At 37.4% G+C, this 72,089-nt stretch overlaps 4 protein-coding genes across 4 annotated transcripts; 1 reads left to right on the top strand and 3 right to left on the bottom strand.

Moving 5' to 3' along the window:
* Positions 1 to 2,841: 2,841 nt before the first annotated feature.
* LOC146734346 (uncharacterized) lies at positions 2,842 to 9,196 on the bottom strand. Its single transcript, XM_085508592.1, has 2 exons — positions 8,983 to 9,196; positions 2,842 to 6,914 (listed from the first exon to the last, which is right to left on the bottom strand). The coding sequence occupies exons 1-2, from the start codon at positions 9,194 to 9,196 to the stop codon at positions 2,842 to 2,844; spliced, it is 4,287 nt and encodes a 1,428-aa protein (XP_085364718.1).
* Positions 9,197 to 38,170: 28,974 nt separating this feature from the next.
* On the bottom strand, positions 38,171 to 40,270 carry LOC146734345 (uncharacterized). The gene has a single exon (XM_085508591.1). It carries the CDS (start codon positions 40,268 to 40,270, stop codon positions 38,171 to 38,173), a length of 2,100 nt encoding a protein of 699 aa, XP_085364717.1.
* Positions 40,271 to 40,963: 693 nt separating this feature from the next.
* On the bottom strand, positions 40,964 to 41,869 carry LOC146734344 (uncharacterized). Its single transcript, XM_085508590.1, has one exon. The coding sequence runs from the start codon at positions 41,867 to 41,869 to the stop codon at positions 40,964 to 40,966; it is 906 nt and encodes a 301-aa protein (XP_085364716.1).
* A 10,637-nt stretch (positions 41,870 to 52,506) lies between these two features.
* On the top strand, positions 52,507 to 71,667 carry LOC100367174 (nose resistant to fluoxetine protein 6-like). The gene is made up of 11 exons (XM_085508589.1): positions 52,507 to 52,561; positions 55,383 to 55,543; positions 56,816 to 56,885; positions 56,993 to 57,083; positions 57,758 to 57,873; positions 60,842 to 61,009; positions 62,349 to 62,442; positions 64,917 to 65,187; positions 68,339 to 68,525; positions 70,052 to 70,194; positions 71,551 to 71,667. Exons 1-11 carry the CDS (start codon positions 52,507 to 52,509, stop codon positions 71,665 to 71,667), a joined length of 1,473 nt encoding a protein of 490 aa, XP_085364715.1.
* The last annotated feature ends 422 nt before the right edge of the window (positions 71,668 to 72,089 follow it).

Here is a 72,089-nt window from a genome sequence, read left to right as displayed (position 1 = left end):
TGGTAATATCAGTACATATTAATTACCTAATTTGCATAATTAATTAATTTTCAGCATTTGATATAAGTAGTGAGCATTACATTTCAATGAAACTTGGTACTTACATACTCAAGGACTATGCAGAGATTGATTGTTTCTGATAAATATTTGTGCATATTAATCACCTAATTTGCATAATGATTAGTTAATTTTCGGTTTTTCCACTGATATCTCAAGTACTAATCATCACATTTCAATGAAACTTGGTACATAGATGTCATATGACACTGCACAGACCTGATAGTTTTTATGGTAATATCAGTACATTTTAATTACCTAATTTGCATAATTAATTAATTTTCAGCATTTGATATAAGTACTAATCATCACATTTCAATGAAACTTGGTACATAGATGTCATATGACACTGTACAGACCTGATAGTTTTTATGGTAATATCGGTACATATTAATTACCTAATTTGCATAATTAATTAATTTTCAGCATTTGATATAAGTAGTGAGCATTACATTTAAATGAAACTTGGTACTTACATACCCAAGGACTATGCAGAGATTGTTTCCGATAAATATTTGTGCATATTAATCACCTAATTTGCATGATTAGTTAATTTTCAGCTTTTCCACGGGTATCTCAAGTACTAATCATCGCATTTCAATGAAACTTGGTACATAGATCCTTTAGGACTATGCAGAGACCTGATTAGTTTTAGGGCAAATAATTGTGCATATTAATTAACTAATTTGCATAATTAATTTTCAGCTGATATCTCAGGTACTAAACATCACATATCAATGAATGTACATGGATGCTGTAGGACAATAGACAGACCTGGATAATTGTGGGTTAAAATCTGTACATATTACCTAATTTGCATAATTAACCAATTTTAAGCTTTCACACTCTTATCTAAAGTACTAATTATTCCATTTCAATGAAACTTAGTACAAAGATGCTCTAGGACAATGTACAAACCTAATTAGTTTGGGGTAAAAATCTGTTCATATTAATTCCCTAATAAGCATAATAATTCATAATTTTTTGGTTCTAATCACATTTCAATTAAACTTGGAAACATAGATTTTCTGTTACATTGCGCAGACCTCATTAGTTTTACACTCAAATCTGTTCATATTAATTTTCTGATTTGCATAATTAGTTTTCAGCTAAGTAATTTCGAATTATATTTAATGTGTCTCCAATACTCTCAGCACATGGGAGTTCTTTCTAAGCTTTCTTTGATTTAAAGTGTACTGTGTTTTTTTCCAACTTTCACAACTCCACTAGAGTTACAGGAATATCCTGCTTAGTACCATAAATCTAATGAAGAGCTACTTAAAACATTGATAATATAATAAGCATTCCTTTGCCCACTGTTTTATGGTTCTTATCTGTCATCACCAGTCACTTCTATCAAGATTCTAATCAGGATAACTGTTACGTCCCCGGGACAAGGTCTGGTTGTCAAATAGAACCAAGCCCCCGAAACTAACGTATGGTACGAGCCCCCACTTCCGGTAATGGAAGAATGACACAATAAAATGCTACAAAATTAGATTTATTGTACTAGTCCAATCAGTAGTGACAGTAATAACAGCGAGCATAGACCAGGGTTGATAAATATTAACATTACAAATAATACCTAGTAGTTTAATATGACAGGTGGACGTTTTCATTAATAATCACTACAAAAATATTCAACTATGAACATGTCTCTAAATCAGTGCCAGTTCGTTGGGTTAACAATTCGGCGAGAGTCTGCGGTCTTGACGAGGTGTATTGTACTCGCAGTTCGACGAGAAACGACGTTTTCATTAGCAAATAATAAGTATCTTCCGAATTCTTGAATTCACTCGTCAGCCAGTCATAAGACTCAACAAAGAAGAGCACAACCACGTTATCTCAACAGCAAAACAGATCCGGCGTACAGCAAGGGCTGTAACCACGTGCGAGGACTCCTTTCATAACACTGCAGCTCGTCTCGTGCTCTGCAACTCCTTTCATGCTCTGCAATTCTCTGTTTTATGTAGTCAAATCGGACCCCTCAGGTCGATCATGGTTCAGACCCTTGCACGACGTATCTACTCCCTAGCTTGGAAGTAATTTATATGTCATACGTAACGCAGTTCCCAACTCTTAACTTAGCAGCTATTCAAAACCTGCACAATATATATGCTCAACCAAATTACAATATATTTTAACTTAAATATTTCTATACTCAATCGGTAAAACACAAAAATTGCAAATCACCACGCCCTCATCTAGCGAGCATTCAACCTTTTGTCCACAAGCCATATTAATTTAATACAAACACTATGAAATCAATCTCTACAAGTCTCATAAAATTACAGGTACGTAACACCTCCTTCCTACAGAAGAAAATTTGGAATACAAATTTTCTTTTACAATAGTTAGTACACAAAAGACTTGTACAATCTATATCAATTAATTTTTTTTAAATATATATACAATTTTTATTTTATACTATTTTTCTTTCTTTATTTATTTATTTATTTATTTATTATTTACAAAGCTCTAGACAACGCATCGGCACATACATTGTCTTTGCCACGGATGTGTCTTACATCAAGATCATATTCTTGTAGCTGTAAACTCCAATTAAGTAATCTTCTATTTTTATTTTTCATTCTATTTAGAAAGACTAAAGGATTATGGTCGGTGAAAACTATTACAGGTTTCACAGAGGCAGAGATATAAACATCAAAGTGTTGTACAGCCATAACCAATGCTAACGTCTCTTTCTCCGCATTAGAATAATTTCGTTGATGTTTATTGAATTTCTTAGAAAAGTATCCTATTGGACGTTGGATACCCTCGTCGTCATTTTGAAACAGCACCTACGTCACTGGCGTTGGTCGACAAACTGAATGGTCTTCCAAAGTCGGGAGCCATTAGCACTGGTTCGCTACACAACAGAGATTTCACTTTCTCAAAAGATCGCTGACATGCATCGGACCATATATATTTCATGTCTTTCTTAAGTAAATCAATAAGTGGAGCTGCAACATGTGAAAAATTCTTACAAAACTTTCTATAAAAGCCTGCCATTCCTAAGAATCGTCTTAGACTCCGTTTATTTCCGGGAATGGGGTATTCAACACTACTATGCACTTTTGCAACAACAGGCTTAACCTGGCCCTGACCTACAACATGACCAAGATAGGTCACAGTGGCCTGCCCAAACTCACTTTTTGACAAATTAATAGTTAAGTTAGCGTTCTGAAGCTGGTCAAACATTTTAGTAAGACTCTCCAAGTGTGCCGGCCACAAGTCATTAAATACTACAATATCATCAATATACGTGTCCACATTTTCCAAATCCCTCAAACAAATGTCCATCATTCTTTGGAACGTGGCCGCACTATTCTTCATACCATATGGCAAGACTCTATACTGGTACAAATTATCAGGAGTTACAAATGCAGAGATCTGTTTTGCTCTGTCAGTTAAAGGGACACCCCAATAACCCTTCAACAGATCACATTTTGTAATATATCTGGCATTACCAATCCTGTCAATGCAGTCATCCACTCTGGGTATGGGATACGAATCAGTTTTGGTAAGATAGTTCACCTTTCGAAAATCTGTACAAAACCTCGTTGAGCCATCGGGTTTTGGAACTAACACACAAGGAGAGGACCAACAGCTATCGCTTGGCTCAATGATGTTGTTCTCAAGCATATATTTAATTTCTTTACGAATGATTTCTAATTTCATGAGATTGGCGTGATATGGGTGCTGTTTGACAGGAGAGGCATTTCCCACATCAACATCATGAATAATTACATGGGTTTTACTAGGAACATCTGAAAATAGGCATTTGTATTGCGTGATTAATTTAGTAATATCATTTCTTTGTTCAAAAGGCAAGTGACTAATTTTCATCTCAAAATTCATTAAAATCTCTGAATTATTTAATTTAATCCCTAATTTATCAACTAACGTTTTACACTCAATTTCTACATCCTCAGTTTCACCAACAATCTCACACTCTACTGCCATACATTCTTTAACCTTATCTCTATTATAATAACGCTTCAACATATTAATGTGACATACTTGGGTTGATTTTCTCCGATCAGGAGTTTGTACTACATAATCGACATCATTTACCTTTTTAAGAACTATATATGGACCATGATACCTAGCCCTCAAAGTACTACCCATAACTGGTAATAATACCAACACTTGATCACCAGGATTAAATGAACGCTCTATTGCCTTCCTATCATACAATAATTTCATTTTGCCTTGAGCAGATTTCAGATTTTTACGAGCCACATCACACGCCTCACTCAATCTCTTTCTAAACTTAGCCACATAATCAAGCACATTCATCTGTCTAGACCCCTCTTCTAACCACTTTTCTTTTAACAACTTCAACGGACCCCTAACCACATGACCAAAGACCAATTCAAATGGACTGAATCCTAACGACTCCTGAACCGAGTCTCTAACTGCAAATAATAACAAATTTACACCTTCATCCCAATCTCTTTCATTCTCCAGACAATACACTCTCATCATACTCTTCAGAGTTGCATGAAACCTCTCTAACACCCCTTGGGACTCGGGATGATAAGCACTAGATATAATCTGCTGAGCCCCTAACTCGTTCACCACCTGCTGGAACAATCCCGATGTAATATTTGAACCTTGGTCCGACTGAATTTCTTTGGGCAAACCCACGAAAGTGAAGAAATTAATAAGAGCTTTAGCCACACTTGAGGCAGTTATATTACGCAGTGGGATAGCCTCCGGGAATCGCGTTGCTGTACACATAACTGTCAACAGATTCTTATTTCCCCTCTTTGTTTTTGGTAGAAGACCCACACAATCAACTATGACTTTACTAAATGCCTCACCAATAGCAGGTATAGGTTTTAATGGAGCTACAGGAACTTTCTGATTAGGTTTACCTACCATCTGACAATCATGACAATTTCTACAGAACTCTGAGACACTACGCTTAATACCTGACCAATAGAAGTGTTTCATAATCTTGTTTAAGGTTTTTGTAACACCTAAATGTCCACCCATAGGAATCTCATGAGCTATCTTCAATATTTTAGATTTATACGCCTTCGGCACCACAATTTGATATATTACTGACCATTCCTCGGAAGATGGCACTACTGGCGACCGCCACTTCCTCATAAGAACACCATTTTGTTCAAAATATCCAGTAGGGACACTGTCAACTTCACTTTTGGGAAGCACCAATTCAAATAGAGTTAAAGTGTCTAGGTCATTCCTTTGTTCTCTGATCAATTTTGACCTAGAAAGAGGTACATCTGGCTTATTCCCTTCAACTTTATTAGTGCTATCCTTACCTATACGTTCACTATCATCCAAACACTCCTCGTCTGAGGCATTACTTAACACTTTGCCAAGAAACGTCTCAGACAAGTCACAGGATTTGTCCGCTAACTTATCTTTATTAACACTTCCTTGTACAGCAGTTTTCTGGGACATATCCTTAGTGACTGCACAAGCAGGAAAAATACAAGGAATACATTCGGCAACTGTTTCAGTACTCACCACAGAAACTGGCTGATGTACAACCCTAGGATCAGCTATCACTTTTGGCCCAGCTAAATCATTTCCCAACAAAAAGGATACACCAGGTAACACAGGTAACACAGGCCTCACTCCAACAATAACAGGTCCTGATACTAACTCTGAGGAAAGATTAATTTTATGCAGTGGTACATTAATAAAGCCTCCTTCCACACCCTTCACAATTACATACTCCCCGGTGAAGGAATCAACATTACAAGGTAACATTTTCTCCAATAGCAAAGACTGGGTGGCCCCCGTGTCTCGCAATATCTTAACAGGAGAAGGGTTAGTAGTATCGTTAACCGCACTAACCAATCCCTCAGATACAAACGGTTTAAAATCATTTCTAATATTACCCAAATCCGACTTTCTCTGAAAAGAACAGGATCGAAAAGACACATCACTCATCGGTTCACTAACAGTACATGCATTCTGCGAAATTCCTTGCTCTCGCTCTTTCTTCCATCTCAACGCATAACAATTTGATATCACATGCCCAGGCTTCTTACAATAATTACAATTTTGTACTCTATATAGTCCACTGCGGGTCGTTACCCCTGGCTGATTAACAAATTTTGACTGACCCCCTAACTTACTCCTTTGTTCACCTTCTACCTTCAATGCAACACTTTTACTATCATCCACACTGCAACTTTGCACATTCTGTACTGGCTTACGAGAAGGAACATAATTCTGACTTCTGCAAAAAATTGGCTTATGGGTTAGAGCATAGTCATCAGCCGTCACAGCAGCTCGCTGCAGTGTCTGAACATCTTGCTCATCCAAATAAGTTCGAACCTCAGCCCGCATACAATTTTTAAACTCTTCCAACAACATAACCTGTCTCAATTTTTCAAAATTACCTTCAACTTTCTTAGAACGACACCACCTATCAAAACACATTTCTTTCTCGTGTGCAAACTCAACAAATGTTTGCCCGTCAAATTTGCGATAGTTTCGAAACTTTTGGCGATAAGCTTCTGGAACCAGTTCGTAAGCTTTTAATATAGCAGTTTTTGAGACCTCATAATTCGAATATTTGCTTACAGATAATGATGCATAAGCTTCTTGAGCTTTACCTTTCACTACAGTTTGTAATAACTTAGACCACTTATCTACCGGCCCTTTTAAATTGGTTGCCACCTTCTCAAAATGCTGGAAATATTTGTCAATTTCCTTTTCATTAAAAGGAGGAACCAATTTTACAACTCTACTAATATCAAATACATTTGAATTTTCTTGTTCTTTTTGTCTGTCTAACTCCTTCTCTCTCAACCTTATCTCAGCCAATTCTTTCTCACTCTGAGCCTTTAACTGTGCTAATGCTAAGTCTTTTTTAGTCCCCGTTCGGACGCAGTCCGAAAACGGGGACTTATGTTTTGCCCTGTGTGCGTCCGTGCATCCGTGCGTCCGTGCGTCCGTGCGTCCGTGCGTCCGTGATCACCTGTATCTCGAACATGCATGGACCGATTAAGTTCAAACTTCACTCATACATCACACATTATATGGGACATATGCACATGCATTTTTTTCATGATCCGATTAACGATAGCCGAATAGCGGCCATTTTAAGGCCGAAAATGCATCAAAATCGCACATTTTCACCATTCCGGACCCGGATCTCAGTTATGCATGGACGGATTTTGTTCAAATTTGGTGCATACATTAAACATAATAGGACCTTGATGCACGTCATTTTTTTTTTGGATCGGGTTCGAAATGGCCGACTGGCGGCCATTTTGTTTTAAAGAATTCAGTTCTGGATCCGTATCTGAGACATGCTTGGATTGATCGAGTTCAAACTTCACACACACAAGGTACATCATGTCACAAATATGTATGTGCATTTTTTTCATGATCTCATTAACGATAGCCAAATGGCGGCCACTTTAAGGCCGAAAATGCATTGAAATCGCACATTTTCACCATTCCGGACCCGGATCTCAGTTATGCATGGACGGATTTCATTCAAATTTGGTACATACATTAAACATAATAGGACCTTGATGCACGTCATTTTTTTTTTCGGATCAAGTTCGAAATAGCCGACTGGCGGCCATTTTGTTTTAAAGAATTCAGTTCAGGATCCGTATCTGAGACATGTCTGGATTGATCAAGTTCAAACTTCACACACATAAGGTACATCATGTCACAAATATGTATGTGCATTTGTTTCATGATCTCATTAACGATAGCCAAATGGGGGCCGCTTTAAGGCCGAAAATGCATTGAAATCGCACATTTTCACCATTCCGGACCCGTATCTCAGTTATGCATGGATGGATTTTGTTCAAATTTGGTACATACATTAAACATAATAGGACCTTGATGCACGTCATTTTTTTTTTCGGATCAAGTTCGAAATAGCCGACTGGCGGCCATTTTGTTTTAAAGAATTCAGTTCAGGATCCGTATCTGAGACATGTCTGGATTGATCAAGTTCAAACTTCACACACACAAGGTACATCATGTCACAAATATGTATGTGCATTTGTTTCATGATCTCATTAACGATAGCCAAATGGGGGCCGCTTTAAGGCCGAAAATGCATTGAAATCGCACATTTTCACCATTCCGGACCCAGATCTCAGTTATGCATGGACGGATTTCATTCAAATTTGGTACATACATTAAACATAATAGGATCTTGATGCACGTCATTTTTTTTTTCGGATCAAGTTCGAAATAGCCGACTGGCGGCCATTTTGTTTTAAAGAATTCAGTTCTGGATCCGTATCCGAGACATGTCTGGATTGATCAAGTTCAAACTTCACACACATAAGGTACATCATGTCACAAATATGTATGTGCATTTGTTTCATGATCTCATTAACGATAGCCAAATGGGGGCCGCTTTAAGGCCGAAAATGCATTGAAATCGCACATTTTCACCATTCCGGACCCGTATCTCAGTTATGCATGGATGGATTTTGTTCAAATTTGGTACATACATTAAACATAATAGGACCTTGATGCACGTCTTTTTTTTCGGATCAAGTTCGAAATGGCCGACTGGCGGCCATTTTGTTAAAGAATTCAGTTCTGGATCCGTATCCAAGACATGTCTGGATTGATCAAGTTCAAACTTCACACACACATGGTACATCATGTCACAAATAGATATGTGCATTTGTTTCATGATCTGCTTAACAATAGCGGAATGATGGCCGAGAATGCATCAAAATCACGTATTTTCACAATTCCAGAACCGGATCTCAGTCATGCATGGATGGATTTTGTTCAGATTTAGCACAATGTGTTGTACATATGCAGGTGCATTTCGGTCATGATCTGCTTTAAATGTATATGTCACTCAAATATGAACGGAACGGGGACGTGTCATTGACAATGACTTGTTCATATTTAATTCCATCTCAAAACGTTTCAGGTCTATATTACCAAAAATATCTAAAGCAGGATACGATTCCAAAGCTGTCTCAGGCAATTTATCATCGTCAACTAATTGCTCAACAATTACTCTCTTTATCTGAATTTTACGCATAGACATTTTAGCCTCTACTTCCAATTCTTCAGCAATTGTTAATAATTCCACTTTCTTACACTCTTCTAACATTTCAATGGAGGGTTTCTCAATAAAGGCTTTTACATCCATGGTGTTAACTCACTGTCATTCACTGTCTTATGTGGTTTAACAATATAATTTGGATATACAACTTTATGCAAATTAATCGCGGTTTAGTTCGGTTTCTGTTCGCTCCCGGACGAGCCCCAAATTGTTACGTCCCCGGGACAAGGTCTGGTTGTCAAATAGAACCAAGCCCCCGAAACTAACGTATGGTACGAGCCCCCACTTCCGGTAATGGAAGAATGACACAATAAAATGCTACAAAATTAGATTTATTGTACTAGTCCAATCAGTAGTGACAGTAATAACAGCGAGCATAGACCAGGGTTGATAAATATTAACATTACAAATAATACCTAGTAGTTTAATATGACAGGTGGACGCTTTCATTAATAATCACTACAAAAATATTCAACTATGAGCATGTCTCTAAATCAGTGCCAGTTCGTTGGGTTAACAATTCGGCGAGAGTCTGCGGTCTTGACGAGGTGTATTGTACTCACAGTTCGACGAGAAACGACGTTTTCATTAGCAAATAATAAGTATCTTCCGAATTCTTGAATTCACTCGTCAGCCAGTCATAAGACTCAACAAAGAAGAGCACAACCACGTTATCTCAACAGCAAAACAGATCCGGCGTACAGCAAGGGCAGCAACCACGTGCGAGGACTCCTTTCATAACACTGCAGCTCGTCTCGTGCTCTGCAACTCCTTTCAAGCTCTGCAATTCTCTGTTTTACGTAGTCAAATCGGACCCCTCAGGTCGATCATGGTTCAGACCCTTGCACGACGTATCTACTCCCTAGCTTGGAAGTAATTTATATGTCATACGTAACGCAGTTCCCAACTCTTAACTTAGCAGCTATTCAAAACCTGCACAATATATATGCTCAACCAAATTACAATATATTTTAACTTAAATATTTCTATACTCAATCGGTAAAACACAAAAATTGCAAATCACCACGCCCTCATCTAGCGAGCATTCAACCTTTTGTCCACAAGCCATATTAATTTAATACAAACACTATGAAATCAATCTCTACAAGTCTCATAAAATTACAGGTACGTAACAATAACAAAGGGTGAGGTCCCACTAATTTAAAAGAACCTGGTGAGGCTGAAAAAAATCCACTTCTCTGTGAATCCCAACTACATTTTCAATCAGGTCAATACAAATAAAAGTACACTGCCATAAAACACAGAGAAATTTAAAAATCTACCTCATTAGGGCAAATGAGTTGTGAAAATATTTTTCTAGACCTGTTGACTTTCATTTTGTGCTGCGCTGTGCCTTCTGGCTAGAAATTAAATTATAAATAAAATAAACAAAAGATAACTGATTATACATCTGGCACTGAATACAATAACAAACTGGTTACTCTAAAAAACTGTACACTGCATTGCACTTGATCGGTTTTCTTATTAAGAGATAAATCAAAGATCATTTCACCCTTTTTTTTGTGGTATATGTGGTACACTGCAATTCAGTTAATTATATGTGAATTCTGAACAGTTGGTATCGCACAAATGATGTATTTGCAGCATCCTCGCATGGCAGAATGAAATGTTTGAGGGAACTCAGAAAATGTCAATTACCTCAAAATATACTTGTGTGTGCAAATTTTTTTGTTTGTACTTTGATTTTTGTCTGTTGTTAAACAAACACATTATCTATAGCAGTTCAATTATGGTATGATCAGTACCAGGTGTTTTTAAAATAAAAGCCCAACTAAATTGTAAAAAAAAAGTTTAATCAGAAAAACTCTGTGAGAATTTTTATGAATTATAAATTCCTGAAAATGGAATTTTATTCCACAAGCTCACTGCCATATTACAATGACATCTTCAGTACAATATAGTTTAATACAATTTCAAAACACTTATCTTTTACCTAATGTTCTTCTAATGGAGATAGTGCAGTCTTATAATAAACATGATGACAGTGGCGAGTTTTGTAATAATGCATGTATTTTTTTTTCTTTCAAACGTAGGTTTTTTTCACTCAATGTATAATGGAGGAACATATTCCTGTGGCAGAGCAAGTTAAGTAATGTTTTATAAAATAATTTTTACAGTTATCAGTGTTCTTATTGGTAATATTTTTCATGTTAATTCGATATCAATCATGGATTTCATGACTTGTTGCTATTTGGTACTTGAAATTTTGGTCAAGTTCTACTATTGCCCTTAGTGATAAGTAGTAGAACAAACATTACACTCCTGTCAGTTACATTCACATGTGGAAGTCATTGGATGTGGATATGATCACATGTAGACTATCACATTTCACTGTGAAGTAGATAGTGGATGACTTGAGAAACAACATTACAGATCATGTCACTTGTCTGTAAGTGTTGAAACTTGGTGGGTTCTTAGAAAGAATATTATTTATTGTTCTTCAAATATTTTAGTATAAGGTAGTAATCAGATCAGAGTGTCATTTTTATTTTGTTTTATGTGTTATATTTCAAAAACCTTTTATTGACTATTGTGAAATTTTATCTGACTCTATTTGCTCTATAACAAACACATCTAAACCAGCATTGCATTTACTGCAGGGATTTTTTTAAACAAGGGAACAGGGTGCAGTGCCATGGCAATGTGCCCCCTTACCCAGATCCTCTGGCAACCATAAAATTCTGATTGACCAGGGATCACATGTGGCCACAGTCTTCAACTTTGACCTGTCTGATTTTGGCCCCAAGGAAGCCATAGAATGCTCCATTTTAAATTAGAATTATCAAAAACTACACACCCTGGTAGGGAGAACCCTATCTCTCCCACTTGGTGGCGCCGCTGAATTGCAGTGCTCCCTCTTTCAGTTTTTTTCTAGAAAAAAAAACTGTATTGTATACTGTATGGTTATTTTTATTTACCATACGATCACTTCATTCATGCATTTCTATTTTAGTAAATTGGTGAACTTCGTTTTGACAATAAGCTGTTATCACCATAAAAAGTGTCAAATTCTCATTCAATGCTCTGGATGAGCCAGAGATGCTTTATTTACAGACGTGGATGTGGTGGACTGTCACTAGTTATGATATCCCTGTTCATGTCTGCCACCCAGGAAAAACCAGAGGTAAAAACCCTCTGGAAACCTGTGTCCGAATGCAATGCAGTACATAGTAGAGGGAAAGTGTTGGACTACATAAAGGTGAAACTAAGTGAACTTTTAAATATTTGAGGTAACTGAACTTGAACGTCTGTGAGTTGCTGACTAGACTGACTACCACTATTCCCTATCTGAGAAAGAATATGTCTTCACTATACTCTCATTCCATTACACTTCATTTATTCAATAATGATAAATGAGCCAGAGATGCGACAGACAGCTTTAGAATCCACTAAAGAAAGGAGGGAGTCAAACTATCTGATTACAGACTAAGGTTTTGGGATACAAGCAGTTTAGATTCCAGTGAATGTCCTTTGCAGTTTAGAATTTCCATCTATCATGATGTTTAAAACATATTTCATTGATGTTGACATTAGCAGCAGATGTTGCTCCCATGCACTGTAATGAGTGAAACTCTATCAGGGACAATCTCTTTCAATCTAGCGACAAGAGTTTCCAGTGCTCTGGTATAACTTGAAGGTTTGTTTTGAAATGCACTTTACAGAGTCCAAGCAAATACTCGAAAGGTCTATCTCAAAACGAGGCATCTACACTTTGTATCAGATAGCTCTGTCATCTGTACATTGTATGTAGATAGCAGCATCCAAATACTCAAAAAAGTCTATTTCAATACAAGGCATCTACACTTTGTATCAGATAGCTCTGTCATCTGTACATTGTATGTAGATGGCAGCATCCAAATACTCAAAAAGTCTATTTCAATACAAGGCATCTACACTTTGTATCAGATAGCTCTGTCATCTGTACATTGTATGTAGATATCAGCATCCAAATACTCAAAACGTCTATTTCAAAATAAGACATCTACACTTTGTATCAGATAGCTATGTCATATGTACATTGTATGTAGATAGCAGCATCCAAATACTCAAAAAGTCTATTTCAATACAAGGCATCTACACTTTGTATCAGATAGCTCTGTCATCTGTACATTGTATGTAGACAGCAGCATCCAAATACTAAAAAAGTCTATTTCAATACAAGGCATCTACACTTTGTGTCAGATAGCTCTGTCATCTGTACATTGTATGTAGATAGCAGCATCCAAATACTCAAAAAGTCTATTTCAAAATAAGGCATCTACACTTTGTATCAGATAGCTCTGTCATCTGTACATTGTATGTAGATAGCAGCATCCAAATACTCAAAAAGTCTATTTCAAAATAAGGCATCTACACTTTGTATCAGATAGCTCTGTCATCTGTACATTGTATGTAGATAGCAGCATCCAAATACTCAAAAAGTCTATTTCAAAATAAGGCCTCTACACTTTGTATCAGATAGCTCTGTCATCTGTACATTGTATGTAGATAGCAGCATCCAAGTACTCAAAAAAGTCTATTTCAATACAAGGCATCTACACTTTGTATCAGATAGCTCTGTCATCTGTACATTGTATGTAGATAGCAGCATCCAAATACTCAAAAAGTCTATTTCAAAATAAGGTATCTACACTTTGTATCAGATAGCTCTGTCATCTGTACATTGTATGTAGATGGCAGCATCCAAATACTCAAAAAGTCTATTTCAAAATAAGGCATCTACACTTTGTATCAGATAGCTATGTCATCTGTACATTGTATGTAGATAGCAGCATCCAAATACTCAAAAAGTCTATTTCAAAATAAGGTATCTACACTTAGTATCAGATAGCTATGTCATCTGTACATTGTATGTAGATAGCAGCATCCAAATACTCAAAAAGTCTATTTCAAAATAAGGCATCTACACTTTGTATCAGATAGCTCTGTCATCTGTACATTGTATGTGGATAGCAGCACAAAATACTCAAAAAGTCTATTTCAATACAAGGCATCTAAACTTTGTATCCGATCATCTGTACATTGTATGTAGATAGCAGCATCCAAATACTCAAAAAGTCTATTTCAAAATAAGGCATCTACACTTTGTATCAGATAGCTCTGTCATCTGTACATTGTATGTGGATAGCAGCACCAAATACTCAAAAAGTCTATTTCAATACAAGGCATCTAAACTTTGTATCCGATCATCTGTACATTGTATGTAGATAGCAGCATCCAAATACTCAAAAAGTCTATTTCAAAATAAGGTATCTACACTTTGTATCAGATAGCTATGTCATCTGTACATTGTATGTAGATAGCAGCATCCAAATACTTAAAAAGTCTATTTCAAAATAAGGCATCTACACTTCGTATCAGATAGCTCTGTCATCTGTACATTGTATGTGGATAGCAGCACCAAATACTCAAAAAGTCTATTTCAATACAAGGCATCTAAACTTTGTATCAGATCATCTGTACATTGTATGTAGATAGCAGCATCCAAATACTCAAAAAGTCTATTTCAAAATAAGACATCTACACTTTGTATCAGATAGCTCTGTCATCTGTACATTGTATGTAGATAGCAGCACCAAATACTCAAAAAGTCTTTTTCAATACAAGGCATCTACACTTTGTATCAGATAGCTCTGTCATCTGTACATTGTATGTAGATAGCAGCACCAAATACTCAAAAAGTCTATTTCAAAATAAGGCATCTACACTTTGTATCAGATAGCTATGTCATCTGTACATTGTATGTAGATAGCAGCATCCAAATACTCAAAAAGTCTATTTCAATACAAGGCATCTACACTTTGTATCAGATAGCTCTGTCATCTGTACATTGTATATAATAATAATAATAATAATAATAATAATAATAATAATACACTTTATTATACCGTAATAAATAATAACAGTTCATCTTAAGTTGAGGTAATAAAATATAGAAAAGTATATATTTGTTGTATGCGGGAATTACCCTAAATACTAAAAAGTATGTCTCTACACTTAGTGGCTGATAACTGTGTCACTTTTACACTGTATATTGATAGCTATCATTACTTAGGGACAACATCAAAAGTTCAATGTAGGATAAACATTTAATTCCTTTAGTTTTTTCCCAAACCCCCCTACCCCCATTGAAACTTAATTAATATATATTGACCATGGCGTCAGTCTACATTCACCATTAAATACAAATTGATAATCGGACAGTAGTATGGCATAGCAGTTGGGTGTCGGGTGGGTGTAAAAGGACTTTACACTCGGACCAAACCATTTTCTCGTCTTGGATGTTTTTTTTTCATTTTCTGTTTTTTTGTCCATGATTGGATAGAAAAAAACGAACTACAAGTACTCCAAGATTTTTTTGACTTCATTAAAAAATAAAATTGTTTTTGTAGGATGGAAACTTTTTGAGGTCAAACCCCACCCCCAAACTAAAGCAAATAAGTTTGTTATCCGACATCGATCTTTTGACGTCGGCCCTTAAAGTTTCACGGTTAGTTTTACCTTTATTTTATTGAAATGAAATGACCCTTGGAACGTGCAAGTTAAAATGTGTTGCACTTATAATGTACTATTTATTCTTATGTTAGATCTGTCTCATTATTTCTGTAGATAACTCAACACTGGTCTATGTGAGAAATGTTCCATCTGGTTTTTCACAAGAAGATCTTCGTGAATTACTTGAATGTAAGATTCAGTTAGTTTGATTTCTTTATGACTTAGAGAACATAAATCCTTGTAATTAATCAGTTTTTCACAAAGATTTTAAAACTCAAGCAATAATATTTGGCGCAACATTTAAAAAAGTAAGATTGAATTTAATTGTCCTAATTGTATTATTTTGTTTACTTTAACAGTTACTTTGAATGGTGGAAGTAGTAATGATGTTTGTTCAGTTATTCATTGTGTCTCTCAACCAGAAATTAATAATGAAGTGAGTGTTCCTAATTGTTTTGAAAATAGTTTTATTAGCTCTGAAATTTGGAAGATAATTTTTAGCTTTCCTGCCATCAAGATGACAGTGTGCTGTCAGATTTATTGTACAGTTTGGGTTTTTCAGTTATTAATTATTAACACTGTGCTAATTTTGCCCTATATAGGATCATATGGTTTTGTATTGTTCTGATTCTAGTTGTGCTAGAAGGCTATTGACAAAGGTAAGAAATTTGTCTGGCACCAGGAGAAACAAACAAAAAAATTAAGTACTCGTTTGATGATCAGATACAAGATGTCAATCATTTTCATGTTAAAAAATCATCATAATCAAGCATCATCTTCTGGATCCATACTTCTGACATGTTTATGTTCCAACTATATAACTATAAACAAAACTATATATCTTAAATTTGATAACTAATGGGAACTGTGCCATGCATGGCTTGTTAGTCCCCGTTCGGACGCAGCCCGAAAGCTGGGACTTATGTTTTGACCTCTGTGTGTCAGTGTGTGCGTCCGAGCCTGTATCTTAGACATGCCTGGACCAATCACAATCAAACTTCACACATACATCATACATGATATTATACATATGCACATCAATTTGTTTCACGATCTGATTCAAGATGGCCGAATGGCAGCCATTGTTGTGCTAATAAGTCATCAAAATCAAGCATTTCTCGGCTGTTTACAGATGAATTTTGTTCAAACTTGGTATATACATTGGACATTATAGGAGCTTGATGCACATCATTTTGTTTTTCAGATAAAATTCAAAATAGTCGACTGGCGGCCATTTTGTTTTAATGAATGTGGTTCTAGTGTCATATCTCTGACTTGCTTTGACTGATTATGTTCAAATTTAACTAGGAATAATTAGAAATTTCATATAGTGACGTCATACTCAACTTACTAAAATCTAATGGATGTACTCAATCAGGTAGCTGTCCAGCCTAAGTTCAGAGGGGTGTAATAGTTGTATATTTTACAACGTTCAGTCTAACCTTACCTTAACAAAACCAAAAACCAGTTTAGAGTATTTGATATGTTCAATTGACAGAGTACCCAAAACATACCCACGATGTCGGTGATATGTCAGAATTACAGGTCAACATTGACCATCAAGAAAATCCTAAATTAGCAAATGTGGGCACATTGTGTTTGCACAATGTTCTATAACAATAACTGTTACAATAACCTGTTCTAGCTCTATTTCATACTCTGTCAGACTTGCCTTCATCTAAAGGTGCTGGACCCAGCACGTGATCGATTTTATTGGTACCTGGGGTGCTAAATTTCTGAACCAATTAAGGCCTGATGTACTGGTTGGGAACATGAATTCTTGGTTAATGTTCACATCAAATGATACATTACCTAACAATACATATTTACTTGTTTACTTTATAGATGATCCTGATGAGTTTATGTCTTTGAAGAATTTGGTAGCTAGAATGGTTGCAGACAACAAAATTGCAAAAAGTACATCAGTACACAATTTCACCCCATTGTCTGATTTTGGAAAAGCTAACATTGTCCATGCTATCTGGCCTGTACCAAATTCTGGTTATACAGGAAAACATCTACTGAAAATATGGCAAATTGTTATTCAAAGTTCTTTTCATATGCATGATAGAACAAAGCGTAGACAACCACTGATGTTGATGGGTTTTTCAACTGATTCTGCTGCTTTCTCTTTATCAGCCAGTTGTGCTCTCATGACACCTACTCAATATCACGTGGATTCTGGTGTTCACTTCCTTGCTCTTGGTGTGCCACAAGAGAAGTTTGCAGCACCTTACATCTGTGAGCTTCCAGTGATTGCTTATATTGATTGGGACCATGCAGAAAGAACTTTTTTGCGGTGTATGCTGTATGAGAGCTTGGAACTGACTTGGTGCCAGTCAGGTGATAGCGAGGTATTTGCCAACAAGTTGCATTAGCAAGAACTAAAAACGGTATGTAAAGACAAGAAAATTGAAATGGAGATTAGAGACACTGATCTGTTACTTGTGAATATTTTGGACCAAAACCCAGATGCATCACATCGTGTCTTTACGCATTCAATCGCAGAACTGTTGGGTAGATATGTACCAGGATCAGAGGGCTCCCAGCTGTATATAAAGGCAGTAACATATTTGACAGAACCCTTCCGAAACATAAATTTTGGGTCACCTATTGCAGTTCAAAAATCCTTGTCAACAGGTATTACAATTCTACGTCTGTGGAGAAGCTACCTCGTCAGCACAAAGAAGACCTTGAATGCTCGGAAAGGGGCCAGAGAAAATTCACACCAGCGTGGACATTTCATTACACGCGCAGCATATACTGATGCTGAATTACTTTATTCGTCTGGAACCCTGCACATGCTAGCAATGTACATACATTTTAGGGCCTCAATGGTGTTTAGCTCATAAGTCTGGTACCTCATCTACTGAGCGCATTATTTCTCAGCTACAAGGTAAAACTAACCAAATTCAGTCACTAAATTCGCAGCCAACATTCAAAAATATGTTGTCAGCTATATCTCGTGTCCAATTCAATGAAGGTGCTGAAGGACGTCTAGCTATGTATAACATGAAAATACCATCCACATCTCACAGGAAGCAAAAGTTATACAATTTTCAGAGACACACTTCAGACTTGAATTGCAAGTATCCATCAACATACTCAGAGTTCAGGAAGCAACAGCAGCAAAGTCATTTTGAAGGTGTGGAAGCAGCAAAGCAGTTGATAATGAGCCACCTCCCTGTAGAGTTTAAAGAAACTCTTCATGAACATGGTCTTTGGAATGGAACTGGAAGTTCAAGTTTTCCTGATGGTATGGTGATAGTTGATTATGTACCAGTGTCCATGGACAGCTGACATTGTTTCTCTGACATCTTTATGTTATCTAGTAACATATGCTTAAAGGATAATGATCTGGAATTTCTGGATGAAACTGCAGATTTGCTGGATGAAACCATATGCGTAAATGCTGATGAAGAATTAGACAATGAAGAGTCTGCTGACATAGAGAATTCTAGTATGATAGACGACGAATTGCCAACTACCTGTGAAAGTGCTACTGATCTGGTTGGACATAGGAATAGAAAACTATATATAACAAGAAATGTACAAGGAAAATTGGAAGAAATACATATAGAAAGAGCTCTTAAATTAATACTGTCAAGAGAGTATGTGTCTAGAGAGAGAAGCAAGCGACATTGGGCTTCCAAATATATACCTGGTTTTGAACCACTTAACCCACATCATGACGTGAAACTGTTTAGTGATGCACTTATTACCATAGAAGCAAGAAAAATGGTCATAAGGATTCTGTCTCTCAAAGAAAATGGTAAAGAAGTGAAAAGAACATCGTCAGTCGATAGCAATATCTCATTTAGAGGTAGACTGTATACATCAGATGATGGCAAATGTTTTAACATTTTTGAACCAATCAAGGTAACTAAATGGTTAAATAGGAGGAATTTTGTAAGGCAAGTTACTCTGGTGAAAGAAGCTAATGGAGTGTTAAGAAGTGTGGATGTTGTTCAAGAAATCCTAAGTCATACAATATCTGATGATAAGGTTTCTGGCAATGATGGAGATGATATAGAAGACACAAGACTTGATGAGGGCTTCTATGAAGTGGATAAGATAATAGATGTTAGAATTGATAAAGCTTCACAGTGTACTGAATACAAGGTGCGCTTCAAAGGTTATTCCGAAGATGATGATCAGTGGTTGCCAACTTCAGAGTTCAACCAATGTTTTAAATTCACTACCCTGTCTTCCAGGGGAAGACAAATAAAGCGAAAAATTGGAAACGATGACGTCACAGGTGTTTCTATAGCTTCAGTGTGCCACAATGAAAAGGAAAAATCTCCAGCCAGTACTAGTGATCACTGTCAAGTAACCAGTACCTCTGTGAACAAAACTGATGTGCGAGATGTTGAAGAAGCACAAGCATGTGGAACTTATGAAAGTCGTCAACATTCAGCATCCATGGTAAGATGAATAATTTACACATTTACATTCTGTACATAGCATTACACTATGTATGTTCAAGAGTAGTGGTCAGTTAGTTGTGGTAGTGTTATTACTTGTCAGTATGGGCCCATACTCACCATTTTCAGCACCATCATACTAATTTTAGCCACTGTACTGGCTGCATTTACCACTTGTCCTTATTTCAGACAAGTACAACCTGTATGATTCACCCATACATGCATACCTGCTGTATTAACACTGTGAATTCTGGAAAGCCTTATTAGTCCCCGTTCGGACGTAGTCCGAAAACGGGGACTTATGGTTTGCCCTGTGTGCGTCCGTGATCACATGTATCTCGAACATGCATTGACCGATTAAGTTCAAACTTCACTCATACATCACACATTATATGGGACATATGCACATGCATTTTCTTCATGATCCGATTAACGATAGCCGAATAGCGGCCATTTTAAGGCCGAACATGCATCAAAATCGCACATTTTCACCATTCCGGACCCGGATCTCAGTTATGCATGAACGGATTTTGTTCAAATTTGGTACATACATTAAACATAATAGGACCTTGATGCACGTCATTTTTTGGGGGGATCGGGTTTGAAATGGCCGACTGGCGGCCATTTTGTTTTAAAGAATTCAGTTCTGGATCCGTATCTGAGACATGCCTGGATTGATCGAGTTCAAACTTCACACACACAAGGTACATCATGTCACAAATATGTATGTGCATTTGTTTCATGATCTCATTAACGATAGCCAAATGGGGGCCGCTTTAAGGCCGAAAATGCATTGAAATCGCACATTTTCACCATTCCGGACCCGGATCTCAGTCATGCATGGACGGATTTTGTTCAAATTTGGTACATACATTAAACATAATAGGACCTTGATGCACGTCATTTTTTTTCGGATCAAGTTCGAAATGGCCGACTGGGGGCCATTTTGTTTTAAAGAATTCAGTTCTGGATCCGTATCCGAGACATGTCTGGATTGATCAAGTTCAAACTTCACACACACATGGTACATCATGTCACAAATAGATATGTGCATTTGTTTCATGATCCGCTTAACAATAGCTGAGTGATGGCCATTTTAAGGCCGAAAATGCATCAAAATCACGTATTTTCACAATTCCGGAACCGGATCTCAGTCATGCATGGATGGATTTTGTTCAGATTTAGTGCATATATTAAACATAATATAAGCTTGATGCACACCAATTTTTCTTCACATCAAGTTCAAAATGGCCGACTGGTAGAATTTAGTTTTCGATCCATATCTTGGACATGCCTGGACAGATCAAGTTCAAACTTCACATGAGATTTCGGTCATGATCTGCTTTGAATGTATATGTCACTCAAATATGAACGGAACGGGGACGTGTCATTGACAATGACTTGTTATGTTAAACATAATCTCATGTATTTTATATATGTCTTGTTAGATTCATTAATTAATTGTTGATCTGATTGCCCTATAGAAACATTCATGGATCATGGAAAAAATAATCAGTTTTAATAAACAGTCAAGGCATTCATAAAATGACTTTATCATTGTACTTTGCAGTTTTCAACTAGAAAGGAGAGAAGAAATAAAGATGAAGCGGTAGTTGATTTGACTGTAACTCAGGTGAGTTTAATTTTCATGCTTTGAGTATTTTGATTGTCATTTTGTAAGTAGAAAAAACATAAACTAGTTGGTAGGCTGGTTGGCAATCCGCTCTGCTCAAAAAACAAACATGTTTTCGGCTGTTGCCATGGTAGAACATAAACTTGAATCTAATGCCAGTTTATAACTTAAACAGGGCTCTGTATAAAAAGTTCGGGAAAAGCATTCACTCCTCAGATGTCACTTCACTTTATTACTAGCATGTATTCTGCTGTTATAATTATTATTTTCGACCATTTTGCAATTGTATTTTCTATATTATTTGATTAAACGCAGCATTTACAAAGTTGCGTTGGGATTACGTTGATACAATGTTGGTGCGCAACTTAGACAAAATAAAAAGCATGATCATTTGAACACTGCTATTACAAGACTGGTAGGAGGTAATACATTTGGAGCGAAAATCAGTTTTTTGGTTGTTGCCATGGCAGGGGGGATTTTTCCCCAACTAGTGACGCGATTACCCTAACTTTGAGGGCAAATCTCTCAGTAATGATGAAAGGAGACAAAAAACGGTAACTTTGTGCTCACACTCAAGCTGAATAGAATGAGCTATGTCCGAGCTTTTTTATCCTAGAATTGTAGGAGGAGATACATTAGGTGCGAAGCTATTCAAAAATTTTTTTGGCTGTTGCTTTGGCAACAGTGGCCCGATATTTTGTTATATTTTACCACCTAACTAGATTGAAGGTTTGAATTCTGATCATGCCAACTATTGATAAGTTTAGTTGCAATATATTACTAATTGTCATAACAAATTATATTTATGGTGAATCGAATGTCATAAATATTTTCGTAAAGAATAAAAACTCATTCAAGAAAACTAGTTTATTGCAAGAATACTGAAATTAAAGTATGCCATGAAAAACCATGAGTGTAGCAGTTTCTTAGGGGAAGGGCAAGATTAGGTGCTGGTCCACTCGTAAACCCATTCTAGGTGAGAATACTGACGCTACAAACCCTGATGCATACACCTATGAAATTGCTACTTCTCTGAATATGGTAGTCCACCAAATTGTCTAAAATATAACTGCTGTCATTAGGCCAGACTTTTATTATCCCTTGTTTCGCGAACCCACCGAATGAACAGGAGCCAAAAAAATTTTATTTCAGCGTAATTTCTCGCGCCCGCCGACTTGTAAGTGCAAAAAATTGCTAAAAAAAATATTGTTATCTTCATTTTTTTCCGCCCGCCGCATAACAAACCCAAGTTGCATTTTCGTGGGAGTATCATGATCAAAGTACCGAAGTCTCACGCAGATAAGAAACAAGGTTATACATGGAATAAAACATTATTTCATTTCTTCTCTCCGATCAATGATCTCACTAACAATTCTTTGAGAATCACACAAATCTAATGGAAAAAAAGAATTAATTTTATTTTTTTTCCACCCTGCTCAAAAATATTGCCTTATATAAACTCGAGAAACAAGGAATAAAAAAAGTCTGGCCTTACTTGTTTTGAAATGTCGTCTCTTAATATGTTGATCCCATAGATGATCATAGCTTATGTCATGTACAAAATATGACTTCAATTATTGATCTTTTTTTGACAGGATCTGCCAGTAAATGAAATATTACACAATCCAGTATGGATAGATGAATACCATCTTCATGAATCTGAATTACTGACTCCTGGTACTCAGTTATCTGATCTTCATGTAAATGCTGCTCAGAAGCTATTACAGCAACAGTTTCCTTCTATTGGTGGATTTCAAGATAGTTTACTTTCTCAGAACAATCAATTTCTTCCTATTACCTCAGAGTCTGTCCAAATACTATTCACTGGTTCAGCACATTGGGTTGCTGTGTCTAGTGTAGGGAATGAAATCTCATACTATGACAGCATACCATCTAGTGCTCCAGCAGCAGAAGTATATGAATTTTGATCAAAATAAAATGCGACAGCATTTTGTCTCATGCCTTGAGGCCAAACAATTCCAAGCATTTCCAAAGCTTCAAAATGTAACACGCTCCAGAAAAACAGGTAAAGTTTTTAAAATAAAGCTCTACTGTTCCTGTCGTTTACCATACAATGATGGTATGATACGTTGTTGTCAATGTTTACAGTGGTATCACAATAGGTGCGTAGGTACTGTTCACAGGAGTTGCAAGTCCTGGGAGTGCAAGGACTGTTTACAAAAATGCATCTCAAAGATTTAGGAGCATTAATACTAATAATTTAGCTTCTAATTGATCCCTGTATAGCAGTCAACAATTTTGACTGAAGCTTGAATAAAATTAATTTTCTGTAATTAGTATCACTTTTTACCTTTTTCTGTACAAATACAGAGGAGCTATTTATACCATGAGGTAGTTTGTTTATTTGCTGCTTTCCTGGGGATTGCAGACAAGATATATTGAATTCCAGAGCAACAAGTACATTATTTTATGATTATATAGCTGAACTGATTCTCTGCCAAAAAGAGACTTGTATAAAAACATGTTTTTTTAGAACGTTGCTAGATGTGCTTAATTTGAAAATGAATGTTAGTACCCTAACAGTACTGTAATTGTTTTGGTGTTTTAGCTTTTCTGGTTAAGGGGTTCACATTAAGACAAGCCACTATATATGATGTGTTTTTGAAGCCTGTTTTATGTAATTAAACATTTTTCAGTGATTTTCAACAAATGTGATTGCCAATTCTTGTGACTACATACATATCACATGTCATATTTTATGAAAATGTATATTCAGCAGCCATTTACTGTGTGCCTAATAGTTATTATGTCTAGAATCATAATTAATAGTAATGTTTATGTATGACAATTTTTCTGTGAATATGGAAATTAAATTTGTATTTACGCTTGTTTACCTACTGAGTCTATGCATATATCTGTGTCTGTATGTCCCCCTGGTTGATTGTGCAGTATTGCAGATAGTATTAATTGTGGTAAAGTATCTGAGCCTGATATTTCTATGCCTCTAGGATATTGAAATAAAAATGCAGTACATACTGATCTACTCTTTTAAAAGATAACTTTGTGAGAATAGGAAGTGACATTTTGTTGTGAATCATTAAAAGCTATTATCAGCCCAATTCTTCCAGACAACTTAATGTGTATGTCTTAACAGAAGGATGATAGGGAGAAAAAAAAATGGTGGTCACCATCTCTTGATTCCAAACTAGAGCTCAAATTTTGTACAAAATCTCATCACCGTGGAATTAAGTATTGCTACTCCCAATTTTTTTCCACATCTTAACTGAGATAAAATGATTTTTTGTTTGGCATATTTCTTAACATATCTGTATTGGATTCACTAGTTCTGCCAAATTGTACCCAGCTTTGTGCAAAATTTATCAGGCATGATTCTATGAGAAAAAATACTAAAATCAATTTCTGTGGAAATGAGTTGCCCTAATATCTAATTTTTTTTCCACATATAAAATTCAATATATGTGAACTATCAGAAAATTAACAAAAGTTGGGAATGGGAATACATTTTTCTATGATTATGAATTTCTCTACGATTAAAGCCAATGTCCAGCATGGTAAATAAGAGTGGCTTAGCCATCTTAAAATCACCTTTCATCCACCTTCATAAACTTCTACAATTTATGACACACATAATGGCAAAGCACATAATTTCATTCACGATTGTGATTAAGTACTTCAATGCGATGTGTTATAGATTGGTTGTATTTTAGGTTTCTGCAGCTATAAAATGGTGTGTAACAGTTAGTTTGGACGAATCAGTTGAGCATTTTGGGGTTTGTGCACTATTCAGTAGTGAATGACTTGTTTGTTTGTTAATGGTATTGTAATGTTGGATATTGCTATTCAGCTTGCTTCGCCATCCAACTTCCATCCAGTGTCCCATAAGTCTTGTTTCATAATTACCACTAGAGGGCGTTATTTTTTGAAGAAAAATAGTGTTCGTGAAAGTGTTTGATGTGTAATGTGTATGGTGATACTACTTTGGATACATTTTAATTACAGAAGCTGTTCGACCAAAAATGTTCGTTAATGGGAGGGGAACACATAATTTTATGCAGTGGGGAAAGGGGAGGTAGAAAATGGAAAGGGCGGGCAGAGTTTTAATTCCACAATGGGAGGGCACTTTCTGAAAGGAGTAGAGGGAGGGCACAACCCGAACAGCTTTGGGGTACCCTAATTTTCGTGAATGACATTTAAAATCGATAGGAACAACTATATGGGCTTTTTCCAATAATTTGAATGGAAATTTGTAAAATCGCTCGTTGGCTGCTAATGATAAATGGTCATTCCCTAAAGTGTAACTTGTACCGTAGACTACCAATACATGTACTAGTCCACCGTCCTTCAACACGGTGTTGAGGGACGGCGACTAGTCTGAGCTTGTACTGAATGCTATGGGTGGTGAAAATTATGCTAATTATCTGTGTATTATGTCTTTGGCTGATTAATTAAATCATAGCTTTCAAAACAATGACATGTTCTGTTGTTTTTAATTAACAAAAATGGACTTTTACACCCTATAAAAACGAGTGTTTGCTCCTTGTAGTCCTGCATTGAAAAACGTATACAGCATTCTTAAGGGATTTTTCCACACAAAAACGACGAATTCGGCCGAATTTTGTTATCGGTTGGCCTAATATTACCCCCAACGGATCGTAATTCTGTGAATGATTGGCATTTTTATCCTGATTTGTAGGTATCTGAAAAACGCGTGTCACAACTTGTCTCTTATTTAGTTCTATACCGCATTCAAGATGACGGCCCCATATAGTAAATATCGCATTTATTTTATTATCACGTGTGCGCCAGCTGATTGTGTGTAGGACCCATAATATTAGTGATGTAGAAAGCAGTGTTAGTTTAAATAACCAATGTTTTCAATATAACATTCACAATGTCTATCACACTATAACGTGAGTGTAATATGACACCACTGCCAAAGCTTATAGAGATTTAATTTCACATAACGAGGATAATTCAATTTCACAGAATAATGAGTTATCTGTGAAGGGAGACATAGCATTTACTCTACAGGGCAAAAGTGCATCCAGCGAACATTGTGATATTAAATGGATTTCGCAAGGTGATGCTGAAATAATTATACAGTGCAATAATGAGTTGTTAAATTAGCGAATTATTCTCACACGGCAGTAGAGATATGTGGGTCTGCAAATACCAATTGTGCATGGCTATTATCGCTATTGGGTTACAGAACCATACATTTATAGATTCAGCATACCCTTTTGGCTTCTGCGTTTCCGCCCTTGCCTGCCAACACACCGCAAATGTGCATGATTATATGTATCAAAACGTAGCTACCAATGTGTTAATTATATTAATGTATAAAGTGAGCAAATCGCAATTTTAGTCTCTAATTGGTTAATTAGTTTGTATTGCCAAATGTGTGAAGCCAGGGCATTATTAATCATGATCATTCATTTCTCTTACACGATTCGACCACCATGCATATTCAAGTTTAAATCATAAATTGTATGCAGACGTGTCTTCAACTGAAGTTGGTGGATGATATAATGATATTACTATGATTAGTGAAGACATGTGGAGTAATACATATACAATTCCCAGAAACCATTTAATTTTAAAGATGCAATGCATTGAGCTGCTAGCAGTACTTGGACATAAAAACTGTTGGGCTGTGTTTAATGATAACGAAGCTGTCACGATTTCAACTAAGACCCAAGGGTGGACAAATTCCCGGGTTGAACTATTACCAAATAATGACACAAATGTATGGGATAATATATTTTACTTTCATGTATAGTACTTGTAAACAAATCAACAATATGGTCACAAACATATAAATGAATTTACACAACTCAAATATATAAAGTTACATTTCAATGATATGCTCTAAGTACAGGAAATATTAGGGTCTAAGTAAATGTCAAGTATATTACAGCTGGACCGAATGGCGTACGAGTCTTCACCCCGCGGCCGGTCTTTGTTGTATCACAAAACTTGTAGAGCGGCGTTTCTTCGTCTCGATATTGCGTACAGGTACGGACTTCGGGTGGTACTTACGAATTTCGCGGATCACTGGAACGACTTGAAAAAGAAGACACCTGACGAAAAGCTTTAAATTCAAAAAGGAAACAAGAGGAAAATAAACGAAACTACTCACGTTGACGTCAAACCAAAAAAAAGTGAGCAAAATCCTCAGCTTTCCTATGCAAAGCATTCCAAAACGCCACCAACGGCCAAACCCACATTTAACCAGACACAGGGGAGGGCGCTATTTAATTTAATTTCTAAACCAATATACATTTAAATCTTTTTGTAATATTTTATATTTAATTGGTGCCTTACATAACAAAGCAACCTTCATTGTTATTATCTCGTGGAACACAAGGGATAAATTTATGGGGTGTTGTTTAAATTAATTAAATTGCTTCATATAATGTGACGAGTCAAACAATCAGTAGAATTATCGGAATATAGTTTGAAATGTTATCATTCTGAATGCTATAAACCGAAGGCTTTATGCACTTACCAGTATGCCATTTAGTTTAAGTCAAATTTTAGGATTTCGCCTTTTCTAATTCTCGCAACTTTAGTGCAACGCCCGTGATTTGTTTTATCAACCGAACCTCCACTCCTCCACTAATACTTGCCAATTTACTGCTGAGATGCCTTAATTTAGTTGAAATGTTGCCAATGTGACTTTATAACGGTAAATACATTGATGATTTCAAAATTAATTATTTTGTTTTTGCAGCCAATGAGATGGTCGCAATGCACGTCCGAGAAACGGCGTCACTATTTGCAAATGCGTAGAATGCGCTAATACGTTTAAGGCGCATGAATACAAATAACGATTCTAATCTAGGGTTTTGCTGACAAAACAACTTGAAATACATACATGTGATAAATAGGATAGCAAATTTCGTGTAATATCGTATTTAGTAATGTTACTTGTCAAAAGCTCGGAGCATATTGAAATTTCTTCACTCGTGTGATAAATACGATATTACACTGTCACGCTATCCTCCATATCATTACGTACTATGTACAACCTGGTGTCATCTATTTAAGATTCTTACATGCACATCTAAAATTGTTTCGAAGTCTTGTATCTGATAGATATTTTGGATTTTATTTGTTGGTAGAGCATATGCTGATTGATATCGTGATAATGTCAATATTGCATAGTGCGATAACGGAATTCACATGGCAGCAGAACAAGACGATAAAGATATAACCTAAATATGGTGGATTAGTCATTCATGTTTGACAATTATTCATGATATGCACTCAAGTATCGTGAAATATGACCAATGACGTAGAGATGACAAATCGCTGAAAATAGACACCGAGTTTGTGATTACAAACTTTAAGATAAGCTGGTCAATGAAGTTGACGTTAAGTTCAGCCTCGTCTCAGAAAACATGGCGCTGCTGTACACACTGGTGATATTGGTGCTGTTGCCTTCCAGCCACAGTTCCCATATATCAGCGCACGAGATTGTCAAGAGATCTACACCATTTGCCGCCAAACTATCTGTTTCTGAATCGCTCATTCCAGATATTAAGGGGACTGTCGATTTCAATGACTTCGAATACTTGTCATCTGTGAAAGACGTTTGGAAAGCAGTGACCCGCCTCCCATGTGTACGGAACAATGAAGCGGACACGAACAACTTGGTCCACAGCACAGCGCGAATGAATATATCCGAGCAATGCCGTCGTGATCTGGAAGAATATTACTGCGATCTTGAAAAATCTGAAGCATACGCCTTACAGAGTATGTATGTTTAACAATCAAATCGACAAGTCACATATTTTTTAAATAGAACGAATAGCCAATAGCAGGTTTTATTATCGCGTAACATTTTGTCGTAGCACGTCAACAAACCTGCAATTTTCACCCCAGTGCGTAATTAGTGATATTATCAGTTTTCTAATGTTTGAGAATAGTGTCTAGATTATCATTAGCGGTCACGGATATATTTATTTGATGTCATGCTTCAATACAAATATAAATAAAGGCAAAAGGTCGAAAAAGGTCATCCGTCTAAACTTCTAAAATACTTCTAAACCACACATTCAATAATCTATAATATAGGCCAAAATTACACTAAGTCATTGTATATGTATAGTTGATAAGTTGTTAATTTGATTATTTGCGAGAACAATGCATTGTTCATGAGTCAGCCGTTTATCAAGCTGGCAATGCGTGTGTACGCATGCTTCAGGTCTGCTGCTAGGGCATGGGTATTGGGACAGAAAGCTGTTCATGTAAGTTCAGCTAGCAACCTACAGAACTGCGCTGCCAATCAGGTGAACCCAATCGACGTGCAATGTTCACGTGATTGGCGTGTAGTAATTTTATTTCAGGCTATCATTTGTTATTTAGTGATGACTCCGCCATAAGAAGATGCTTAAAATAGACGACTATGTTATAAGATCACAAACCCAATCATATTAAATCAATCTTACCATATTTACACTTGACATACTCGAACAGTCAACGGAGACATATTTCTGTCACCAGTTGTATGTGTTCAAGCTTCCCATCTAGTCATGTTACTCGAAATGCATAATAGGTTAGTGATGATTTTTGTTTGAGCCGTTACCATGACACGCGTGCTATGTAATAATGGGGTTATCCACGATATAGCATGAAACTATGACACGTGTGCATATTTCATAGTATAGTAGCCCTGAACATGCTCATACGCTGGTTATTTTTTTATTCCTTGTGTTTTTTGCTGAAATATTTGACAGGCACACATTTTGCAGGTTTCATCAATAACATGTTATTTTTTCTTCAATTTGTTTTTGTTAATTCTCCCTAATTTTCTTGTTATTTATTTTATTCCAAAACACACATAATGAACAAATACATCCATGTAAGCTATGTAATACGAGTATTTGCAGTTAAAGTACTCGTACGCTTGATTGTTACCGAGAACATGTGTGCATGAGATAACAAACTGCTTATCAACAGAATCACACTCCAAAAGGTCGGTTTGAGTTTAGCCAACTAACGTGGCGTGTTATACAAGGTGGGCCGATACAACACGTGATAGATTATGACGTAATGTAATGTAATAATAATAACTTTATTGAAATCATATCCACAATGGGGTATTGATAAATACAATAAAGGTAATACATGTATATATAAAAATAATGACAAAACAAAATTACAAATATAACTAAAACTAATAAAATACAATGCAGTGTATATGCACTGATTCTTAGCTTGGTCATTGCCGACCTATGTTTTGGATTTATTGACCAGTGTATTTTCCGGCTTATTAGCAATTTTCTTGAAGAATCTGAAGCATACGCTTTACAGAGTATGTATGTTTAACAATCAAATCGACAAGTCACATATTTTTTTAAATAGAACGAATAGCCAATAGCAGGTTTTATTATCACGTAACATTTTGTTATAGCACGTCAACAAACCTGCAATTTTCACCCCAGTGCGTAATTATATTATCAGTTTTCTAATGTTTGAGAATAGTGTCTAGATTATCATTAGCGGTCAAGGATATATTTATTTGATGTCATGCTTCAATACAAATATAAATAAAAGCAAGAGGTCGATAAAGGTCATCCGTCTAAACTTCTAAAATACTTCTAAACCACACATTCAATAATCTATAATATAGGCCAAAACTACACTACGTCATTATATATGTATAGTTGTTAATTTGATTTGTTTGCGAGAACAATGCATTGTCCATAAGTCAGCCGTTCATCAAGCTGACAATGCGTGTGTACGCATGTTTCAAGTCTGCTGCTAGGGCATGGGTATTGGGAAAGAAAACTGTTCATGTAAGTTCAGCTAGTAACCTGCAGAACTGCGCTGCCAATCAGGTGAACCCAATCGACGTGCAATATAATGTTCACGTGATTGGCGTGTAGTAATTTTATTTTAGACTATCATTTGTTATTTAGTGATGACTCCGCCATAAGAAGATGCTTAAAATAGACGACTATGTTATAAGATCACAAACCCAATCATATTAAATCAATCTTACCATATTTACACTTGACATACTCGAACAGTCAACGGAGACATATTTCTGTCACCAGTTGTATGTGTTCAAGCTTCCCATCTAGTCATGTCACTCGAAATGCATAATAGGTTAGTGATGATTTTTGTTTGAGCCGTTACCATGACACGCGTGCTATGTAATAATGGGGTTATCCACGATATAGCATGAAACTATGACACGTGTGCATATTTCATAGTATAGTAGCCCTGAACATGCTCATACGCTGGTTATTTTTTTATTCCTTGTGTTTTTTGCTGAAATATTTGACAGGCACACATTTTGCAGGTTTCATCAATAACATGTTATTTTTTCTTCAATTTGTTTTTGTTAATTCTCCCTAATTTTCTTGTTATTTATTTTATACCAAAACACACATAATGAACAAATACATCCATGTAAGCTATGTAGTATTTGCAGTTAAAGTACTCGTACGCTTGATTATTACCGAGAACATGTGTGCATGAGATAACAAACTGCTTATCAACAGAATCACACTCCAAAAGGTCGGTTTGAGTTTAGCCAAATAACGTGGCGTGTTATACAAGGTGGGCCGATACAACACGTGATAGATTATGACGTAATGTAATGTAATAATAATAACTTTATTGAAATCATATCCACAATGGGGTATTGATAAATACAATAAAGGTAATAGATGTATATATAAAAATAATGACAAAACAAAATTACAAATATAACTAAAACTAATAAAATACAATGCAGTGTATATGCACTGATTCTTAGCTTGGTCATTGCCGACCTATGTTTTGGATTTATTGACCAGTGTATTTTCCGGCTTATTAGCAATTTTCAGCCAATCATTAAACATTTGGGTCAGACTTGCTAAGAGCAGTGGGTAGCGACCCAGTTCCATTCGGCAACCAATGTTTGTGGCTTTACAGCCAACGTTTAGAAGAAATTTATAGCATTTCAGGCGGAGTTTTCCTGCTGGTGTTGTGCAGTTTGATAGGTTTGATAATTGTTTGATGTTATCACATGACCAAACCTCAGAGCAATAAAGCAAAGTTAGTTTCACCACTGCATCGAACATCTTAGATATAATTTTACCTGGATATTTGCTTCTGAATATAATTGCTGTTTTAGACTGAATGGTGCTTTCATTGCTCTGTTTTTTAAGTCAATTTGGGTTTTGTGACGTTTTCCTGTGGAATTAATTTTAACACCCAGATATAAATAAGAAGAAACTTTTTCAAGTTTTTTTTATTTACATCAATTTAAACATATTCAGACTTTTCTTTTGATTTTGAGATGTTTATCTCTAGTTGCCATTTTTGGAAATTGCATAGCTGGGCCTTCTTTTACGTTTACACATCCTGTGGAATGTAAGCATAAAACCATCATGTCATATAGAGTCAACGAAACAAGCAAACATATATTTTCCTTTGCATAAATATTTTGTAAGTGGCAGGTTAAGAACAAATATATGGTCACTTGTACTAAATTTAGGTAGGAAACCAACCTGTTCTTTAATTATTGTTTTCCTTGCCAATCCGACCAAGGAGTCTCTCTTTTAGTAAAGTGTAAATAATTTACTCATGGTATTTATAAGGGTTATGCCTCTGTAGTTGTTTGGTCTGTTTTATCCCCTTTTTTATGAATTGGAGTTATTATTCCCATATTCCAACAGCTAGGAAAATGGCCACTTTCCAATTATATATTAGATTAAACAGTGTTTGGATTTCATTTATCAGTATGTTTCTACTTGCTTTTATCATTTCGTTGGAAATGTTATCTATTCCGGGTGATTTTCCATTTGTTTAGGTTGCTTGTTGTCTTTTGTATTTCTTACTGTGATATTGATTAGTCAGGATTAGTTGATTTGGGAATATTAGTTTCTAAGTCTTTTTTAATATTTGGGTCTATTGCATTTGTAGCCGTGTTTTCACTCAGATTTTTAAAATGCTGGTACATTTTTGCACTTTCAACATAATCACACTTGTTGTCGTCTTGGTTATTTTTGAGTTCTTTCATGAGACGCCAATATTTATTTGGGTTCATGTTACTCAGATTCTCAAGTTTACTTAATATATTACTTTTGAATTCATTCTTTTTTACCTGGTTTTTATACTTTTTTTCAGGCTATAGCATTCGAGTCTCAGTTGTTTATTGTATGGCTCCTTGCTTAGCTTGTTTGACAGTTTGTATACATAATTTGTCATGGTAAAAAGATCCATTTAATTTTTTTATTTTTTGTTTCTTTTTTGTATTAGTTTTATTTTTTCTTTAAACTTTTACCAGCTGCCTCAACGTAGCACCCGCAGTGTCAATTGACTGCTTTGAAAGATTAAATATTCCTTTGTTAAATTTGTTTCTAAGTGATCAAGCATCTTTACTTTATAAAGCATTATAACAGTTATAGTGCGAGTCCCCATCCCATAAATAAGAAATATTTGATTGCTGACTATTGTCAGTCAATATTTTGTCATTAGAATGTGATACTATGTTGTTGGATATTGCATTATTATCCAGTCTAAAAAAAAATCTGACAATGATCAGATAGGGTCAGATTTAAATGATGGATACAAAACTGGCTTATTTTGTTGTAAATAGCATGACAAGCAATAGTGTAGTCCACTGTGCTGCTTCCTCCACTCTGATGGCATGTATACATACCTTCATATAATGTCCCCCATGCAGCGACCATTAAGAATTACTATGTCCGAAGAGATACATAGGTCTAGCAGTAAATTACCATATTGTTTTTTTACTGCTAGATCTTGAGAGTTTTTTTATTGAATGTATAATTTAGCTCTGATGAGTGGTAATCTATGTCATTATAAATAGCCACATCTTGTTCCATCTTAGTAGGTGCATTAAAATCGCCTGTAAGAATTATAGAGCCAAATTTTGCATATTTTGTGACGTCCTTTTCTAGAGATTACTTTCCTTCCAACTGAAAATACTAGCGGTTTGAGGGCTAATGTAGATCGTGCTTAGGAAAACATCTTTTATCAAGTCAAATCCAAATAAAATCCTCACAACTACTCTCCATTTGTAAATATTTTTGTAGTATAAGACAACGCCGCCAGAGTGTGAGCGAGCATTTTTATGTTTTGTTGATCTAAATGAGTAAAGTAGTTGTAGTTTGGGATATCTAATTTGGAATGAATGTTAGTTTTTGTTTCTACTAAACTTATAAAATCAAAAGTGTCAATGCTATCTATAAAACTACTATCACTAATTTGATTTTTTAAACTACCATAGATATTCCACGTAATAAATTTCTGCTGCATAATGGTTTAAGATTGTGTATCTATTCAAAAAGTTCATTATGCCTGAAAATAGTTCTTCCATCTTTGTCAAATGTTCAATATTGTTGTTGTTATTATCATATTTCTGGTAATGTCTGTATCAGTTGTTACTAACGGTATATGGTTTTTTATAATGATGATTATATTTCGTAATCTTTTGTGAGCTCTTCATCTATTTCTTTTCCATGTAGTGTTTTAACATATGTTTTCCTAGCAGTTGAGAACTTGTGTGAGTCTATGTGTTTGATTGTGTACTCTCCCACAATTATAGTATTGTATCTACCTTTACTATGGCTTGTATCGGTTTGTACTTTGTAGTTGGTGTCATCTCAGCTACCATAACTTGTAGATTTAGTGGTGTCAGAGCTAGTTGACGATCTTGGTGTTGGCTTAGTGTTGGCTGTATGATGGCTATATGTCTCAGTTGCCTTGGTGGTTGATTTTTGCATATCTAAGATTTTTTCATCCAAAACTTTATAATGGTCATCAACTGATACGTTTGGTATAACACAGTCTGCGGCAGAATTTGTATTTTCGAGTTGTTCATTATTTGATTTATTGTTCACTGGAATCTCAAATTGTGTAGAGGCACAGACTTTTGATTTTATTTAGAACTTTGTTTCTTCTATTTTCATGATGTCTTTTTTAACTTGTATTATTTATTTGTTAGATTGCATTACGACTGTATTTAGTTTACCAATTGATCTCCTTACTTCAGTAAATTCTTTCCGGTAATTAGCCATTATGTCCATTTTGTCCCTTGCACTTTGCCTATTTTGTTTGACAAGTTCACGTTACTTGTCGCTATGTTTTCAATTGTCTCCAGAAAACTTGTCTCTTTTTGCTGTAATATATTTCTTGCCTAATTCAATAAAGTTGACTTGGAGTGTGATCGACCAATAGTTTCGTGTTAGTGACTCGGGTGATTCATCGATGTTGACACGGCTTAGTCTTTTCCACGTAACGAAACGTGAAAAAAACGAAATGAAATTAAACCAAAATCTTGAACGACTTCAAACATCGCCACGTCACAGAAATAAATTTGTCGAGAATATTTAGTTTCCATCTCTTTTCCCCTTACTTTGCAGCTCGATTCATTTTTGCTGACATGACGTAACATATTATGTTCAATATTTCCAAAAGGCCATTGACAAAACATGGAAAGACCCAAAACGAGCCAAACTACCCCAAAAGCTAAATAACTTAAAACTAGCCAAAAACGAGCCAAACGGACCAAAAACGAGCCAAATGAGTCACAAACGAACCAAAATTAGGCACAAAATCAAAAAGGATGAGCGATTAGCCATTTTGAAAGGATATATTGACCTGGCACTGTTCCCATCTCCCTAATTAGCCGATGTCCCAGAAGAAGTCAACACAAGTAAATAAATAAAAAATCGTAATGAATATATGTACGTAGGCAAATAAGTAAATAATAAAATGATAAAGACACTAATACACAATTATAATACATCAGCAAATATTAAATTGGTCCATGGTTAACCTAAGTTTTCCGAAAACTACTAGTAGTTGGCTTGTGGCGTAATTTCAATGAATTAATTAGCAGTAAGCAATTTAGATTCAGAGTTTAGCTGTGATTTTCAAAGCTTTGCCTGTAGTAGTGACATTTGGTTTTTAAAAATAGGATTTTGAAATGAGCGGCTAAAAAAACAATATTCATGTTTAGAAAGAACTCCCGTGGATATGTGGGGGAATGCAGTTAAAAACCGGACTCCTTGAGCGGGGGTATACAAATGTCAGACACGGAGACAGCAATTCGTCTAAGAAACTAATAAACTAATGGTTTATTCAACAGCGAATGCTGGAACATAGTAACGAGTTACAAACTGAAGAAATACATATCGAGAAGCGTGTGTTTCATTCTTATATACCCTTAAATCGAACGTCATAGGAAACATAGCCCACAAAAACAGAGTGAAAAAAGGCGGGAAAGCTTGAAGGACAAACTTACGATCAGTGATTGGCCATGTCTATGAAAATACTATGTCGTGATTGGCTCTATAAATACCATGGTAACAAGACTAATTAAACACACGTAATTAACAAGAGGATTTACTTTTAGAATCCGGCTGGCTAATATAAAAGGCTGATATATAAACTATTAGTATCACAGCTGGTACTACATGAAACGGGTGTGGAGTCGCTTGTCCTTGAATTTCATATAACTCGGAGTAACTTTCTCCGACATTCTCCGCGCCACAAAAGGTGTTTACTGAAAAACTGAAATTCATTTCAAAATCAAAAAAAAAAAAATCGTATCAATAGACCTTAGAGTAAGTATTCAAAATAAAGAATCATGGGTTTCTATCTTGAAACCGAAATAATAGTAGTTAAAGTCAATAATAATTGTTAAAAGTCAATGGGGTAGCATTACTCAGTTCCTATATATATTTTGTTCTGCATTCGAACAATATGAAATGTAAAATGTATAGTTCAAATGTTATATCAAATTTGAGATACGTAGTCTGGCGGCTACCGCTGCATCCCTCGCTGGACGTTTAATAATTTCCTCATTGTGGGGAGGGACATCTATCGTCGGGGGGGGGGGTAGTTTGTTGGACTTCCGCCATCTGATCATCTGTTGATTGCGTTGTGTTTTTTTCGAATTCTTTGGATATAACCTCCAAAGGATATAGCTTATGAATGGGACGATTCGTTGGTCCCCCTGGCTGTAGCAACTTCTGCTGAACGAACAAGTTTATCGTTCCCGTATATAAGTTTGGTAACTGTGCCAAGTTGCCAATTGAGTCTCTTTTCAGTGTCACTGTGAATTATTACAACCTCGCCAACTCGTATAGTGTTGTGTTTACTTCCAGACGTCGTGTGTCTTTCACGGAGTGCCGTCAAATATTCTGTTGACCAGCGTGTCCAGAACTGTACATGGAGGCGAGACAAGTGTTTGTAACGGTCGTTAATTTCCTCGTGTTGAGTGTAGGACGGGTCGTAGATTTCTTCATCAGACACGTTTATATACGGTAGTGCTGTGACTTGTCGTCCGTGTAGTAAATGGTTCGGTGTCAGACCAACATTGTCATCCAAGTTTGACGATACATACGTTAATGGGCGGTCATTTAGTACGGTTTCAATTTCCGTTACAACTGTGGAAAGTTCGTCAAAACTAATTAGAGAGCGACCTAACGTCTTTTTAATTGCGTTTTTGGTCAGTCCGATGAGTCTCTCCCAAAATCAGCCAGACCAGGGAGCTCTCATGGGTATAAATGTCCACTGTACTCGATGTGTGGCCAAGTATTCGCGTATTTCCGGTGTATCGACGAGAGCATGAATCTCCTCGGCAGCGGACAGGTTGGTCGATGCGTTGTCTGAAAGCATCCGGCTTGGTAGAGACCGTCTCGCGGCGAATCGGCGAAAAGCATGTAGAAATGTACGGGTCGACAAATCGGGCACCAGCTCGAGGTGTATGGCGCGTGTCACCGCACAAGTGAAGAGGCAGACGTAAGCTTTGCCACGTGTCCCATCAGGAGCCTTGGTCAGTAAAAAACCAGTAAAGTCCACGCCGGTGATTGTGAAAGCAGGCAATTTATTCACACGATAGCTTGGCAGTGGAGCTTGTACAGGATTGGCGTATGCTTTCCCTTCAACTCGTCGGCATGTTACACAATCACGAAGAATACTGCGTACAATTTGTCGAATTCGCGGAATCCAGTATTGTTGTCGAATTTGAGTCACAGTGGATTGGACTCCTCCGTGCAAAATCAATGAATGCGCCTTCAAAACGATTAACTTAGTCAGTTCGTGATTAGAAGGTAGTAATGTCGGAAATTTCGTTACAAATTCAATGGGTGCGTTATGGATCCGACTTCCGCATCGAAGGACGTCTTCTTCGTCTATAAATAGACCGAGTTGTAGTACAATAGGTCCTAGTTTGGTGTGTTTTGTTTTCAATTCATGAATTGTATCTCTGAATTCCTGTTGTTGAACGTTTAAAATCCACACGTGTTCGGCTCGTTTTAACTCATCGGCAGTTATTAATCCAGTGTTAATTGTGTCAGCCTTCTTTACGCGGGAAATGAATCGCATTACGTATGCGGTTACACGTAGTAATTTGTCGATTGAGTTGTACCTAGAAATGTCAATAACTGTGTGTAAACCGATTTCTTGAGATTCGATTTCCTTATTATAGTCATTATCCATAACTATTTCTCGTTGGCGGGAAATGTTAGTTTCGGTTTCAGTGAACGCAGAATCACACAGGAAGTCACGGTTCTCTCTCTCGAGCACTGCATGTAATATTGTGATATCGAACATTTCACAAGTGGGCCACTCATTAGGAGTGTTCAACCATAATGGCCCATTCCACCATATATTGGAGCACAGTCCCTCAACAGTTGAGGGACTGTGATTGGAGTTGATCAATTCAGCACATGTAATTCCCCGTGTTAGTAAGTCAGCAGGGTTATCCAATGTCGGCACATATTTGTAGATATGTGAGAATTCGTTGATCTCCTTAACACGATTTCGTACGAATATAGGTAACTTCTTATCACTGTTTAACCAATGAAGTACAATTTGGCTGTCAGACCACAAGTAACAATTGTTAATGTTGAATTTGCCTGACAGTGCTGTGATGACAAACTTAGTAAGTCTGGATGCAATTAAAGCGGCCATTAATTCCAATCTTGGAAGTGTGGTTTCAGTCATGGGGGCGACGCGGGTCTTCGCCGTCACAAAGGCAGTTTCACGCTGGTTTGTTATGTAAACAATCGCTCCATATCCCACAGAGCTCGCGTCGGCAAAGGCGTGAACATCAACTTTAGATTGTGGATCATTTTCTGTGAAATATTGACGTTTCACAGTGATGTTCCGTGTTTCTCTCATATTCTCTGCTATTTTGATCCATTGTGTGGTAAGTTCGGTGGTAAGTGGCTCATCCCAGGAGAAACCTAATTTCCATAAAAGCTGTATAAAAAGCCTAGCTTTGATGAGCACAGGTGATAAATATCCTATTGGATCATATAGTGACGATGCGTAGCTCACCACATCTCGTTTTGTGACGAGTTCTGTTAATATTGGTTTAACCGCCTTATTGTATGTCAGCACATCTTCGTCGATTTTCCACCGTATTCCTAGAATAGATACATTCTTAGATGGCTCATGTATGTTATCCTTTTCGGCGAGATCCATAATTTGTTGACTGTTTGAGGACCATGCACGTAATTTAAAACTGCCGGAATCCATTAACTTATTGGCTTCCTTGAAGTACGTGACTGCGCTTTCTTCTGTGTCAGTGCCATCAATAACATCATCAACATAAATATTATTACTCATGTTCAGCGCGGTAGGTATATTGTTATTGTTCTCGAGATGTGTCTTAATTACCGAATTAAGAATAAAAGGCGAGCAAACGGCTCCAAATAGTACAGTCTTGAAGCGATATACTTTGAAATCGGAATTCGGGTCATTAATGTCGGTTAACCATAAAAACTTAGTAAATTTCCTGTCGTCTATATCGAGCCTCACGTTTAAGAAGGCCTTTTCAATGTCACTTGTTAAAGCAATCCGGTTGCCACGAAACCTAGCTGCAGTTCTGTAGCTCGCTTGGTTTCGCTGTCGGTTATTTTGTTCGTCGTGGTGTTAACGCGAAACCAGGGAGCTACAGTTCCATCCTATGCGAGTTACCATATTTTACCGACCTGAAATCAGGTCGGGCCGTAACAGCCGTTTTTTTTCATTATTTTCGCCTCAAGTTTCTACTTTTCTACTGTCGATGGGTCCCGAAACTATTTCATCAATTATTTTGAGGGCGATTGTCCGAAATTGGTCGATTTCACGACGAAGACCGCGGAAAACTACAGCGAAATCCCCGCGTTTGCCGCCATCTTGAATAAGTTATCGTGACGTCACAAGGCGTCTCTGTTTTCCAATTTCACGCAGAACTGCAGCTACACGAAACCTCGATAAAATGGCCGGCAAGTCGTTAATGAGCGATGGTCCAGCTTGAAGACATTCATTCAAACTGGGTTAGTCTGCACCTTGTTTACATGAACAGTCGTAAACAACTCGTATCGGTGTTGTCACGGAATCTTTCTTCACACCATGGTGAGGTATATAATGTCCGATTAGCAGGTCATCTTCATCGACCTCTTCGATGAAATCACGACGTTTTTGCTCTGTTAAAATGTCATCGTATTTCTTAATAACATCCGGCGCGAGTCGGCGGATCATAGCACGTGTCCGCTTAACAGTAATATTCAAGTTAGTGGGTAAAGGTTCGTGGTCTTCCTTCCACGGTAACTTTGCGGTATATTTTCCATTTTCGACTTTTAAATGTGTTTTACAGTAAGACTCGAATGTCAACTGCGTTTCGTCGATTTCTGGATTAGTGATTCCAATGGCTTCTAAATCCCATAGGTTATGGATCGGAGGTTCCGTTTCGGTTGGTGTCGCCTCGGCGTGCATCATGTTGACTTTGAAATCGGGGTTGTTTATATATTGTCCGATTGGTCCAGAGAGCAAATATCCGAATTTCGATGAGACGGCTATAGGTCCAAGTTGACCACGCACGGTGTGATCCCCTACGTAATTCCAGTATTGGTCGGCTCCAATGAGTAAGTCGATATCCATACGACATGTGGTTGTCATCGGGTGGGCTAACTTTAAACCCTGCAAGTGTTCAGCATTGCGTACTTTTGCAGATATTTGATCCGCGACTCTGGTTGTGATGACAGGAGCAATCATGGCATTGATAGTAGACATATTACCATCCAATTCGTGGGCGATAATGTCCGTGTATTCTACTTCTCTTTGTTCAGTAGCATTGTCACCAAATGTCGCAAGGTTAATATTTTCCTTCTTAGTAACTGTGACAGAAAGTTCACGAGCGAATTTCGCAGAAATGAACGTAGCATTGGCTCCCTCGTCGAACATTACGACAGCATTAATGGGTTGGTCGTTCCTCACAGAAATATGAACTATGGCAGTTTTCAATAAACCGGCCCCGCATTCTTAGGTTTAGTTGCTAAAGTGTCCGGATATTGGTCTTGACAACGGTCATTATTGAAATAGTTCTTATCCGGAAGTGGCGACACTTTGGTAAAATTCACAGTTATAACTTCCGTGGTGGCATCCGCGGTTTGTGATTTCTTTGTTTGACTCGGAGCGGGACTCGAAGTGGACGCGGATTCTTCAAAATGAAGACTCGTGTGATGTTTTCTTTTGCAAATTCGACAAGTGTATCGAGATTTGCAGTCAGCTACCCTGTGTTTTCCAAAACAGTTAAAACATTGTCTGTTTTTGCGAATAATGTCCAAGCGTTTGTGTCCATATCTAGCGACCAGTAAGTCCACGGCATGTTTATAGTTGGCCTCGGTGAGGGCTAAACCCGATATAGTATGACTTGCCTTGCCAGTTAACAAACTTCGTAGATATGTGAACTTTTGAATATTGTCGAGACTGGTGTCTTCGTGAATGGACGATTTAAACAAGTCAAAGAAACTCACCCATTCTAGCGTGTTACCATCAAATGTTTTTAGTTGTAACTTCGGCAAAGCAATCGTATTCTTAGATCTCCCACAGGGTGTATGATCGATACCGGATGCTCCATTGTTGCTACCGGTGATGGGACGATGGTTTTCTATGAAAGTGGTGATCCGATGATTTCTTTCGTAGATCTCGGACTGGTAATCGCATGACGCTTCACTCACTGTATCGTAGTTTGCCTCGTCGGTGAGGTTGAGTATCTTCTCTTCAGTTGCGTTGTGTGCGTGATACTTATCAGAGAGCTGCTTGTTGAGTGCCACGAGTAAGTTGTATGCTGTTGTTTTGTCAGCTTCTTCGGAGTATTTGTCGATGACTTCCTCAGCTCGGGTGAAAAGTTTCGTCATGTGCGCTCGTTGACCACGGCGAGTCAACTTCAGCCTGGTGATGCTTTCTTCAGCTTGTGTGTCTGGCATTTTCTCGGTGATATCCTGGTCTCGGCAACCAGAAATGTGGGGGAATGCAGTTAAAAACCGGACTCCTTGAGCGGGGGTATACAAATGTCAGACACGGAGACAGCAATTCGTCTAAGAAACCATGGAACTATAAACCCCCATGAAGAAACTAATAAACTAATGGTTTATTCAACAGCGAATGCTGGAACATAGTAACGAGTTACAAACTGAAGAAATACATATCGAGAAGCGTGTGTTTCATTCTTATATACCCTTAAATCGAACGTCATAGGAAACATAGCCCACAAAAACAGAGTGAAAAAAGGCGGGAAAGCTTGAAGGACAAACTTACGATCAGTGATTGGCCATGTCTATGAAAATACTATGTCGTGATTGGCTCTATAAATACCATGGTAACAAGACTAATTAAACACACGTAATTAACAAGAGGATTTACTTTTAGAATCCGGCTGGCTAATAAAAAAGGCTGATATATAAACTATTAGTATCACAGCTGGTACTACATGAAACGGGTGTGGAGTCGCATGTCCTTGACTTTCATATAACTCGGAGTAACTTTCTCCGACAGGATACAGTCAGGCTGTTCTTCTGCGGACGGGATCCAACGCAGCCAAAACCCGTTCTCGCATGAATGATACGTCACAATTCAACAAGCAACGCTCTTAACATAGCTCATTCTTCCAAAAACTGGAAATTATATCATGAAATCTAGCATACCCCCCCCCCCACGTGTAAAAGGCGTTTTATGTCATTCCCTTTTCTCCCGATAAACACTAGCTGTAAACGTTATGCGAAGGAGCATAGTGGGCCCGCTTCTGGGCATATCCAATACTACATAATTAAAACATTTTACCGAGACACAAAGTATATGTATGGTGTAACCTTTCCTGTATTACATTGTCCCAAATATAGTATACAACTGGACACATATGTTGGTTGCCGTTGACTGTATCTGTTCAGTATGTGTAATGCAATGTGGACAAAGTTTCGTTTATATGTTACCAACAGACACATTTAAGGTGCCTTACATTAAAAATAACGGGTGTTATTGTATTATTTGTGACGTCACACCTACCACGGTAACTATGTCACTACCCCATTGGAAAAACGTGAGGTTAAAGTTTGTAGCTGCTATATAGGGTACAGATACAAAGTATTTTCAAGGTACGGTTACGCATTTGATTTCCTCCAGGAATCAAAACAGAGTACACATCAGATACGAAATTCACGTCATGCCACACGTCAGTCAGTCGCACCCTCAAGAATTGTTGTTTATGTTAAATACCAGAATACCTGGTGATCCGAATTTATTGTGTTGATACTAAAGGCTACAATCGTTGTTTTATAGATATTTCCTTTACTTCGATCAGCTGTTTTGTGTCGCGGACTTAGTGGCTCGTTCGTCGTAGTTGTTCTGCTTGACTGGAATGATCACTGTGACATTTGACCTATATAATTCACCACGACGTGTAAATTAATCAATGGAAAATAAATTATTACCAGTTTCAAGAATAACATTACCACTGGAGTTTCGTAGCCTGTGGTAGTAAAAGTGCTCTACGTGTCATGTGACTTGTTATGGCGTCCATAACAACATGACATCACCCTAACACTTTGAACGACATGAAAGTCACTTTTACTCCCAAACAATAGTTTACAAAGAGCGGTACTTGGTGAGAGAGTAACACACATTTTAACACATCTTCTCATCTTTTAGCAGACGCCAGGCGAGCTCATAACCCAACTGCTTCAGATAGTTGCACGAACTAATAGTATATATACCATTTTAATTGAGTACGGAGTCCGCAGCATTAATGTGCTAAATAGTTTGTGTATCGTATTGAATTTGCATCAGTACGCATACTTGGCACCATATCGCTCAATGTATCATGTCGCGTGGGCGGATGATTGCGGGCCAATGTAACACATGACCAATCGCGGTTATCACATAATGATCGCGGATGACGGATCGATAATATTTAAAAACATTTTACCTTTGAGTGTTCTAGAACTTAGAGCTATTTATAGTTCTATGGTTATATCAATGTAAATCCGAGTACGTACTATTTGTTCATGTGACATATAAAACTTGGCGGCCACCAGGCATGAGACAGAAACAATCGACATAACGTTTCACGTGACACCCTTTACCTATTTGAGCGTTTAGATGTTTAACAATCATGTGCGATGCGCGCAGTGATATTTATTCTATCGGAAATTTTAGATTTTGTCAAAAAATAAACAGAGAAAATTTCATAATACAAACGTTTAAAAAATAACTTACTTCTATAATAGAGCGAAGACAATATTACAGCTGCACCATCGTGAAAAAATCCAGCTCAAAACTTAAGAACAAAGTAATTGTCTTTTTACCTTCTAACATTTCTAATGTTCAACTCTATATTTTTTATAGCGTCATCCACAGTGATTCAGACAATCAAAGTCCGTTTTGCGATTTAATACAATGCTTGAAAATTCACCCAAGCAAAATTTACTTACAAGTTACAACGCAATTTTACAACGCGCGAGACTCTCCTTTGTGAAAAATGCGTTGTAATATCCCTCCATCTTTAAGGAACAGGCCGCGCGATACAGAGCAACATAATAAATAGCGCCTTTTATTTTTAATGTAATTTTACAATATTTTCATTCTCACTAGACAGTTTTTTTGATGCATTTTGTTTGTTTTTCTATTTCCAGCACAGCTTGGAAATAGTAGGTTCAAATTTTATTTATGTATTTAATTAATCATTATTGCGATGCCTTATTTAATTAGTTCATTTACTGGTTACTTCTTAATAATTATCTAGTAAAGTGTTTATTTTGTTAAAAACTATTTATTACTAAACATTATTATGCATTAGTTTGTTTATTGTGTTTAGGGATTTTTATTAATTTATTGTTTCGTTTGAGGATAGCGCCCCAACTGCCAGTTCGAAGTATCCTTTCAAAATTGGATGATCGCCCTTTTTTATTTTGTTCCTAATTTTGGTTCGTTTGGGTAGTTTTTGTCCGTTTTTGGAGTTATCTGGCTCGTTTTGGGGTAGTTTGGCTCGTTTTGGTTCTGAAACTCGTGTATGTCTCGCACCAAATCTATCGCGAGATATTTCGTTTTACGCACAATGGAGGACGTGGATAACCGGATTTAGGCCCCGGTGCGAATCTCCCAATTTCATAAAAATAATCGTATTCGAATCTCAGGCTAGTTAATTTGGCGTGGCGAGGAGCATACTTCCATTTATACCGCCTGAGGGAACGAACAACTGATTTGTCAAATAAAAATAAATAAAATACAAATGTGGCAATTTCTGAACATTACAAAATACGTGCTTCACAGAAAAATAAACAAGACGAGAGCTGAGTCTGTGTCGTGTCCCCGCCCGAGAAATGATAGCGTCCAAAAGTACCGCTATCCAACGTAAAGCTGAGAACTACACATCGATGGTTTCTAAGTTATAGCCAAACCGCCAAAAACATGAACAATTGCAGGGCAATATAACTCCAAACTAAATTACTGGGGCAAAAACAGACTCTTCCCATCCACTAATTACCATGTAAAACTTACAAAGAGAACACAATAGCTATACTGATATTGTCAGTTCTCATAACATAATACATAATACAATTATAAACCTATGTCAAAAACTGACCACGAGGCAAGTATAATCAGCGATGACGCAATGGCGTCGCCAGAGAACACGGCCGCTCCCAGGAAATCACAACCACTCCCAATGATTCTAGGCTCCACGATCTGATGTACGTCAAGTTCCTTGAGATCTACGTTGAAAAAGATCACTCATCGCTTTTCGATCAGTTCTTGAGCGCATCAATTCGATCATCGACGATACAGTCCAACGCTGGACGTCAACAAAGTTGGATCAATACAAGTTCGACAGTCACTTTGATTTCTTCGCGGTACGGGAATATCATAAACTCGTCGTGGGCTGCAACACCCTGGACTCAGTTCTTTCCCTGCTTTTCGTACGCCGACTTGATGCTTTCCAGAACACGTTCGTGTTCGTAGTCCCAACGCAATCCTGCTTTCGGCTCCTGCCATTTTTTTGTCTCTGTTCTGCACCTTCTTCTCTTGCGCGTGGAGGGGCGTGACATCCTGGGACGCACCAATCACTGCATCGCGTCTCAATGGGCGTCAATCGTGAGGCCAAAACTTTTCCATGACGTAACAAATACAGGTTACCTTAATAAATAATGCACGGGCCCGTAGTAACAAGAAATATAAAGAAAAACTACATAGATTTAGAGAAACAGTAAAATTACCCTGGTTTCACACTCCCCCGGTCTGTCCAATGGTGCCACAGCGCAGAGAAGCACTCAAAAAGCACAGCATTAGCGAAAACGTTCATCAATAGAATCTTTACATATAATGTCCTTTAATGTTTTCTTTAGAAATGTTTCAAAAGATACACCTAAGTGATTCACACTAGACAATACGCACACTCATCCAAACTCCTCCTCACGAGTTGTCCTTAGCCAGAACTAGAGGATATAGGGAATACAGTGCTGATGTCTTCCTAGGGCAGTGTCTGTCGCAATCGTGCGAGTCTCACCCCCTGATATGCCCACGGTCAACCCACCTGTTGGTGGCTCCGCAAACAACATCACAAGGTGAAAACTAATTCATGAAAGTTCAGTAAAGCAGATCAACCATTCGTGTTGCAAGTATACGCTACCAAAGTGATGGTTATACTGCGAACCACAGATGCATACTATGATGACAATGCACATCGCACTGCAATCTCAAACAAGGCAACGGCTGATCAAACTGACCCTCTCTAACTGATACACTGATACACACTGGGTGACAGTATCTAAACGCGGAGAAAACGTCAACACAATATGGGCCATGGCAAGTCGACGCAGGTACCACAACGCAATGCCACCTTAGTAAGCTTTAGTAAATGTGCCGCGATGCACACCCACTAACCGTACCGAACTCCTTTTGTTTCGGTTACCTTAATGCAGAAGGGAAATCCCCATCTATTCGGTGGATGGTGTACCCTCCAAGATCTACGTATCGGGTCAACACCAGACGTTGCAACATCAATAGTCGTCGCCATACTCTTGCTTAACCGACTCACATGGAGAAAACTTCCAAGTCCTAGGCGCATGACGTACGCGCTTCGATCGCCGTGATAACATCAGATGACACGCAAGTCATCTCCGCCAAATTGTTGTCCGACTGTGCCAGAGCACTAATAGCTGATTCATCCTCGTCAGATGCATCGTACATGGCACTTTTGTTTTCTCTTTGCATATTAACCTCGTGAACGGTATCAGACAAATGATTAACATCATGCCGACATCTATCGATATCTCCAGCACTGGCTGGTAAAGGCGAGTCTGAAATACCTTGCGAGAAAGTCTCACGACTAAACGGATCTAGGGCTTTAACGTACCTTACCCCCGCCTCAGGACGGTGCAAGCTAATTGTCATAAGCACTTACTGCTGCGTTCGTATGCGATCCCTCGATGGCTTCGTTCAGTGCCATCTATGGGTTTACAGTTCTCAACCCGTCAGCCACATTCTCACGTACAGAATAGTCAATATCGTCACTATCGTATCCACTACTGGTGGACATATCTTCGCAGGGCTTGAGCAAATTTCGATGAACGGTGCGGGTCCTCCCGTCCTTATCAGGTCTAATGACATAAACAGGGAGACCTTTAAGTTTGTTTACCACGTGATGGGGTGTATCTTCCCACTGTCAGCAATCTTATTCTTGCCCCGAAGATTAACAGTTTTCATCAACACTAGATCGTTTGTGTGCAGGGTTTCATTCGGTATAATTTTAGCGCAATCATAACGACGCTTATTACTGGCTTGTGACTTTCTATTAGCCAGAATAGCAATCTGCCTAGCCTTTTCTATTCGTTGTTCTAAATCATGTATGTACTTGGAGGTAGATACAATTAGTCTCTGATCATTGGGATAAACGTTTAGTCGAACGTCCAATGCAGTACGAGGTTCCCTTCCAAACATAAGCCTGTATGGTGAAAAACCTTTGGTATCATGATGCGTGCAATTGTATGCATGGACCAATGCGGGAACATATGCTTTCCAATTGGCTTTCTTGTCTTTTTCTAGCGTTCAACAATGTACAATTCATCCTCTCTCCACTGCCGGTTCCCAATAGGATGGTAGGGCGTAGTACGGGACTTCTCGATGCCCAACAATTGTAGGTGCTCAGGGACCCCATAGTGAACTATGAACCCCTCGTACAAATTTTTGGTGATAGTTTTAGTGGTCTGATTTTGGAATCGCCATAGCAAATTTAGTGAAGTGATCGGTGAGCATTAATATGTTAGCAATGCCCGCTTTTGACTCCTCCAACGAAAAAAGTCCATAGCAACCAGTTCTAATGGTTGTGTGGTCGTAATAGGTATCATATCAGCTCGGGTCTTAAAGCCTGCCGGGTCTTTTCTCCGAGTGCAATGCTTACAAGTTCACACATAATTCCGCACATCGCTTTCCATATGCAGCCAGTAGAACCGAGATCGCAATGTTTCAAGAATACGATCACATCCAAAGTGTCCCATTTGATCATGCGCTCCAGCCATAGTGATCTTACGATGACTGGAGGGCAATACCAACTGAAAACATTTCTTATCCAAATTATCATATCTAGTTCGGTATAAAACGTTGTCCCTAAACATAGTTTATTCATCTCGCGTAAAACTGACAATACCAGCGGCGTCTCTTTCCATTTCTGGCGACGATCGGGACGTGTTCTGATTCGCCTCCAATGGATTAGTCATGATATAACAGGATTGTGTTCCTGCAATTCCGCCCAATCTCGAGGAGACACTGAGATGAGAGATGACTCATCATGGTACTCTGGCGGAGATATGAACTCATTAGGTATAGCTGTGGTCGCGTGTGCAATGGCCTCCACCCATGGTGTCTCGTCAGATATAAGATGACTGGCCAATTGCACGGATCTCGGCGGAACCAAGTTCTGCGGTAGAGTCAAAGCGGTCATCCTGTTCATTTAGTGCGGTTGGCCTCGGACGTGGTCGTCTTGGCAGCGCATCATCATCTGCATTATTGTGTCTAGGTCGGTAACAAATGGACATGTTGTAGTTTGACAATGCTGCCCACCACCGGTGACATCGAGTTTAGCAGTAGTTGCTACATAAGTCAATGGGTTGTTGTCTGTTAACACAACGGTCGTATTCCCATAACAGTAATCATGACATTTTTCAGTCATCGCCCACTTAAGCGCCAAAAACTCCAGTTTAAGGGCAGGGTAGTTGCACTCACTGGGGGACAAACTGCGACTAGCATATGCGACAGGGTCTAAGTCTACGACCCTCACTGTCGTCCTGCAGTTGGTATATTGCGTACCAAGGCCTTGAGTACTAGCGTCTGTATGCTATTCAAAGGGCTTCGAATAATCGGCATATGCCAACACAGGCAGGTTACACAAGTGACGCACAAGTGTGTCAAAAGCTTCTTCAGCTTCGTCGGTCCAATGAAACAGTGGCGGCAACTGCCTCTTTAATTTAGAATTTTTACAAGGTTGGCCAGCCGTTAGTTTGTACAAAGGCCGGGCAATAGCAGAATAGTTTGGTACGAAACGTCTATAGTAGCTCGCGAACCCTAAGAAGGTGCGTGTCTCACGGACATTAATAGGAATAGGCCAATCACGCAATGCCTGGGTCTTACCAGGATCCGTTTCTACCTCATGCTCCGACACCACGTGGCCAAGATACTTAACGCGATTTTGGAAGAACTTGCATTTTGAATGCTTTATCTTCAGGTCGTTCTCCCTCAATCACTTCAAAACCTTATCTAACCTCTCAACATGTTCCTCAAATGTTTCCGAAAACACAACAACGTCTTCAACATATGCTTGACATATAAGATCTACTGCTCTTTGACAGGTCGCGCCCACGTTCATTAAGCCATTAAGGGGTGGATATAAATTCATAAAAACCAAACGAAGTGGCAAAAGCAGTTTTGGGGATGTCTTCTTCTGCCATGGCTAACTGCCAATAACCGGATTTCAAATCGATGGTAGAAAACAATTTAGAACCGCGTAAGATGTCTAAGCCTTCCTCAATACGAGGTAGAGCATAAGCGTCTGGTATGGTTTGACTATTGAGTCTTCTATAGTCAACACAAATTCGGGTAGTCCCGTCTTTCTTTTTGACCAAGACTAATGGTGACGACAATGGGCTGCTAGACTCCCTGGTGACGCCACTGTTCAACATATCATGTAATTGTTCGATAACAGTTCGATAACAGTCTCTACACTCACACCGGCAGGGCCAGATTTAAGTGAAACAGGGATGCATGCAACGGTACCTGAGGGTTAGTCAAAGGCCTCGCAACATTGGCCCTGACCCTACCCAGGTTACCCTGAGGACCTACGAAAGCGTCTTTCGCTTTCATAGAACACAAAGCACATCGACCGACAGGATGGATACATGGTCTATTGGCACGACTACAACCAAGATACGGACAATCGTATAGTCCTAGCCAGTTAGTACTGGCCGTGACAGGTAAGTCTGCATTAATATCCGTGTCTTTTGCAACAACCGCCAAGAGAGTCTTAGTTGACACATCTCCAAACTTTTTACGTTCAAATTATACGTCTACCTCTATGATCCCTTTGTACTGGAGGTAAGCATCAGTGACACCTAGTATATCAAGTGATTGGTCGAGAGACGAGTAGGGTATGTCGGAAAGGTGTTTGTGATAGAATGATAATTCAATTATGGTAACTTGGGATCCGGAATCAATCATCGCATTGCAGCGCACACCATTGACTGTGGCCGCAGCATGATATAGGTTCCCAAGGATTCGTTCGTTTATAGGATGTCCATTATGTCGGTCATTAAGTGCTTTGTTCACCTTACCCTTCCCTTTGTAGTTTTTCATTTTGGGTCGGTTAGGGCATTGGTATGATGAATGTGCCTCGTCCCCGCAATGGGAACATGGTGAACAACATTCCTTAGAAAGGTGGCCAACACCACAGCAATTATAGCACGTAGGTGGCGGTCTAACGTTCTCAGACTTCGGTTTCGCGATTGCGTTCGTATTCGCTATGGGTAGTGTATGTCCATTGTTGGCGCTAGCACTCCCCCGTTCTAGCTTTTGGGCCGTATTTGCCTCCAGGTTATCCAGGCGCCGAGTCACAACGCTGTGGATCTGGGCCATCTGTTTCGTCAGCACAAGGAGCGCACCCTTCATATTATCCATATGCGCAGCTGAGTCGTACTCTGTATCGCCGCAATGTGTAACCTGCGCACGTGCTTTCTTAGTCACGCAACGCCTACTATCCCGCTTTGCGACTTCTCGTTCAGCCCGATGACATACCATGGCTGAGCTCGGCAAAAGTCGTGCAGTTTTTAATCTCATGTTGCACTCTGGCCTCTACGCGTTCATCTCAGAGACCCCAGAACACTGATCAAAGTGTTTTGTCTACCAGGGAGTCTTCGATGCCCCCCCCCCCCCGTTCGCGAACGCGACCCAAAGCTATTTCCAACCGGACAAATGGGAAACTCTTTTATCTAGAGTGCTACATAGGTAAAATATATCTGGACATGGTCTACTCTCAATTCGGAAAATGAATGCACCTGATTAACATGGATTACTCATGTGACAGTTTATCAAACATACGGACAAGTCCTACATTTAGAAGTACATATGCTTATTTTACAGTGTTAGGGAATCAAAATCGGACGTGAAAGAGCATGTCCACTCTAACTGGAACATGTGGCAAAAGAATATTGACAAGCAAGCCTGTGCCTCTCTCGAATTAACTTGTGTGTAAGTCTTGCGGGGACGTCTTCTGCTCAAACAGCATAAAGACGCACAACGCGTGCATTGATTTACCGGGAAGTAATTGTGAGTATCAGTTGTCGTTTCGAAGACTCAAAAGTGTCACAATGCAGTGGCGAGAGATGTCAGCCTTTTAAAAATCACACGTGAAATGACATTCAGCTGAAATGTATGCAGCAAGTAACTAATAATACACAAAATCGCTGCACAATGCAATAACTACTTTACGTGACCATAGTACATTTACCAATTACGCCCGTGGTCTTCCATATACAAAAATACATTTTACCCACATTTAATTGTTTCTCACTTTTATTTTTCAAGTCAGTATATCATTAAGACCTGGATTATGATGTTTTAAATATTCAAAAATTAAAAAAAAATGTATTCAATAATATTATATATTATCCTTTGATACTCAACCTCTGAGCCTCTGAGGCTCTGACCTCTGAAAAGTCAACCACACCCTGTCGGTCTCATCAGGGCGAAGATCTTTTCCCTTTCGTTCCAGTATCTGTAGCTGTGACGATATTTCATTGCTGTTGTTAGAGCAATATTTCTTGTTCAGATCAGAGTCTGATTCATAGATAAAATCCCCATATTTTGTAGAAATATTTTGTAGTTGTTCGTTTTGGTTTCCGATTATTGAAAGTATTTTTGTTGATAATATACTTCCTTATAAGAATAGTTTGAATGTTTTTAGACCTATGTCGCTATTTTTGTGCCAAAACTAGCTACTTATGACGGAGTAGTGAACACACGTGACTGGCCATTTAACTCGTATATTCTGAAGTATTCAATGTGTAGCAAAATGGTTAGCGTGTCCACTCATCTTCTCATATGCTTGACTGCATATGTAATTTGAGTATGTAATTTGGTTTGATCGGTTGACCAGAAAGGATTGTATGAATGAGTGAGTGAGTAATATACATATTCATTCCGTTAAATAACTAGCTAATTGCTACGTATTACATATCACCAATTCTACACACACACACAACTACATTTGCATCCTCATTGTAATTTTACAATTTATAAATTTATTTTTCAGATCATCTATGCATGTAGGGTGAAAGTTCACCACTAAGACACTTAAATAAACAACAAAAATAATGCCGCATTTCGAATAAAAATGTCGAATATTTGAGAAATAGCACTACTTGATCACGAGCAATGAATTACTATTTGATCATGAGCACACAAGTTCTTTCAAATTTTGAACACCCTTATCAAACATAGTAGAACTTTCGATATGCAAATAAATTTGTTTCTTTCAACTGTAGAATTAGAAGTCAAAATAAACACCGATAACAAAGTTGCGAGGGATAATCATAGTGAGATAGCGATTTTTATTATAATTAAACTTAATAACTAGTCGTGCAATGAGATTTCTTGTTTATATCATTGTACATTTCGTTTTCCACTGATTTATTTAGAGGCAAGTCATCAATCACAGTAAGATGGCTTTTTCCAAATGATAGAGGTAGTAGTGGAGAGTTAGGCATATATGAAGGCTGACCCTGAAAACTATACTTTCTGATTTGACCTAGTTTAATCTAAGTTTAATCTAGTCACATCAATGTGAAAGTAAATGAGGCTGGAACAATAAGGGTGAAGAACATTCCTCCATTCTGCTTCCTGTAATATTACGTACACGCGATATAGTTTCTACACCGCCCAAAATCCAAAATGTTTGAAAAAGATATATTAAGTGCACATATAGATGATTTTGATCGTTCTTCTTTGATAAAAAGAAATTACCGTTAGAAAGTTTCCATTTTTGAAAATACTGAAAAAAGTAATCCACAATGCGCAACGTTTGGAATGTGCTTATAGTTTTAAAACGCCCTTTCAAGACATTATGCGTTTTCAAGAAACATATGTATTCCCACTGGCGGATCCATGAAGTCTGAAAAGGGGGTTGCGCTTCTATTGACGTGACCGCCACGTCCGCGCTCCTCCGGTGGGCTGGGTTTATCAATTGATTTGTAATTTTGTTCGTGCTGAAGGGGGCGCCTCAACAAAATAGTAGTATATGTATTAGTATTCTCAACTGTTATGCATTACATGCTATATGCAGTGATTCTACAGGTTTATAGTCAGTGTGAAGTACGGTCTGATTCTGCGAAGCGTACCAAAAAATACCCGCTATTTCCCACGGCCTGCGGCCTCGTAAATTAGCATGTATTTTGATACCGACAGTCCCTCGGGGAAATAGCAGTATACTAGTGCATTCAATATGCACTTAATAATAATTTGACGACCAATACAGTTAATACTTGAGCGTTTAGTTATAGTAACACGTCAATCATTGGAAGCCATTTGAGCTGCCATCTTGGATTTGTTGATTAATAACATCTGGGCACATCTGACAACACCATAAATATATGTTGTTGACCTGTAAATTCGAGTCATAGATACTTGGTTCATTATCCTTTTACATGGAACCCAAGATATGGCCCTATATAGAAAACGACAGTCATTGTGGCCGCCAGTTTGAATATTTAAATAGTTCCAAGAACACCATTGTGCCTTTATGCAGTTTCTCACATAATGTGTATGAGATAAAAAAAAACATCTAAAAACATTAGGTAAACCGTAATTTTGTGTAAAGTGATCTGCAGCTAGACTATGGTGTTAACATTTCACTGAAGCATTCACATTTATTTGTTGTTTACAGTGTTTTCTGCAAATGGCGAGTTACCTTTAGACTTCATGGTTACGGGAAACACCAAATCACTTGGAACGTTCAGTCAGTGCGAAGCAGTCAAAGATACCCCAACTGAGTCGTCGTTTGATGCGAATTACTGCCTAGTTACTGTTGATGCATTATTACTACCAGTAAGGAAACCTTTTTTCGCATTTATTCAAGATTGTGGGGGTGTAGCCCGAAACAACTGTTCGAAGCCTCGTATTGTTAGCTACTTATACACTAGCTGCTTTAATTTACGTGTAATCAACAAATCATTCTCTAACTTCCGCCATTTGTTGCCACTCAGAAGCCATGACCACGCCTGCTTCACTGCATAAAATAACTCTACCCATTCAACTGCAAACTGAAACTTTCAGACCAACTGCTTGATTGTGCTCAGTAACACCGTTGCTTATCTCTAATTAATGCAAGAATCACCAGCTGTTATGCGGTCACTGATTGGATTTTCGAACTTTCAGTCACTTGGCCGGTGCATAGTATCAAATAGAGGGGGACAAGGGGGATAGCTGGTACAGGCTACAGGAAATAAAAACGACATTTTACGTTTTAACAGGAAATAAAATGAAAGTTCCATTTACAGTAAAAAATAGGGATTTACACTTTACAGATGCAGCAAATTCCTAAGTATATTTTACATTTTTATAATATTTTTGATAATTACGACATTTAATTCGGAAAATGCTTTATACGCTTACAAAAAATGATATCTTTGTACAAATTACGAACTAATAAAATAGCTTACATTTTACACTTTGCCGTTACATTTTACACTTTGTCTACAAATTTACGTTTTTTATTTATTTAAATTACATTATTAAGAAAAGAAAATCAATTGATTATAGCTTACGAAAATACACTTTGCCGACCGTCCAAATACAATGACAATCGCTTTCTCTAGCAACAAAGTGTTTCTGTGCGTCAAATGCTTTAAATGGGTGTGAACAGTGTTGTTCAAATAGACTACTGTGATTGGTTGCGAAATCGTCCGTCATTTAGAATATATATATAATAAATAAAACAAATAAAATTATAATAAAATAAATATAAATATAAATAGTATATATATATATATATATACTTATAAAACATTATTTATTTTGCGGAACACCATAGACCAAATCAATATCGATGCCCTCAACGGTGTCACGTTCACCCATATATGTTATGGTAGCGATTTGTCGGCAGAGGGCGCCTTGTCAAAAAATGTGTTTAACTAAATGTATATCAATCAACCAGCGTAAACAGAAAAAAAAACATGTGTCCAAAGAAATGAAGCAAACCTGCGCCCGGACACCTATTTGTAAAACATAAAATAGATGAAAATCTATACGTTACAAATAAATTTGTACAGTTGGTTTCATTTGATTGTAACACACACATTAATATGTTTTTATTTATAGTCATTTATGTTAGGATACTGTGTCCCAAAGTCATGCAGGAATGAAGATGTTGTTAAAATAGTGGAAACCGGTAAGTTTAACTCATTTTCACAATTATCGTGGAAAATATTTTAAATAAAATAATAATAATCTAATTGGGTTTCGCATGCTAACAGTCAATGCTTGTTTGTCTTTCAGTGACCAGTAATCTCCCCTTCTTTTTACGGATGCGTTCCACTTCTGTGTGTAACAAGGATTATGATCTGGATGCGGGTGCCATAGCAACAATGTACGTAAATAAATTGGTTGAATGTCTTTAATTTTGTGCCAGAAATATCTTATTTCGATATAGAAATAACCGAATGAAATGTTCATAGATGCAGTCTGTATACCCACATGTTTTGTATTGGCACGCAGAATAACACTAGACAGACAAATGACAAGGCGAACGATGGCACTAAGAAGGTGTCCTTAGCAACGACGTCTGTCAGAAATACCGGTCTAATGCGAAGTCCAACACGGAGAATTACGCTTGTTCGGTGCCAAATAGGCGACAGTTAGAAAATCACAAAAACATCTTAAAGTTTTTAAATACTTATAATTTTATGATACATACACTCTATTTGAATGGACGTGCAATTCAGTGGCGGATCCAGAGGGGGGCCAGGGGGGCCATGCCCCCCCCCCAAAAAAAAACGCATGACAATTCATATCATCTGGATTACGCATAGCTTCTCTGCGATTTACGCTCCGTATATCTTAAGTAAAGCTTGGACCCCCCGCCCCAATACATTTTGCTAGATCCGCCACTGGTGCTTTTCTGTCCCGATTGTACTTGATCAGACAATTTACTAGCACAGAAATGGGCGGGTCATCGACTGAACCATCCGGCGGATAGATTGAGTGACATTTTAGTTTGCACCTAGGTCTATTGGTTGTCATTCAATTACTGTTTTATTCCAGATGTTTCTGTGTCATATTTGGTGCCTTGGTTGTTATCGGTACAATATATGATTTATACATTAGACGACATAATGTCGAAAATGGTTCACCTCACAGTGACAGAGCCGCACATCAAGGTAATTTAACATACAGTAAATACAATTTTGCGTAGTTTCTAGGAATTCTTTAATAATTTTTCAAAATGTTATGACAAACTAGTGCTATAAGAATGCATAGTTACACACTGTTGCACACTAAATGATATTTATAGTGATAGAAATGTACGTTATATTGATAGGATATTTTACTATTTCTATCATGGCTGTGATGTTTGTATACAATTTGGCAATGATTTTCAAATGATTCACCGTTTTTCAAAATACGCCGTTTTTTTTATAAACACATGTTTATAAACTACAATGCATCGTGACGTCCTGACAGCAAAGTGTACGTATGCACACAAATCTTTCTACCTGGCTGTATAATCAAACTGTCGAAAGGATGGACACGTATATAGGCAAACACAATAGACTAATTGTGATAGATTTTCTGACGAACCCTTGACACACTACCAAGCTGAGCTGTGAACGTCATATGGTCACACCTTAGCACAGTCATTAAAATAACACCATTTGTATTTATCTATAGTCTAAACCCCCAACTACTACAACAATTTATGCACTATCTTGTAGTATAATTGTTAGTGAATCTTATCTCTACATCCCATCTACTATGGCTACTATTCGATAAGAAAACGAAGGCTTGGAGGGCTATTTCATAACGGTCATTTGTGTATGCCCATACTTGCACCTCACCGGGTGGTCAGTAGTAAGTTTGAGCTCATGAACACCTACATTTGTTCCACCAGGCATATCAGTTAGGGTGCCAAAATATTGTTGAAATATTTCATTCAGCTCTTTAATCTTGCTTTCTGACAACACAGGATCTAAAGGTACATCGTCGATTGTCTCTAGCATTTTAAGGGGACAAACCCAATGAGATTTAGAGACCGAGTTCCAGGTTCATTTTCCCCCTCATCTTCTGGTCGTTCCATGGCCAAACCTAGGGATGCACTGAATATCCGTATCAACATTCTTTATACTATCACCTTACCCTCCCGCATTTCTTCATCATATTTATACCGTACAACTTAGTTTTACCCTTTTTATCAATTCGATAATCAACCGACCCGACCCATTATATAACTTGCCTTGCATTTGCATTCACAACTTATCAGTTTATGTGGGCAATAACAGTAACACTTTACCACCTACCACGAACTTGCAGGGTTTAGTTTTTTTGTCAAAGTGAATACAATATCGCGCACTTGATTTACCCAGTTCTATTTGTGTCATGTGACAAGTTATTTCTAATCTGTCTTTTCAATAATAACATACTCGTATTTGGTCTTGCCTTCAGGGTTTGACACTTCGCCTGTTCACAACTATCTAATTGTCATGGGACCCCTCACTGTCCTGTCATACAGTGGTTCAAATAGAGAAATCCCAAACTAGACTGTGGTGTTTCTCTGTACGCAAACAACAACAGTGTTACATATCTGTCCCAGTCTTTCAGACGGAATGGCTACTAATTGTTGGAATGACAACAACCGACTCACCTCTCTCATCACCTCACTTACAAACTGGTTACTTTGATTGTTCAACAATTGTTCAGAAACCCTACACGACTATTTATATACGGCACATATGATCTTTTCTCCCTTAATATCATCTTGTTTTTGCTTAAATGCAATACGGAAATACTCCTCTAAAGCCTCACCTTCATAACCTTCATAATAAAATAATAAAAAACATTTTGTGAGTTTCCTTTTGGGGAGTTTCTGTTATAGGTGGCATAGTGAATTAACATGGCCACGTAAAAAATATTCAAATAAAGTGAAGGAGACGCCTATTATTGCAAATACATGCTGAAATAAGAATTCGAGATACAACTTGTTAAACATATTATTATTGTAACACATTCCACTTTGACACCAAATGTCATGAGGTTGAATTTTTTAGCACAAACAATACTCGTGACTGTGGGTTATTTTTACATTGGTCCTCTCAATATATAACCAGATCAGAATTCATCTAACAGTGGATAACGGTCGTAATATAGTAAATACGTGGTGTAACGTCACTCGCATGTAATGAAAATCATAGATGTAATATGCTTTAGCAAAACACCATGTACAATAAACAATTAACTCCCAAACAATACAATCAATAATAACAATAACAAATACTACTCTTAAATTCGCTACACTAATGTGAATGTGTGTACGAGTCACTAGTAACAAATGCCATGTGGTCAGTCGTGGGTGTTCCTCTGAAGATGAAATCGATGATTTCCTTGTCTTTAATCAGCACACTATTTAGTGGCTTGGCATGTTAACGTCAGTTAGTGGCTTCTATTATTAACCTGGTAAAGCTCTCATGGTCCATATACATACAGCCTAGCTCGAATCTCTTCACAACTTGCATGGAGAGACCCTGACCATAACCTACTCACACATCGGTCGCCAAGGAAAGACTGCCTATACTCCCAGTTCCATTGGGGTTTTCGAGGAGTGAGGGATATGGACATAGGTTATTTCAATCCTTTGTAGCAGTAGTCAAGTCCTTCCAGTAGTCAAGTCAGTGACCTTGTCTATCGAGTTTAACAGTAATTCAGCCATTTAATTTAGTTTCCTATACAATGATTCCCAATGTTCTTCAGCCAAGTTAGTTATACAGTTTGGTAGTAATTCTCATCACAAAATTCTTCCTACCTGGCTATATAATTAAACTGTCTAGAGACATGTATACTGGTAAACAGAAAAGACTAATTGTCACAGTGTTTTTACACTAACAAATATTTCGGAATTTAGAGTGACCGCATGTCTATTTTCTCGGTGCGTATCTGGTCTCACAAATAGTTAACAGTCATGTTTTCAATTTGCGTGAGTCAAATATTCGTCGAATGTATAAATGTTTTGTACCGAAAAATAAATCTAGATATCGTATTTAGACTAATCATGTGTAAAGTAGAATAAATTATGTGATGAATGGACTTTTGAAAAACTCATAATAACCATTCTTCTTCTGTTGTGCTTTTTATTAGGGTATGTCCATCAGTTCGTCTTGGCGTGTTCGTTCCTGGAAAATGGTCGTAAGATTCTGTCAGCCAAAGTAACCTCTCCATATCTGCTGTGTTTGAACGGAATACGTGTACTCAGTTTTTCGTGGGTGTTCATTGGTCACGTGTTTATGATACTGTTGTTTGTCACAGGTACGTATCAATGTACATGTTCAGTTACTGAATTGAATTGAAGGAACAGATAAACAATGTATCGGAAATTCCTATATTACATTCATGTTAAAGCACGGCTCCATAATACCGAGATTGCATCAGTGCGTTATGAAAAAATGTGATTTGCATGGCCCGCTCAGTTGATTATTACTTGGTACATGGATGTTAGCATTTCAAACGGAGGTGTTAATTCCATGTGCTAACATCTCATGCTACACTATTACTAGTATCTGTTTTGAAAAGTCTTTCGTCACGCTTTGTTCAACACTCAAGTAAGCCACTCATAGTTTTCTGGGTTTGTTTTGTTCATAATTGACAGTGAAACACTAGTAATATTCCATTCCTGTCAAATACAGCAATTTGACAGTTACTTTTATTCGAATCTCCTGATCGCGTCACCGAGAGTGTTATCCGCAAAATTCTTTCTATGTAGACGTATCGATGTTATTGAGAATAGTAATACACTTCGTTCTCGATTGAATGTAGTGTATCTATGCTGTAGTTTTAGTTGCTTTACGCAAGGAAATACAGCCACGCAGGACATACCGCATCACTCGTGAAAATTCATACTCCACAAACATAAGGATTAGTGTTAGGGTTGTCATGGCGTTGGCATTATCCACTGCGCTGCGCACTTCAAATAATTGTTACGTTCACACGACAGCATTTTATCTGAGCCCGAAGTCTCGAGCCAGCAAAAATGGTCGTGTATACGCGTTCGGCTCTAGCCAAGTTCGGCTCAACTCCGATAGGGTTGAGCCCCGACATACGCATCGGGGCCCTTCTATCGGAGCCCAAAACTACGTCCTCAATCGTCTTCTTCAAGTAACCTCTCATTTCAATTATGGCGGAGACAGCATCTTTCGTAATTTCACATAATTTCCGGCTTCACGAAGAGGTACTCGCCCTAATATATATTTGGCAGAGTAAAGAATTACTGCGATAGATTGAAAGGTCAATGGGAAACAGACAAAAATGCCTGCAGGATGTAAACAAACACACATTCCGGCATTATGTTATTAGCATTTTCTTATGAAACAAACATGTACATACAAGACGACGAGATGTACTGCTTTATTTAGAATGAAGCTATATTCTTTATTGAGCATGTAATTTTTATATTTTAATTTAAAAATAATAGTTTAATTAAATTCATGTGTGAAGCAAGTCCGTGATAGCAGTCATCTTGAACATTTCACGCATTTCTCGCTGAAAACCTTTCATTGTTTGCAATCTTTTGTTTCCTGCAAAATAACGAGTCTATTTCACAACAAAATAATATTTTTTTTATACTGATATATTGCTTTGTACTTGATAGAAAACAAGAAGTATTTTCTCGACTGTTTCAACGGATTTTGGTATCAAGCGATATGGAACGCAACGTTTTCTGTGGACTCATTTTTCTATTTAAGGTATGTGAAGTTAGAATACTATTAGGAAGGGGTGAATAGGGTAGAATTGGTAAATCAATGTGCATGAAGCAATATACACAAACCTCGGAGACAAACAGCACTTAAATGCTTGTTACCTTTGGTATCGATGTTTTGAATATTGAGTAAAGGTCATGATAATCATGAGGCTAACATTTCAAATTGTACGAAATAAACAACAACAATAACACCCCTGTAAATTGGGCTCCTTGATATCTCGAAACTTAAGGCATATGTATAATGGATATATAACATAAGCAACAAGTTTACGCTACACGAGTAAGGTTTAAACAACACACTTTATTCCACACACGTAAGGGGTGGGAAGGAAATACCTGACCCGTTATAAGGGGTAGTGGGATACACGTTGCATAATAGAAAAATAATAATTACGCAATAATATTATAATACTTCCGCGCGTGTAAGGGGTGGAGGGGTGGGTAGGAAATGCCTAAATCGGAAATGCAGATGATTGTCTAACATAGAAACATGTATCCATAAAACTACAACACGAAATTACATAAATAACGGACAACAACGGACGCAAATAATACTGGCAATAGGACACAGCCCTGCCTACGTATATATTTTCTATCAAGTCTCCGCTAACAGTGGTGACGAAGGTAGTTGTAGAATGCAGTCAGAAGCACCTTAGTTGCAGAACACACGCTGCACACTCAGTCGACGACGCTACCAATCATTACAGCGAGTATCCTATATTCGTAACTTGTAGAAGAAAGCTGTCCGGGTGGACTCCCGTGCATCACAGAACACACCAGTAGCCAGCAACATACATTATAAGCTGCATCTAGTTCTAAGCCAAAATCGGGAATCTCAGTTACTGGCGAGTTTCCCGACTCGTTATCAGCAGTTGGACAGATGATGCATTATGAATTTGTAATCCAGAGTGCATTGTTCAAACATTACTGGTAAATGCATGATTAGTGGAGACATGGAAATCGGTATAATTAACTGTCTGCCAGCGAAACGACGTCCTCTAGAATAAATCACAAACTTCCATGATGCAATACTATGGCTCACTGTACTTACAATATCGGACATTCACAGTAAGAGTGTTTCAACTCATTCAGGTATCAGTTTCATAAGTAGGAGGTTCACTGCCATTGCTTGTTCATCATCTAACCCTTCACAAATGTGCACATCTTTAGTGCTTTCCTTACTTGCAATTGTGATTGTTTCCACCAAATCTCATCTCATAATTTTAAGAGGTTAGCATGATCTAACCCTTTCAATCCTTTCAATCCTGTAATCTATCTGTCCCAATCTCTCTTTCACAACGTAATTTACTTGCCATTGCATTTTTAGTTTATCATGTTCTGTGGGTAGCAGTAGTAGAACATGACCACCTACCTCAAATAGACGCTGCTTGGCCGTTTTGTCATATTGAAATTTGTATTATGACTGGGCCTTAGATAACTCAATTCGAGCCAGTTTACATGTTCCCCCCAATCTGCCATACACCTCTAGCACTTACTTGTAGATGGACTTCAATCTCTCCAGAAGTAGACTCACCTGTTCACAATTCTCTCAAGATTGACATGGGATCTCTGACCGTTCTCCCATACAAGTTCAAAAGGGTTTTCATTTTGTGCATTAGGCAAATAATAATAACCTACATACCGATCCCAATCCTTTGGTCTTTCGTCACACATTATCCTGAGTGTTGTGCCATTGAATATTTCCACAAGTCCATTGCAAGCTGGATGGTAAGAAGTGGCAGTAATACGCCTAATGGACAAGATACTTACCTCTTTCATCAGGTCATTCACAGATTGGCTTTCAAGATCAGTCAGATTATGTTCAGGAACACCCAACTGTAAATTTCAATCAATGCTTCAGACACAACTTCTGTTGTGATCCCTTTAAAAAGCACTGCATTGAAATATCTTTTGACATAATCCATGAATGTCATTCTCATTCAAATCGTATAGTTTTAACAGGGCAAATGAAGACTAACATACACTACAATGGCTTTACCCCTAAACCTACATACATGTTCAGACCAGACTTCAAGCAAATACCTCAAAATGAACCTTAAAAGCATCCATATCCATATCCTTAAATTCAGACAATTTAGGAAGTTTAACATCCATTCTTTAGTCATCTAAAATTGATCACCAGTTCCTCCTGCTCCCCCGGTTATTTGTTTTCATTCTTTCCAATTCAAATTGCCTTTCTCTCTCCTTTTCCACCATTTTCCTTTTTTCAGACCGTTCCCCTTTCTTTGTGCCTTGTGCATGTGCTTTTCACCTCTCCGCCTGCATCCCTAGTATGCTGCTGATGCTGATTATTCTCTTATCAATGTGTTCTTCTACTCCTCTCTTCCTTCCTATCTATCGCCATAAACCAAAAACAAAACACCACCATCACAATATGCAACATAAACATGATTTAATGTTTGACATTCGTGACAGTTATGTGTTCTCTATTTGCAGTGGTTTGTTAGTGACATACCTATCAATGAAACAGATGGCTAGTAACAATGGTAAAATAAACTGGTTGGTGTATTACATTCATCGCTATTGGAGAATAACATGGGTGTTGTTGTTTGTAATGTTGTTTTATACATACCTCATTCTACACATGTTCGATGGACCGATGTATCAATTGACCTATGAAGATGCAAGGAAGAAATGCAATGAGTATTGGTGGACGAATATGTTGTATATAAACAACTGGTACCCCTTTCCAGGTGTTGGCGGCCCCGTAAGTAGGACGTAATTTTAGTACTTGTTCTATAGTAACTATTTTTTATATAATGAAAATGTCTGAAATGTTGACCAATAATAGTACTATTAACTAACCAATAGTATACACACATATTTCTTGTTCGAGTTTGGTAGCCAGAGTAAAATAATGCTAATTAATGTAAGTCATGCTCTGTGAAAGTTTACTGACTGAAGCGACGTTCCATTTCATTATGTGATTCGAAGTTAGTATTTTCTATATTTAGAAATGTAGACGAAATTACTTGTTAAACTTTCAATACGGAGGTCGGTTTTGCCGGGGATTTCTTAAAATTGTTAGTCAATCATCACCCCAACGAAACAAGTTATTACAGAATACATCAATATTGATAAGTGATAAATTATCTTAGGCCAATTAAAATGTGACCATTAGTGTGCCTTTGGAATCTTGGACCGTACATCTAACTGTAACGCCGTCGCTGATTGGCTGTTGAGCTGGAATGACAATTTTTGGTTTCAAATACCCCAGGAATGTGTTCTATTAGTGTGTAATTAGGTGTAGTTAGTATTTAAGGGATTTTTCCACACAAAAACACCGAATTCGGCCGAATTTTGTTATCGGTTGGCTTAATATAACCCCAGCGGTTCGTATTTTTGTGAAAGATTGGTATTTTTGTCCTGATTTGTAGGAATCTGAAAAACGCGTTTCACAATTTGTCTCTTATTTAGTTTTGTGCCGCATTCAAGATGGCGGCCCCCATATAGTAAATATCGCATTTCTTTTATTATCACGTGTGTGCCAGCTGACTGTGGTATTTTACTACGTGCACATGAACTTTTAAGGCATTTAATTTCTACTTCCCCGTACTTCTTGAAAGTCAAAGCTATGTCTAAAAAATATGGTATACTCGTGCTGCATCATTAAAACCTTGAAACTGGGGCATGTTAAGTGATTTCGGCTGACAGTTGACATGACCAATGTTTTCATATTCGACATGTGTAATAAAAAAGTTATTAATGTGTAGACTAGATTTACAATCACGTTCTTATTTCACCGCGTAGTGTATTGGATGGGTATGGTATCTGGCATGTGATATGCAGTTCTATTGGCTCAGTCCACCAATACTTATTCTGCTTTACAGGTACGTTATTTTGACAGTCTTTACTTGCCAAAGGGAATATTCAGATCTAGTTCGCATCAGTCAAAACCACTGTTACAATTTTGAGAATAATTCGTTGAAACATTAACCAGTCAGCTGGTTCTTTCAAACAAGTTACTAAAACATAGAAAGAAAACATATTTTGTTGATACGAAAATAAAGTACCAAAGTCTGGATAGATTGACTTAGATTATTTTCTTTTACCTGTTTTACAACAGCTTTCCAACCTCTCGATACCGTTACAATATTTATGTGCGTGTATGACAACTGTCAACAAACTATCAACTGTTGATGTCTTTATGTATTATAGGTCTTGGAAATGGGGCATGGGGTTGATCGCATCGCTATGTGTTGCGTGTTGGTGTGTCGTCGCTCTTATTGCTACACATTTTGGAGAAGTTGCTTCTATTTTCCATGAGTAAATATCTTTACATTATTTCACTGCAAATTAACTAAACTATTCACCAAAATGATGTCACGTATTAAATTTTCATGTTATAAGGAAACATAATTATGTCGTTATTGTTAATGTACATGAAAGGTTCATTGGTATTTACGTGTTCATAAATCTGGGTCTCTGAATATCCATGTATTTGACTTCTGTGACTGTGAATGTCCATGAACATAGGCCTACAAATGTTCATAAACCTCTTAGTCCACGTAACAATACGGCCGTGGCACCGACCTGGGTCTCTGACTATCCACAGACTTGGTTCTCCCAGTGTAAATGATGTTTGTTTCTGAACATATGTCTCACAAATTTTGGCTTGTTCATTAATCTTCATCTGTAATATGTGCCACACCAAATGTGCGGCGAATGACTGAATGTGTGACTGAAGTAGTGTGGTCGACAATTTCAGGTAAGAGCAAATATAATTACACTCTGAATTCAAGGTCAATGATTTAAAGTCATCTATGAATGTTAATTAACGAGTGGTAAGCATTATCATATGAGATACTATGATACGATATGCTTATTGTTTAAACAGGAGTAATATGCGATATTTATACTAGGTCACGTGACAGGTTGTTATTTTTTGACACATGGTAAAACAATAACACCGACACACCGAGCGAAACCCTGGGATAGTATCATATTTTTGCAACCTAGCTAGGGCTGGCAACTTTGTGGGAACGTAGGAGATTATTGTCAAGCATTAACAGTTTTTGTTTCTAATAAAACGTTCCATGCCAGTGCTCGCGAACGATAACGATCTCAACTTACTTGGGTGCATATTCACAATTGTATGCAAATTTATACTACAGAAGCCAATTGTTCAGTGCCACTCATTGATAGACTATATAATTTGGTAGTTGCCAATAATACATATATGTAAATCAGTATTGTACCATCATATTTTACATCAGCATCAGTAACTTTCACATGAACAATGTTCACATTTCGTTTAAACAAATATGCATTGTATTACGTCATATAAGAATCATTCTCAGCGTGTTGAGACGACCAAATCACTTCATCGAATTGTTATTCGATATATTAGATATTAGATATTAGATTAGCTATTAGATATAAGTCTTCATTCATTTGCTTGACAGATCAATAGTCTTATATGAAATAAATATATTCTCATGACAACCAATTATAATATGACAATTATTGATTGTGCTCGTTGGCACACATTGTTTACAGCATTTATAACATCTTCTTGTTGACAGAAACTTTGATCCATATGGTTACGCCTAATTAAATCACCTTTCTCTGTCTGACACTTCCCAAGGAGGTACAATGATAACATCAATGATGCAAATGGTAATGACGTTGTATATGGGAAATCATACACACGGTGGCCTGTGTACATGGTTGGCATGATTACAGGATATATACTTTATAGATTGGAGGGGAAAAAGTTCGAAATGAGCATGGTAAGTAATGCTCGCAGTATTATTTGAGAAGTGGGCACGTTATGGGTCATATTAGTTGATGTTTCATTTACTGCGAGATTTCACGTATATATATATATACTTCTGACATCATTCTCTGGGTGGTAGGCATTTGTAGTCAGTGGTTGGTGTGTAGCCATTGCTACAGGATTGGCTATAATCTATGGTCTATGGTACACAGTAGAAGGACACTATATGCCACAATGGTTAGCTGTGTTATATATCACACTTAGTCGTCCAGCATGGGCTGCAGCATTGGGTTGGATGACAATAGCATGTGTCACAGGATATGGAGGTAATAGTAAATTTCATCATTACATATACCAGACAAACATTACATTAATGAGAACAACAGCATATATTTCCGGATGATCATCTCAAAACACATTTTTGTCGGCCGATATATTCCCAGGGACCCACATACAAGGGTATATGTTATACACAACATTAACACAACTTGTTCATTTCGACCATGAATAACATGCGCAGTTCAGCCCAGGAGTATGGTGCTCTGAATTTGATATGCGAGAATATCGATCTTCTCGCAGCATGTATAACCCATAATTACTTGACAAATTTCTGCTTTGAAAAAGGAATAACCCGTGGCATTGCTACTTAGTCTGCTGCCGAGAAAAACGCTGTTTCTTGCGTAAGCGCAATGAAATACTAATTTCTTGTTGGGTTCTAGGTTCTACTCGTTTCGAGCTACTAACATCATATAATGTTGCGTTATAATTTAACAAATTAGCGAGGTTGAGAAACAACAATGAGTAATGTGTCAAACAAAAGCGTATACTTTGAATAATGCAAAAGTTCAAAAGCTACAAAACCGCTGTTTATATCACGTTGCTATGTGTGAATTTCCAATTCTCCTAACGTGTTTTCTTGTAATATACTACCATAGTACGAGGTGACGAGAAGCTATGTTTGTTTTAAAAACACCTAATAGTGTCGGGTAGTAGTTTCTGAGAATATTGCATGCTAAAGTCATTCATTGATGATGCACGATAGTTTGTTGTAGAAACACAGACAGATTTGGTTTATTACATACTGACATCGAGTACAAACGGTACATAACTAATAGTTACAAAATTCACACTCTTTATAGCCGGAGTCCGAACCTAAAAGCGAACGCATGTGATTGGTCTGAATTAAAGTGCTCTGATTGGCTGAGGAAATAAGAAATAATGTTCCATTAATTTTTCTTATAAATGATTGTGACATAAACTAGGTAGTTATCAGTACGTGGCTCGGTCGTGGCTCCGAGCAAGCAAAACAAACAAAACTAAAACAGTGAGAACAGTTGTGAATAAACTAGAACTAAAGAGTGAAAACATGGATTGATTAAACACGGAGTTAAAAAGTATGAGATTCGCTAAAAATAGTGTAATAATTCTGAATTTGAATTCAAAACAAGTAAAAAATACAATGTTTTCAGCTGAATATCTTTACATTTACAAAATAGTTGACAATTATGGCGAATGCCAACGTCACGATGACGTCATGTGTACGATTCTAACACCATACTGCAATAAAAGCGCAGTCTATTGCAAAATGTGCAATATATTAACACGTTTGACAATAATTAGTTTTCGTACGTGTACCATGTTTCCCTGTTTTGAGCAGTTGATCATACATCCGCAATCACTATGAACAGTCTTCACGGTTGTGTGATCTCGATTTAATCTAGTTTATTCAGTTTCAGGGAAGAGTTACAGGTCTACTAGTATATAGGACCATATATAGGACCTTGCTTTAGCCAATCAGATGGCTAGATTCAGATTAAACACGTTATAATTAATCACGTGATTTTATATTTAGGTCCAGTCAACACTATTCTGTCATGGAAGATTTGGATACCATTGTCACGACTCACATTCAGTGCGTACATGATACATCTTCCTGTCATTGTCATGGGATACATGAGCCGTGATAGGTTGTTATTCTATGACGTATATAATTTGGTGAGTAAACTCACACGTGATATGTTGTTGTTCTATGACGTATATAATCTTGTGAGTAAAATCACTCGTGATAGGTTCTTATTCTATGACTTTTATAATCTTGTGAGTAAATTCACTCGTGATAGGTTCTTATTCTATGACGTACATAATCTGGTGAGTAAATCCACTCGTGATACGTTGTTATTCTATGACGCGTATAAGCTGGTGAGTAAATTCACACATGATAGGTTCTTATTCTATGACGTATATAATCTGGTGAGTAAATTCACTCGTGACAGGTTGTTATTCTATGACGTATACAATGTGATGCGTAAATTCACACGTGATATGCTGTTATTCTATGACGTATATAATCTGGTGAGTAAATTCACACGTGATAGGTTGTTATTCTATGATGTATATAGTCAGGTGAGTAAATTCACACATGATAGGTTGTTATTCTATGACGTATATAATCTGGTGAGTAAATTCACACATGATAGGTTGTTATTCTATGACGTATATAATCAGGTAAGTAAATTCACACATGATAGATTGTTATTCTATGACGTATACAATCTGGTGAGTAAATTCACACTTGATAGGTTGTTATTCTATGACGTATATAATCAGGTAAGTAAATTCACACATGATAGGTTGTTATTCTATGAGGTTTATAATCTGGTGAGTAAACTCACTCGTGATAGGTTGTTATTCCATGACGTAGAGAATGCGAAGTGTAAATTCACCCGTGATAAGTTGGTATTCTATGACGGTGAATTTACACGGACAGTTAAAACATTTAAATATCAGTTTGCATTTGCTACTGCACAGTTCTAGATATTATATTGTGAAGCATGAAATTATGCAAATGTTCTCTCTAGCAGTAAAACTGTTTTTATATGCAAAACTATCTAAACATTTCTACCTATGACACACAGGAAATCATTATATTTTGGTCATAAGTTAAGTATTGAAGAGCAGATTATTTTTCTTTTATTGAGTAAGAAGGCATTTTGTCGATGACCTGATGGTGTTTCATAATAAGTTAAATTTAATATTGCTCATTTTAATTAGTTATTTGTGGATGTGGATATCATATCTATTCCTACAGCGAATGTCTATCTCTACAAGTATTCAGATGTTCAATCTTCTCATAATAAAAAATACCCATCTCCCTCACATTTCCTGTTAGTTTCATTATATTCTATTTACTCAACTATTGCCTGAAAATCGTGGCTACACAATGATTATATGGTGTAGAAAATACACTCTGCCTTTCAGTCCTATTATTGAGTTCGTGCCTAGAAGAGTCATTTTTTCGTCGTTCATCAATTGCAAACTAAAACATATACACTTTTTGATTTTGACTTGCAGGTTTATTTGATACTTGGGGGAATTGTCCTGACTTTTGCTGTGGCGTTTACCATATCCGTATTTTTAGAAAGCCCAACCATTGGTTGGGAGAAAATAGTATTGAAGAGAATGAAATAAACATTAAGAGTCTGTGATGATAGGTAACTCATTCGTTACAATGCAAAGAAGGGCAGTAGTATCAGCTGCTGCTTCAATTTGATATCAGACATCATTAAAAGTATGTAATTGATTTTCTGATTCATGCACTCATTTGTCCTATGCTTTAGTGATGTTTTCTCCCGAAGTATGTCTTATGACACAGTGTTATGTTATACCAGGAAAAATCAGCACAGGACAGTAGAACACAATTCTCTGATGGAAAAAGTTATTGCGTGTTCGTATAATTTAAACTGAAACTTAAACACGTTAACTGAAACGCTATTATTTAGAAAAGGACTCTTATGTAAACCATGCAAGCCTTGCCTTAAGTGACAGTCGTTCATATTGTTTTATTATTTTATAAGCAGTGTAGATTTATCTTACTACAAATGTTATAGCAA

Source organism: Saccoglossus kowalevskii, chromosome 15 (assembly GCF_978046115.1).
Source record: "Saccoglossus kowalevskii chromosome 15, keSacKowa6.1, whole genome shotgun sequence".
Classification (NCBI taxonomy): Eukaryota; Metazoa; Hemichordata; class Enteropneusta; family Harrimaniidae; genus Saccoglossus; species Saccoglossus kowalevskii.
Note: the sequence above shows the minus strand (reverse complement) of the source record. Positions and strands in the feature narration are given on the sequence as shown.

Coding starts and splice junctions, on each gene's coding strand:
- LOC146734346 (XM_085508592.1), bottom strand. CDS start 9,196: ATGGATGTAAAAGCCTTTATTGAGAAACCCTCCATTGAAATGTTAGAA. Junction 6,915..8,982: donor TCCTGCTTTAGATATTTTTG/GTAATATAGACC, acceptor GGACTAAAAAAG/ACTTAGCATTAGCACAGTTA.
- LOC146734345 (XM_085508591.1), bottom strand. CDS start 40,270: ATGAGTAATAATATTTATGTTGATGATGTTATTGATGGCACTGACACA.
- LOC146734344 (XM_085508590.1), bottom strand. CDS start 41,869: ATGTTCGACGAGGGAGCCAATGCTACGTTCATTTCTGCGAAATTCGCT.
- LOC100367174 (XM_085508589.1), top strand. CDS start 52,507: ATGGATTACTCATGTGACAGTTTATCAAACATACGGACAAGTCCTACA. Junction 62,443..64,916: donor GACTCATTTTTCTATTTAAG/GTATGTGAAGTT, acceptor CTCTATTTGCAG/TGGTTTGTTAGTGACATACC. Junction 70,195..71,550: donor TCTATGACGTATATAATTTG/GTGAGTAAACTC, acceptor TTTGACTTGCAG/GTTTATTTGATACTTGGGGG.